Source organism: Pteronotus mesoamericanus, unplaced genomic scaffold, assembly GCF_021234165.1.
Source record: "Pteronotus mesoamericanus isolate MK-2021 breed Mesoamerican mustached bat unplaced genomic scaffold, CSHL_Meso_final contig_42, whole genome shotgun sequence".
Classification (NCBI taxonomy): Eukaryota; Metazoa; Chordata; class Mammalia; order Chiroptera; family Mormoopidae; genus Pteronotus; species Pteronotus mesoamericanus.
In genome coordinates this window covers 10,231,732-10,303,820 of record NW_026555157.1, presented here as the reverse complement: position 1 = coordinate 10,303,820, position 72,089 = coordinate 10,231,732, and positions in this window count along the sequence as shown.

Here is a 72,089-nt window from a genome sequence, read left to right as displayed (position 1 = left end):
TTTGCTACATGCTTACTTGAATGAGTAAAATTTAAAAAATTGGCAATACAAATACTGAGGAAGCAAGCAGAAATTTCAGACACTGCTGATATAAATGCAAAGTGGTACAACTGCTTTGTAAGACTATTCAGTAGTTTCTTAAAAAAGTTATATATACGTGTGTGTATATGTGTACATATATATATATATATTTCATTAAGTTAAACACATATATATGTTAACCCAGTCAATCTACTCTTGAGTACTCACCCAATAGAAGTAAAAAATATACCTTTATACAAACACCTATACTTGTATCAGCTTTATTCATAATATATTATAAAGTTTTAAACTGTAAATAACTCAAAGACCATTTTCTAGTAAATGAATAAACAAATTGTAGTACATGTACTTACTGGAATACTATATCAATAAAATTAACAAGTCACAATAAAGATAAATTTCATGAATTAAAAAAAGACAGAGACAAAAGGCTACCTTATATATGATTCTATTCATGTAATGTTCTGGAAAATGCCAAAATCAAAGGAAATATATCTAATCAGTGGTTGTCAGTGGCTAGGGTTTGGGGTGTGGTATGGACTTCAACGGTATCAGAAACCATAATGGAGTGATGAAAATATCCTACAGCTTGATCTGTGGTAGATACATAACTTTTACAATCGAAAATTTATTGAATTGTATACTTAAAAATGGTGCATTCTATTGTATTTAAATTACAACTCAATAAGCCTGAATTTTTTTAAATTGTTGAGGAGAAGACTGATTATACACATGCTTAATGTGGCAAGGTAGGTGGAAAAACACTGGCATATTCTTCTGTCACTTTGTTTCAACAATCTTTTAAAACTTTGATAAGACACTTCAAAAAAATGTTGAATTAAAGACTAATAAAATACTATATCCCAAAGATATGTGATGCAGATGTAATAGTGAATAGGAAAAGAAAAAGGCATAGCTTTAATACACATATACTAAAGAAGAAATAAGGAGCTAAGCATCAATTTCAAGACATTAGAAAAAATAAAAACAAAATATACCAAAGGCAATAGAAGCAAGGACAGAATATTCACAGTCACAGTGACCTAGAAAACATACACAATACAGAGGGCCAACATATGTAAAGTTTGATTTTTTTCAACAGAATAATCAAATTGAAACCTCTCATGAGGTTAATCCAAAGAGAAAAAGGGAACTATGGGGAGAGAGACATGAATGATGTAGGCAAAAATGAATTAAGCCTAATGACACTGTAGACATTACATGTACTGGGAATATAATAACTAGATATTATGAATAACTTCATGCCAACACAACTCTAAATTTTTATTAAGCTATTATGTGTAATAAAATTTAAAATTTTAAGTGTTTTATGTAATTTTATGCATATTAGCACCACCACTGTCAATAAATAAAACAACTCTTATCAGCCTACAGGTGTTCCTCACGGCCTTCATATCAACGCCCTCTCCTTCATCCTGCCCTAAGTAACCAGTGATCTGTCTGCTTTTTTGTTACAGTTCAGCACCTCTAGAATTTCTTATAAATTATTTCTTATAAATCACACAGAAGTATGTATTGGCACTTTATTTTAGCTCACATGATGTTTTGAAATTCATCTGTGATTATACACATTAAAATTTAATTTCTATTTCTTTTTGAGTAATATTCCATAGTATAGAGATACTAAAAATTATTATTTACCAGTTGGTTGCTCCAGTTTAAGACCATTTCAAAAACTGTTGCTGCAAACCATTGTATATGTGTATCTTTGCTGTATGTGTGTGTGTGTATGCATGTGTGTATATATACATATATATTATGTGTGTGTATACACACACGTGTGTATATACACACACACACACGTATATAGGCTGTATATGCCCTCGATAGTAAAATTTTGTAGAACATAATGGGGCTCATTATATATTTTTAAAATGGATGATTATGTTCTTTAAATGGCGTAGCACAGAGAAAAAGAGAGACTATTGCTCTAGAAGGCAAAAAGAGCTTGCTGACTCCACCAATGACACTGTGCATTTCCTTAGGTGAGTAGCTCAAAACCTCAATTTAACCTCCACATGTCAAATGAGAAAAATAATGAGTCCCTTACTTGGAGGAATGATGTGAGGATTTATAACATAATACTGCAGAAGAATTACTTTGCAGTTTTAGGGAAAGGAATGTAATTTAAATACAGCACATTATTTTCATCTTTTATATCAGCTTGCATCTCTTTCTGTTGTGGTCTGGTTACATCAGTTTCAACAAAAGTTAAAACAAAACAAAACAAAACAAAAAAACTGGTGTTGCTCTAAATGCCACAAAATAATTCTAACGATTAGGGAAAATGTATATCCTGAAGCTAAAATAATAATTACATAGTGATATTATGTTTTGCCATTGAAATGCCACTACAAATCTCTGAAAATATTCCAAGAGTTCATAAACCTCACCTACTTACTGTGACCTGTAGATCTTGCTGCATATAGAACAAAAGGAGTCCTGCATGCCACACTGGCTGTATGTTGGCCCATGAGAAAGACATTAGATAGATAAATGGCATAAATACTTTTAATTGCATTTATATGCTTCTCTATAATAAAAAGGAAATGTCAAAAAACAAGTTATATACTAATTTACTTTTCTCTTAGCTATAAAGATAAATTGGAATTTCATTTTAGGACCAAATAATCCTCCCCTTGCAGCCTAAAAGATGGCAAATTGTAAAGGAAATGGAAAACAAAATTCCAAAGTTAAAAGTGATTTGGATCACAGCAAGTAGTACAGTTGGAGAACATTAGTGTTTAAGCATCATAAAATTGTAATGGCTGAAATTTAACAGAATGTAGACACAACTTTGCATAAGTAAGAGTGGAGATTGATATAGCAAAACAGTAGTGTAAAAATATACAGAATAAATTTACAAAAATGCTGAAATCATGAGAATTTCAACAGATTGCCCATTTAAGAACAAAGCAAAATGAACACAGCAACTGTATAGATACAGAAAACAGATTGATAGCTGTCAGAGGAGGGGATAGTGGGGCTGGTTGAAAAGATTAAGCAAACAACAACAGCAACAACAACAAAAACACCTCAGAGATAGGCAACATTATGTTCATTACCAGAGGAAAACAGGTAGGAAGAGGCAGGAGAGCCTCTTAAGGGGATAAACGGTAAAGGAAAGACATGACTTTAGATAGTGAATACACAATATACAGGTAATGTATTATAGAATTGTATCCCTTAAACCTATATAATTTCATTAACCAATATAACTCCAATAAATTCAATTAAAATAAAAATAAAAATTAAACAAATTTTTTTTAATTTACTTATTTTTTTTAATTTATTTTTTCAAATACAATTGTCTCTGCCAATACATTTGTCTGGCAGAGAAAAATTAAACAAATCTTGATCAACCATGGAAGAGGAGAAAAATAGTTATTAAGCAAATAATTGGTTGAATTTAAATTTAATCAGTATATCTTCATTCATACTAAAGGAATTCAGCCCCTAAATTTCTTACATAAGTGATTATCAAATCTAGCTACACATTAGAATCATCTGGAAATAATCAAAAATAACAACAGCAAATGAAAACAATGCCTAAATGCCATCTGGGATATTAGGAGAGTTTGGTTCAGGGTGAGACACAGGTATTAGTATGTTTTAACAATGCACCCCACATCTTCTCAGGTAATTCTAATATAAAGCCAGAATCAAGAACTCACCGCCTTGGAGAGAACGAGTTATATGGAGCCATCCTTAAATTATTCTCCATCTGGGTATTAGATGGATTTGCTAGCTGCACTTTATGTTGTTTCTTAATGGACTTGTAATGTTTACATTTCTGTTTCAACTGGTATACACTGTTTAGTGTTGTCTACTTGTTTGTCTCATTATTTCTTGTGAAGTTGGTTAGGCAATCAAAACATATAACACTTATACCACATATAAAAATCACTATGTCAGTAAGGGGTGGCATTTGCTAGACTAGAATTGGTGCCATCAATTTAGCACAATGGCCCAACCTAATGCCCCTTCCGAAGGTGAAAAGGTTTGGATTAAACAGAAAGAAGGAAAAATAGTCGCTATGGGTAAAGGAACGACTTCACATATTATGTAATGAGGCTCAAACCAAGAGATGATATTATCTCTTAGCTCTATTATACCAGACGCCTGAAAAAGTGAAGCCATATATTGCCAACACCACTCCTGCTTTTGGAACCTGACAAGATCTAATAGAAGTCCGAAAACATGAGTTGCCTTGCATTGGGAGACATTTTCATACAATATGATGATAGACTGAATAGTTTCTAATAACTGAATGGGGTTCTGGTAGCACAACAGTATCTTTTAACTTTTATGACTATTTTGCTACTAGGAATTCGTGTTCAAAGACTCAGGGTGGACTGTGATATTGTAATTTTAATTAAAAACACTGAACAAACATTTGTTTGGTGTTCATTCCTGTTCCAGGCATATCGTTCTTAAAACTTTGGCAAATTCCTAAGGGAAAAGAGCACTAGGAGCATCTTTTGTTCTAATGAGGTGACTCTGGGTGGGCTCTCGGTGGCTCCTAGGTGGGTGCTCGTCACCAGAAAGACCAAGCCATGACTAGAAGCTTGGAATGTTCAACTCCATACCAAATTCTCTGCAGAGGAGAGAGAGAAGATGAAAACGGGTAATAAGTGATTATGAGTGCATGAGGGAGCCAACATAAAATCCCTAAAATTCAGGTTTTAGAGAACTCTCAGGCTGGTGAATACATCTCTGCACCAGTAGTGTTTTGCACTTGAGCTACACAAGGACATACACTCCTGCTCTCAAGACCCTCGCAGACCCCACCCTGTATAGCTCTTCATTTGGCTCTTCATCAGTATCCTTTATCATACCCTTCAAAAAACTGCTCAGTGTTAAGTGTTTCTCTGAGGAGGGGGTTTTGGAAACCTCAGATTTATTGTCAGTTGGTCAGAAGCACAGGTGACAACATGGACCTACCTGCACTTGACATCTGAAGTGGGATGGGAGCAGCGTTGTGGCTCGGATCCTTTCGTTAACCTGCGGGGGGTCTGCCATTATCTTCCATTAGATGGTGTCAGATTTTTGAGTTAAATTGTAGGACACTCAGCTGGTGTCAGAGAATTGTTTGGTGGGGAAAACCACCACACATCTGCAGTAGGCCCACCTTTGTGCTTTGCCCCTCACAAAGCAAGTCAAAGCTACAGAAGAGTAACATCTATTTCAGGCACTGCCTATAGGAACTTCTCTGTTTCCTTGCTTAAACTGTGACTTCACATTGCTACTTCTGCTACACATAGTTGATGTCTAAATCAGATATAATTTCTAGTTTGCTAGATTTGACCAACTGTTCAAATGATTGTTTCTCATGCTGAACTGTGTATGTTCCTAAGAGTTTGGGGTTAAAATTTAAGTAGAAATAAAATTCCTTGGAGAACTCTAGCAGAAAAATATAATGTCTTACAATTAGGCAAGTTTTCAAACTCTATCAAAGAGTTGATCGATTTTATTTTTAGTAAGCAACTATTTTACAGAGCACTCACACAAAGCACACATATATTCTTAAAAGATGTAACTGAGTTATTCTCCTAAGAACTAGAGGCCAGAAAATGAAGAAAAGAACTACTATGATATAACATGATTTCAACTGTTGGAAAAGCGAAAAACATAAAATATTAGAAGCATAGAATCACATACCATTTTAGATAGATAGGTCTTTAGGAAAAACATGGTTTGACATTTTCATGTGATTTATATTTCATTATTAAGTCTCATGAAACTTAAATTGGTGCTTGAAGTTATGCAGCACAATGGTGACTCAGCCTATTAAAATGGAGCTCCAAGATAGCAGTTAACTTGTCTGAAATCAAACAAATATGAAAAGCAGATTATCATCCACATTTTTCATTATGAAATTTGTAAACTTAATTCTTAGTGATATCTAGTCTTTTAAGTATAACTCTTAATTTGTACTTGTAATTTTCCAACGTAATTGTGGGTTGTGATTGTACCAACTTGCAACTGACTAAGTTAGAAACTGAAATATAGTTAGAATTTCTTAGATCTGTGAAAATATTTACTTTGAAAAGATATAAAGCCAAAGAAGGAATGACAAGAAATAGGCATAAATGGTCAATATACAGTCTCTTAAAAAGTTACATGTGCAATGATGGGCAAGTCACAAAGAAGAGGCAAATAATAATGATCAAGTAGAAAGAGATTTATACTGACAAATAGATGGTGATCAACATTTTTATTATGCTGTTATAAATGTTTTTATACTTAGTATCACCTTGCACAGCAAGAGGATTTATGTGGATTTAAAAAAAGAAAGAAAAAAAGAAATTGGTTTTCATTCTAAAGGTCACCTGAAAAATATGGGAATTAGCCTTTTTATACCACCTAGATACAGAGGGTACCATGTAGTTATTAGATCCAGGTCCCAGTTAATGGCTCAGGTAGCAGAGCCTTCCCTAAGGGAGTGAGGTTTAAATAGGGAAATGTCAATGCCCCATTCAGAGAGCACTGCTTTGCTGGGAGATCTCACAGCATTTTAAGTGCTCAGCACTGGGGGGACTTGCTGTGCATGTGTTTTTTCCCCAAAAGTACAAAATCAATATTACAGCAAAAAGAAAGGCTATGAAAGAAAACCAGGAACTGTAAAAACTAGCAAAATTAATTCTTGAGTAATATATATTGAGTCTATTTTTTCAAAAAAAATATAAATATAAGCTATTACAGTCGTTAAGAAACCTGCATGGTATCTTCACATAATGTGTTGGCTACTCAGGTTGCACCCTTACACCTCCAGGTCTCTGCTGCTATAGCTGTTGCCTCTGATCAGAGACACATAACCAGGGAGGCAGCAGTTGCTCTCTGCTTCCTTTATCTTCTGGCTACATGTCTACATTCTGATATTGCTTTGGGTAGTAGAAGGCTATCTAAAAAGATGAGAACTCAGGTAAATATTTTTGCTGTATCATTTTAATGCTTAATATCCCAAATAAATGAAAAGTTGCTGATGCTTGAGAGGAAGGAACTCACAAGATGGAGTTAAACAACACAATAACAAGTATTGTGTTGCTTACGGGCAAGAACATGAACAGTGGTCCAACCATCCTTTCCTAGCCTAGCACCCAACATGATCTCTAAATAGAGCTAGTTATGGCATAAAAGTCTGAATATATGGTTAAGTAATGCATTACATAGATGTGTCACTGCTACCTATACAATATATGCTGGATAAGGGAAATATATTGGAAGCAAAGGGAATGAGGAACAAGAACCATTAAAGTTATAGAGAAAAGAAATGATAAATGGGCCAGGACTATCAATTCCCTTTTTGAAATTATGCTCTCTTTGAGGAACACTTTGGGAAGACTAACATAAAATTCCAAAGGCAATAGTTCACATACTATCAGTGGTTCTCAAAAGGAAGTGATCCTCCCCTCCCCTCCCCAGGATATTTGGCAAAGTTTAGAGGCATTGCTTGCTATTATTGACTTAAAGTGTTCTAATGGCATCTAGTGGTTAGAGACCAGGATGATGCTAAACTAAGTATCATGCAATACACAGCCCCATAGAACAGAGTTATCTCACCCAAAATCCAGTGGATGAGGAACTCCAGTATAAAGTCAGTAAGGCCACAATAAAATTTTTAAAAAGAATAGTCACATTCAAAAGAGATATTACAGAAAGGTTAACATGAAAAAGTACCACACAGAAGTGAATTTTTCTACCAAATACACCTCTAGTATATTATAAAAGCTGCCTGAATATATGTTTCATGCATTTTTTAATACTCAAATTTAATTCTACAAGTCTTAGGGAAAGAAAAAGAGATTCCATTAACCTTAAATTTTATTTTTAATTTTTTATTTCCATTTTCTTGGAGTAGATTTGAGTCCATAATTGAAACTTGTAAGTGACATGAGCGCCATAGAGTCTATGAAAAAGTTACCTTTTCATATCATTTATAGTTTATGATGAAAAAAATAAATGGTTATTAATTTGATAGATAATTTAGCTTTAAGAAATAAAGACATTACATGAAAAAATAATATCTCCCAAATTCTTCTAATCACACTTCTTGTGACTAAGTCATAGAAACTGAAATCTTCATGTATTCTGTATTTTTAGTATCAGTTTTCTTAATTATGGCTTTTTACTCTTACTTTCTAAGTTCCCCTGAAAGTAAATTTTGTTGAATGTCACTTTACTAACTCTAGCTTCTTCTAGATAATTGCCACCATTTGAGGTCACCATGTACTGCTCTCTAAACTTCTGTGAAGTGGTGTTTTTGAATTTCTGGGATGAGCATATGCAGTGACTACAAATGCTTGAAAATATATTTCTACAAAATAGAAATATTTAAGAGAGCAAGAAACCATTATCAACAAAAATGGGTCAAGACAACACTGATATTCTCAAATGGATAATTAAGTTAATTTTCTGTATCATTCAAGCCCAAATTATACTTTAAAAAAAAAACATTCAATTTAAACAACATTTATTGAGCACCTGCACTGTACAAATAACATAGAACATGCTGTGGAGAATAAAAAAATAATCGCGGGCACAGTGTTTCCAGCCCCAACTCTAGAAGTAGAATTCCAGGTTTGAAATCCAGTTTTAAGTCCATACTCTTAACCTCTTTATACTTCATTTTCTTAATTTGTATATTGGAAAATTATGGTACCTAAGTACTTAGTAGTGTTGTGAGGGTGAAACGCCTAAAATATTTCCTGGAGAAGCAAGCTATCAAAAGTGTTAGGTTTTTTTAAGTACAATTTTACTTCCAGACTGACAGACCAGCCTGAGCAAAAGTTCAGAAATAGGAAGATGCTATATACGTTAAGAAATGATGAATGGTTTGTTGAGCCTGTAATGAGATTAATTAGACGATATTGTCAGTTCTAATGATAAATGTCAGGTTAAAAACAAAATATAGAGAGGTCAGAATGTCATGCTAATGAGTTCAGATTTGTGTGTGTTTTGGGAAGGGTAGCACATTATCAAAGGTTTTGAATAAACAATTAACCTGAGTTTTGAAAAGCAACTCCATTGTCAATGTGAAGACTGAACTGGAGGATGAAAATTATAGGATGGAGAAGAATTTAGAAACTATTGTCGTAAATCAGATAAGAGATACCCCTGCATGATTTAAAGTTATGAAATTAAGAAAGGAAAGAGAAGATAATGGAGATATTACAAAAGAGAAAAGGAGCAAATATTTTGTCTATGAGAGTTGAGTGGGACAGTCAAACATTTATATTGTGTAGATTATTTTCACTTATATTGTCCTCTACTACTTTCTAATTTCACTTTATCCAAGAATAGCTTACAGTAACTGTCTCAAGTTATAAAAATTTGCTCTTGCTATCAAAGTTTATGTAAAGTATGTCCTGATTATCTAGAGAGACACAACTTTTCCATTTTTCAATCCTAGGAAAAATACTTTAGAAAAATTACAACTTCATTTTTGAACACATATGGATGGACAGTGCCCTGTTGGCTCACGGCTTCTTGGGGACTATAAGGATAGATAAACAATACTTCATTATAGATACAGTATGGGACATTAAAGAAGATACCCAGGAACTTATGAGCCATAAGTGATATTACAAATACTATATCAGCTCTAAAATTTTATGCAAAAGTTTACTGTATGACAGCTTCTTTCCTAACCAGTTGGAGATTTAAGACTCTCAAGCCAATATTTTATATGAGAAAAAAGTTTGCTTCATGCATAGCTATTTTACTGCATACCATTATTAATTTCTATTATCCTACATACAGAGAAGTATGATTGAAACAATTTCTATGATCAATGAAGCCTAAAACACAAGCAGGAAAGAACACTCCACTGTTCACCTGACAACAATTCATGCACAACAGGAAGTTTAATGTTACAAAGAATCAACCGTGGCCCATAAATATTATTGTTTTTCTATGGCTACTGAGAAAATACTTGAAAAAATTCCAAGTTAAATTCTGCAGCAACAAAGTGGAATTCTGTGGTCTCAAGTGAATAGTGGTCTAAAAAATGTCCATAAATTAATTTTAAAAAGACCAATACCTCAGTACAGAAAAGAAAATAAGGTCATAAACATATCAAAAGCCATTCAGCTGCACTTATAAAAATTGTGAAAATTCTAATCACAGTATGCTTCTCTCCTATCAGATGGGCAAGGAGCAAAAATTTTCATAAAATATTTTGTTGAGGAACAGAAACTCTCATACCTTACTTATGGAATGACACTTGATAGTATAGGGTAGTTCAACAATATCTATCAAGTTTAAAATGAACATAACTATGTGGTGTAATTATCCTCAAAACACACTTCAAACAAGGTACCTGGCATTTAGTGGATATATGACCCTCAACTGAGAGATTGTTAAATATGCCATGACACCTCATTCAATAACCTCATAGACATACACGGCACTGATATGACATAACTTCTAAAGTATATTAATTGAAAAAAACAAGGTATGGACTTCTATTTATACAAAGGATATATTGGTATGAAAAATAAAGAATAGTTTCATATGTGTTTGTATTTATGTAGAATACTTCTGCATGGATTCACAAAAAAAATCAATAGCACAAAGTATGTTTCAGATGGAGAGTTGAATGTTGGGAGTGCTAGAGAGCAGGGAGTCTTGGTATTCATGGCATAAGCTTTATGTCTATTGGAATCCTGCATATGTGCCTCACTTATTCAAAACACATGTTAAATTATATTGTTCATGAAAACATAAAGAAATACTAAATTCTGCCTTCTGCCTTCCTTGTAAATGTAGATAGCTAAAATAACAAAGGTTTTTAAGTGTTGCAAGATTTTCTCAAGGGAGACTCCTAAATTTTATTTATTTTTTTTAATTGCTTTCTGTTTCCTTCAATACTATTTACCTATAATTCTTTTGGTATCTGCATATTTGGTTAAGCATTTTTTAACAAAAAAACTCAACCACAGCATAGGACATGTCATACGGCAAGAAAATCCTCAATGAATATTTTAGAATGTTGAATTATAAATACAGGGACCTTAGTATGCGAAGAAAAAAACACCATATTATCACTGAGTTCCCTTCATGATGAAGAGGACAACACTGAGACCTAGTTGGATCATAAGTATAATATAGTCTGAGATTTATGGAAGAAGAGAGTTTTGTAACTTCAAATAATTATAATTATAATAGTACCTACATTTATTTTTCAATCCATGTATTTTCTTAGAATCCTAGTAGTTGCATTGAGAAATGGGATCTGTAATGGGTAAACATCAATTCAGTAAAAACTGGCAGTATTGCTTTAGATTTTGAAACACTAATAACTGTAAACAAAATTGCTATAATGCGAAATTCAAAATATGCTAGTACAGGTGTGAATGAAATGTTCATGGATGAGAATAGCAATAAGTGACAATTTTGTGGGTTTGTTTAAAGGTATGCTCTTAAAAAGCCATCAAGTAATTTACTTAAATTGTATACTTTAAAAATAGAACATTAGCCAAATGGATTCACATCTTTTACTGTACTGAGGTAAAATCATCTGAATTTAACTATGCAAGATTTTCTCTAAAGTATCTAAATAATTTAGCTGCAGTTCATTGAGGCTTATTCAGTGCATCGGGAAAACATATGCTCTCCTTCTAGCTTTTTAAAAAATCATTCTTAATAAAGTTTTGTTGCATACAGTTCAGAGTTCTAATCTAACTTTGCAATGGCTTGATTATTGCTGTGATTTGGATATTGACATCTCTTCTCAGGGCAGCCTAAATCAAAGCAGCCCAAATGCTTCCTGGGATGCTTGTTTGGTTGGGTTTTTTCTTTATTCTTATTTGTTTATAGTTTGTTTTTTAAGAAAACTTTTTATATCTGTAGACATATTTTTATTTTTCTGATATGTATATCCTTCTTTAAGTTTTCCATTCCCAACAAAATACCAGTTTTCATCCAAACTCTCACTTTAGAATGTTAACTCCTCAAAGCTAGAAACTGACATTTGTAATATCGGTAATTGTGAAAACTACTGAGATTTGATCTCAGTGTGGTAAATGCTCTCAAAGTCCCTTCCTGACAAAAATGAGAGGCTTTTATGTTTTGTTTTTAAGTAACATTCAGAAATAGCATAGATTGTTGAACTGATTTATCATAAATAAAATAATAATTCTGTAATTTGGCACACATGGTAAATTAAAAAGTATATTTAAAAAAGAATGATTATCCATGTTTAGAATATTTTCATGATTTCTAAAACCAAAAGTAAACCTGTGAGCGTGTGTTTCCATATGACAGTGGAGGGAAACGGCATTCTGGCTGTGGCTCATCTCTGGCTCCAGTCATTGTTTAATTTTAATTCTTTTTGCTTTGTCTGTCTTACACTCTGTTAGTGTCAATCAACCACCAATCCGTCCTTCATTACATCTCCCTTGTGAAACCTATAATTTATACTCTTCAAGAAGAAGACTGAAATGAAACAATAGTTTTAGCATTCAAGAAAACATAAGATAATTAAATGCCTGCTTGTCTGATTCTCTTATATTTACATCCTTACATAGCATTTCTTACTAACATATTCAAAGTCTGGTTTTCAGTTCAAATACTTCTAAATATTAGACTTTTGAGTTTTGTGTTTTAAGGTTTTTTAATAGACAACATATGCTTCTTAAAAAAATGTTTTGTTACCTAATATTTTACCACATAAATGTTTAAATAATTTGAGTTCACCCTCAGAAACCTCAAAACAGTATATTCCCTATCTTTCCCTCTTATCTTTAAGCTATTGTTGTCAGACACTTTATGTTCAAACATGCTATAAATATATAATATATACTTCTATATTGATTTGTACTTATCTTTTAGAGAAATTTTTAAAGAATTTCATAGATTACATTTTATCTTTATTATTCCATTACCAATACTATGTGTTTGTGTGTTTGTGCATCTAAATTCTGACCTCTACATTGCATTCCTTGTGCCTGAAAAGCCTCTTCAACATTTCTTACATAATACGTCAGCTGGAAATAAATTACTTCAATTTTGTATGTCTGAAGGTTTTTATTTCTATTTTTAAATATTTTACTTCTTTTTAGAGAGGGGAAGGATGGGAGAAAAAGAGGGAGATGTGATTGCATCTTGCACACCCCTTACTGGGAACCTGGCCTGCAACCCAGGCATGTATCCTGCACTGGGAATCGAACCAGCTACCCTTTGGTTCACAGGCTGGTGCTCAATCCACTGAGGTATACTAGACAGGGCTCTATTTTATTTTTGAAGAATATTTTCACTGAATACAGAAATCTGAGTGGGCAAGTTGACTTTGTGTGTGTGTCTTTTTAATATACAAAGGTGTCATGCCATTTTCTTCTTGTTTACATAAATTGTGATAAGAAATATTTTGTAATTTTTACCCTTGTTTTCTGTAGGTAATAAATAAATTGCCTTCCCATCCCAGCTCCACACATGGCTGCCATCAATATTTTATTTTTGTTTTTGTTTTCAGCAATTTGAATATAATACACATATACTTTTAAAAATCTGATATCCTCTAACCTTTTATATTAAACTAATCTTTTGTTTGACGATTTTAGTAATTTTAGAAATTCGTTGGTCATTATTCCTTCAAGTATTTATTTTGCTTATTTCTTTCTTTACATTCTGAAATTTGAATTATATATACTTATACCATTTAATACTAATCCAAACAGTTGAATTTACTATATATTTTTTAATTTTTTTATTCCCTTTTACATTTCAGTTCATGTAATTTTTATTAACCTATCTTTTAATTCATTGAATCTTCTGGCTGTATTGAGTTCACAAATGAGTCTGTAAAAGGAATTTTACATTTGTGTCGCCATGTTTGATTTCTAGGATTTCCATTATACTCTTTCATATACTTTCTATCTCTTTTCTGAATGTATCTATATGATCTTGCATGCTGTCTACACTTTTTAACATATTAACCGTAGTCATTTAAATGCTTTCGTTGATAGTTTCTACATCTGTGGTAAATATAATTCTGGTTCTGATGATTTCTTTGTTTCATTAAATCTCTCTCTCTTCTTTTCTCTTACAGTACATTTTACTAATAATTTTGCTGAAAGCTGAACTATGAAACAGTAGCTAGTATAGTAAATATTCTTTATTCTTTTTATGTTTGGAAATAAGCAATATTTCCTTTTGATATGCCTTCCGCTTAAGGTTTTACAATATTAATCTAGTCATGAACTGAATTGGGTTTGAAGATTTTCATACCCACATGTAATTACCATATTTGAGGTATTTTGTTTCTATGGGAAGCAGATACTCAAAATCCTTTAGTAATATATGTTTTTGTTTCCTGAATTAGATTGGGTCTTTTCATCACCTTGTGCCCCAAATCCTCTTGCTTCTACACCAGCTATGTTCCTCTGTTATTTTTACTAAAGATTAGTTATTAGAAGCCGGTGGAGAAGGGGTTGTGTTTTCTGATGTTCTGATTAAACCTCAGTCTTCAGTAGAACTATGAGGTTTCCTGAGTATGGCCTTCATTAGTGCCTATGCCTCTACTGCAGGAATAGGACTTCATTTTCCCTCATTCCAATAACGCACTGTAATGAGTATTTAACAATTTCCTTAAGCTATGAAACAGATACTCTTTAAAATTCAGTGTAAGGTTTTTGTTACTTAAAGGACTAAGGAGATGGCTCTGGGTGAGTGTTAGTGGAGGGCCTGTGTGTTGCAGCCTACCAAGGCTGGGCAGGTCCACTGGAGAGTCTGGTAGACAGAAGAAGATGCATGGAGCCGTGGGGACGTCTGATGTGCCTTTTTTCAGGAGTCACACAGGCCACAGCCCATGTCTATGTCAGCATCCTGGCTCCCTCCCTCACTCCATCTCCTTCTCCCTCTCCCTCTCTCTCTCTCTCTCTCCCCCCCGTGAGAAGTCCCTACTTCTTTAAGTACTAATATAAACAAAGAAGGCTTCAGGCCAAAAAGTGAGGTAACCTGGTATTAACTATGCATGCGAGTCTACTCAAGGCTATGAGACAGTTTATTGCACCCAGGCTCAAGCTGTGAGACCCAGGCTCAAGGCTGTGGGAACGCTGCTTTATAAGACTCCTTCAAGGTTGTGAGAAGCTGCTTCCCCTAGTTACCCGTGCATCTGGGTGAGGAAGCCAGACCGCCTCCACTTATCCTACAGCCTACACTCCCCTTCCAGGCACAATGGGTATCTCCTGGTGCCCCAGAATGAGCATTTCATTACTCTTCGTTTTTTCAGTGGTAAAAATAGAGCTAGTTCTAAGCAGATTTTAGCCATGGTTACTGTTTTCTCTACCTCAACCATCATCACCGTGGGGAAATATTTATGTAGATTTTTCCCAATTTTCCTTGCAAGATCCTGATAACATTTATGAATAAAAGGCTCAAAGAAGGTTGGAATGCTCCTATGTCTGTGATAACCACAGATCTCACACTTAAGCCAGTTTACACTATCTATTTTAGCAATCAATTAAACAGTGTTAGTCTAACTGTCCTAGCAACTTGTACAGTGTGCTGCATAATCTACCTTAGCTATGCAGTTGTTTTGGTGCTCTTTCTTCCTCGGGAAAACTGTTTCTTTTCAGGTGATAATAGTTTGTCCTGTGATCTCAGTTCTCTGCCTCATGAAAGTTGTAAATTTGTAGTCTGTTCAGATTTTATACTTGAAATAAAGATTGGAATAATATTCTTTCCAGCTCTTTATTTCTATGAGCTGAAACTGTACTTGTGATTTGAATTTTGTACTCCAGAAAAGTTACAAAGATAAATATATTGGATCCAATTCATTTTATTTACTTGAGATTGTCAATTACTTTTCCACTACTTGTTTGTTTATCTATAAAATGGTGAAAATGACCCCTATAGATCAGAAAGATTAAAACACTCTATATTATAATAAATAAGTTAAATATAGATGTCACTTGGAAATCACTACCCCTTGAGGATTTGGTTAAAATTACCCTGAATGTCTAAATTCCTCATATATGGGAGCAAAGATTTTTAACTAATTATGTAAATGCCAAGAAGTTTCTCGTTTTCTTTATCCTTTCCCTTAAAATACATCATTCCAGGTGTGAAATGTATCATCTTTTCAAAATCTACTTAGTTCTGCTTATAATTTAAAAGAGCGAATTCCTAAAAAACTGACCATTTTGAAAACAGCAACAATAAACTTTGGACAGAGCACACAACACAACTATATGAGTGCTCTGGAGACTGAACAAAGCCAAGCAAATTCTAAAGGAAGTCAAAACTTCAACAAGAAACCAAGACAAAGTAAGTTCCATGCCTTTGTAGTAGTTTGTTTTATTTTGAGCCTCAGGTAAGCAGGGACAGGGTAGCTAGAAATTAATAGTAAATCCCAATCTTTCAATGGATAGAAGAGCAAGAGAAAGTAGACTAATAAACTGGGGCTACTGGATAGTTAGGGAAAACATGAGATAATAAATCGCCAGAGAGGGGAATACCATTATTCTCAGTAAAAGGAAACATCCTTGATCTGATAAAAGGTATCTGTACGTATGTTACAAGTGATATTTAGCTAGAGTCTAAGGCATAAAAATTTTAGGTGTTCTGAGTTACTGCACACTACAAACTTAGAAGTATTCATTTTGAGTTCAACCAAGCTAATTACTTACTAACACAAACCATAAACAATTTTGGATCAACATAAAAGAATCTAATAGAGAATATATCATTCACAAGGCCAGAATGTAATCCAAAATTACTCAACATACAAAAAGCCAAAGAAATGTGAGCCATTTTAAACTGAAAAGATAAACTTATGGCAAGATGAAGACCTAGGTAGATACATTTTGCCTTCTCACACAACCAAAAGGACAGAAACAAATTTAAAAACAAAAAACAACCAGAACTGCCAGAAAATCAGACTGTATGGAAGTCCAACAATGAAGGAATTAAAGAAGAAACATTCATCCATACTGGTAGGAGGGGCAGAGTGGAGCAGCCAGGATAGGGAGGACATAGGGCAAGGAGAGTCCATTAGAGAGACCCATAGGGTCCTAGAAGGTACACAGACCTACCCACCAGGAAATCAGCACTAGAAGGGCCCAATTTGCTTGTGAGTAGCAGGGGAAGTGACTGGAAGTCTACAGAAAGCCAAGCAAGTGGCATTGTTCTCTCTCCCCACACACAGCCTCAAAACGCAGTGACCTGGGTTGCTCCACCTAAGGCACTGCTCCTTCCAAAGTAGCAGGTGCACTGAGACAAAGAAATATGGCCCTAATGAAAGAACAGATCAAAGCTCAAAAAATAGAACTAAGCAATGAACAGATAGCCAACCTATAAGATGCACAGTTCAAACACTGGTGATCTGGATGCTCACTGAACTGGTTGAGTATGGTCACAAAATGAAGAAAAAGTGAAGGTTACACAAAGTGAAATAAAGAAATATATACAGGGAACCAACAGTAAAGAGAAGGAAACTGGGACTCAAATCAATGATTGGAAGCTGAAGGAAGAGATAAACATTTAACCAGAGCAGAATGAAGAAACAAGAATTCAAAAGAATGAGGAGAGGCTTAGGAACTTCTGGGACAACTTTAAATGACCCAACATCCAAATCATAGGTGTGCCAAGAGAAGAAGACAAGAAGGAAACTGAAAATTTATTTGAAAAAATAATGAAGGAGGACTTGCCCAATCTGGTGAAGGAAATAGACTTCCAGGAGATCCAGGAAGCTCAGAGTCCCAAAGAAGTTGGAAGCACATACCAAGGCACATCATAATTAAGTTAGCCAAGATTAAAGATAAGGAGAGAATCTTAAAAACAGCAAGAGAAAAGGAGACAGTTACCTACAAAGGAGTTCCCATGAGACTATCAGCTGATTTCTCCAAAGAAATCTTGCAGGCAAGAAGAGGCTGGCAGGAAGTTTTCAAAGTCATGAAAAACAAGGACCTACATCCAAGATTACTGTATCTAGCAAAGCCCTCATTTAGAATGGAAGGGCTGATAGAGTGCTTCCTAGATAAGGTCAAGTTAAAGGAGTTCATCATCACCAAGCCCTTATTACATGAAATGTTAAAGGGACTTATCTAAGAAAAAGAAGATCAAAAACTATGAACAGTAAAACAGAGGGGAGGGGAAGAATGGGGTGAAAGGTACAAGAAATAAGCAGCATAAACAGTAGGTACAAAATAGGAAGGGGGAGGTTAAGAATGGTATAGTAAATAGAGAAACCAAAGAACTTATATGTACAACTCATGGACATGAACTAAGTTGGGGGGAATGTTGGGGGGTGGGGTGGTGTCGGTTGGAGGGGAATAAAGGGGAGGAAAAAAATGGGACAATTGTAATAGCATAATCAATAAAATATATATAGAAATAAAAAAATGAACTGAAAAGATAATAAAGAGATGCAAAACTTGAAATGACACTACCATTGAAACTGTCAAACTAGGGATTTTAAAAATCTGTTTTATTATGTAGTTTTTATATTGTTATATGTATATTATATAGTTACAATAATACATTTTTACAATAAAAGAAAATAATATATCTCCAAGAAATAAAAATATAAAAATAATCACATGGAAACTTCAGAAACAAAAAACATAATTTCTGAATTTTGAAATAACTAGATGCTTTTAATATTGATTTTGCAACACAAAATAAGCAAACAAAATCAATAACCTTTATATACAAAATAAATAAATAATGAAAGAAAGAAAGAAAGAAAGAAAATAATAGTAAACACAATTTACACTATCAACAAAAATAATTATGTATTAGAGACAGATTTAACAGGAAATGTTGAACTCCTTTATGAGAAAAAAATTTAAGCATATAATGCCAACATATTTGATAAATTAGTTAAATGGACAATTACCTTGATAGACATATGTCATAAATATTTACTCAAGAATAAATAGATAGATAACCTGGAAAATGCTACGTTTATTTAAATATTGAATTAATTATATTAAGAATTTTTAAAAAACCCTCAAGGCCAAAAATAGTCTTCCTGGGCATTCTACCAAAATTTCAAGAAAGAATATCCTAATTATATACTAAATATCTCAAAAATTAGAAAAGTATGGAAGAACTTCCATTTAATTTTTGTGAGCTCTACTTTACCCACATATAAAACTAAACACTTTAAGAAATTATAGAACAATAACCTAATTTATTGTACATGAAAACAACTTTGTCAAATTTTAGCCAATTTAATTCATAAGTATAGCAAAATAGTAACACATGGCGATCGATGAGCATTTATTACAAGAGTGAAGAGTTGTCGAACATTCAAAAGTCAAAGTAATTCACTATGCTAACAAAATAAAAGTTAAAAACATATGCTCATTTCAATACATTCAGGAAATTCATGTGACAAAAGTCAACACTCACTCCAATTTTACTTAAAAAAATACCGACAAAATGAATAGAAGTAAACTTCCTTGATTTGATATAGGGCATCTACAAAATTCCTACAGCTAATATCATATTTAATGGTAAATATTAAATAATTTTTTCAAAAACTGATTTTAAAAAGACAAGGATAAATTGCCTGATGCTCATTTTTACCATCACTATTAAATGGTGCCCTATAAATTTTGCCAATCTAGTACATCACCAACAAACAAAATTGAAGTTATGAAAATCAGAAAGGAAGAAGTAAAAATTTATTTTCATTAGATATAATCATTTACAAAGGAAATTAGCATTGTCAAATACGAGAACTATTAAGTGATTTAATAACATTGTTGGATACAAAGTTAATTTTAAAAGGCAATACATTTTTATATACTAGCAGAAAAAAATAGAAATTAAAATATTTTAATTTAAAAACTATAAGGATTATATGATTGCAACAACTTTGCAAGACCTGTGCATTAAACTACACAATATTACTAATAGTAATTTAAAAGACCTAACTAAAGTGAGAAATATACCATGTCCATGAACTAGAAGCTCAATTTATTAAAAAGGCATTTTTTTCTAAATTGACAAATTCAATGTAATTGCTTTAAAATTCCAGTCGGTTCTTTTATAGAAATAAAAAATAAATGAACTAGAATATTTAAGTTTAGATAGTGACAGACTATCCTTTTATCCCACTCAATACTTCATAGTTCACTGAATATTTGCAATAATGTAGAGCTTTGTTGTTGTTGTTATTAACTATTGGCAAAATTGGATTTTAGCTTCTGAATTTTAATTTCTGGAATACTTTTGTCTTTTTACTAGATCTTCTGTGACATATTCTTTTAACTCATTAAAAATAAACCCTGACATTATCTAATCATTAAACTGGGAGTTCTTTTTTTACTTTTTAATTACACTTGATATACAATGTTACATTAGATTCAGATATACAACATACTGATTAGATATTTATATAACTTATGTAGTGATATCCCAATAAATCTAGTATGCATCTGAATTTCTAAGAAATTATTTTTCCATTTATAACTACGATTATTTTTAAAGCAACTAATAGCTTAACATTTATATTTGCTCACAAAAAAACTAAAATAACAGATATATATATCCAGCAAATTATTGACAATAGAAAAATTATGTAACATATCTTACAGATATGTTAAATTATATATGTGTATAATTTTGGAACACTAAATAGAATTCAATATATAAGAAGAATGTCTAACACAGGTTAGAAATGGTATCATGTAAAGCCTTCTAAATCTAGAGAAGAAGGATCAAGAGAGAAGAAGGAAAAGCTTTTACCATTTCAAACTATTTTTTCACTAAATTCACATATCAAGTAGGTTTAAAACAGTGGTTTCATTTGTGATGACACAGTTCTAAATGTAGCTTTTTTTTTGATACCTTACCCTAAATTTGCTTTATTCCTCTCACATCCCATTTACCCCTCTTAGAAAAAAAATATTTTATTAAACAGTTATTAATCTGTTAGTTTTAATTCTGCATAACTTAGTTCAATCATATAATTAGAGCGATTTATTCATGTTTGAAGGCAAAAAGAAAGGAATGAAGAAGATGATGAAGGTATTTGGAATATGATAGATATGAGAAGAGATGGATACATGGATAAATAACTATGATTTTTATTAGAAAATACCTGTGTCTAGAATGTTCCCAAATTTTGATAGTTAAGCCATTAAATGAAAGTTATCTATTAAAATTACTGTGGAGTTAGTGTAACGTGCTGATTAATTTATAGCATTTTCTTTATGATTTAATATATCTAATTAGATTAATGAGATACCCACTCCACACTTTTCTCAATTCACATTTTATTTAACATGACACCTAGTTCTGATTAAAGTGATTTATCGATTCTTTATGGTTTTCCAAAGACAATTTCACTTTTATATTTTGTAATTTTTTAAATATATCTTTTTTTACCAAGCATTTAAAACACATTTTTGTTAGTAATTCTACATATAGAAATGAAAGTCAAATTATATTTTAATAAGAATCTAAGATTCTTTCCTCTCCTTTTCTTTTACTAAGATAAGACTTTTTTAGGTCTGCGTATCATACCCTATGACTGTTGTTTAGAATAAATGTAGTCCCTATGAAATGCTTCAGGTGGATATCTTTGCACAGTCAGATACCTCATTATACAATGATACTCATGTCACTTGTAAAATGTTTTTCAATTCACATAATTTCATAGGCCTCTGATTATAATTTAAAGAGATCGAAGGAAAACAGTTAATGCTGTAGTAATAAGATTCTTATTTCATGGGCTTAAATTTCAAAATTTCATTTACTTTTAGCAGAGTCTGGGTTTTCTAAGTTTTTGTTTTTTAAAATATTTTGCCTAGTTTACCTAGCACTATTATATTGACAATCAAGTTTTAAAGGGAGGTATCTCATAATGAGTTACTTCCTTAATGTGGTAAAACTTGGGTTCACTTGAATAAAACTTATGACAAAAGGAGGAATCAGAAAGTTTTTATTTTATTATTCAGTATAAATTTCATTTCCTATCAAAATACTTTTCTTACCTTCATTTTTTTCTGACTTGATAGTTGTATTTTTAATTTCCATTTTCTTCATATAGCCAAATATAAACCAAAACAACTTTGTCTTCTTTTTATTTTCCCTTCTTCTTTAAAATCAACTTAACATTTACCTTTGTAATTTATGCAATTAAAATTTTTGTTACTGTACCATTTAAAATCTAGGATATGTGCATGTGTGTGTGTGTAAATCTAGATAGATGATAGGTAAGATAGATGATAGATAGATAGATGATAGATGATGATAGATAGATGATAGGTAGATAGATATAGATAATAGATAGATGATTAGATAGATGATAGATAAAAGATAGATGATGGATAGATAGATAATAGATCAGAATCATGGTCCTGTCTTTTTCAATGATTTCAGTTGGTATATTTAAGCACATTTGAAATTACTAATAAAAATAAAAATAAAATGATAATGCCTTACTCACATATAACAACAACGAAAATTGAATCTTTTTTCCTACCTAGTAAAATATTAGAAATTCATTACAAGAACTGTGCACAGTCTAAGAATGAGGCAATAAGATAATTTAATGTAAAATTGAATTGCTTTATAACATTCCATTTATAATCTGTGCATTTATATATTAAAATTCTGATAGTCACAGAAGATTGAATCTACATGTTTCAGAATTTTTCATGAGAATATAAGAAAATTGAAAACTTCTGATTCTACTCTAGGGGGGGAAACAAAATACTGAAAATTAAATTTTGGCAACTATTTTATATTTGACTCAATCTAAGTGTTTTTCTTTTTAATTTATTTTCTTTATTTTTTCAAATACATTTGTCTCTGCCTTCCCCCCACCATCTTAACTCAATAAGTGTTAACTATTACTTTATATGACACATTACAATTGATAAAATGACACAAGTAGTTTGAGAGATTTCAGGAAAATTCCAAATCTGAGCACTCATTTGCTGTTTCTAGTTGCATTATACTTATGTATTTCCAAGAAATAGCTGAATACTCACACAGTATGATATAGTCCTGAAACACTCCGCTCTAAAATATATCCAACAAAATCTTGATGGCACAATGAATGTATATAATTATGGTGACCTAGCAAAATACAAACATTCTTTTTGCAGTGATGGTTCCCCCAAAACATATTTCTCCAGTATCAGGGGTTACAAAAGAAGGATAGAGTTTCAGAAGTCAGACCTAAGGGTTCTTAAAGCAGGTCAAATATTGAAATAAATACTTTATCAGAAATGTATGTATTGAAGAAATAGTGATATAAATATCATGGTTAAATATTTGATCAGGTAGACCTAGCTTTAATTTGTAAAACCACCACCATCATCTGTGTAAACAAAATTGTCTTTTTTCCTTTTACTTTTTTGTTCTTTTTTTTTTTGCTTTCATTTTTTTTTTTGCTTTTTTTTTTTTTTTGCTATTATATCAACATAAGTTAAAGTCAATGTATAATTTTTTATCTCTTATAGTGGTCCAGTAAAATCACCTATACTATGGAATTTTAAACTCCAGCTTGTCATTAAAAAAAATAAATAAAGATCTTAAAAGAAATTTGACTATGTGACTCTTTATGGGAAAGAAAAATAGAGGAAAAGATAGTTATTTGTGATCATTTTCAGTAAATCCTCTCTTATCTTAAAAAAAAATGACCCAAAATGAGGTCATTGATATCTAAAAGTTACAAATTAAATATTTATTCCTTTGGTCTTGTGCTGGTTATTTGACTTTCGTTTTCATTTAAATGCAAATATGTTAAGGAGGAGATTACTATTTTATTCACTCATATATACTTTTCTGTAAATAATGGATTTACTATCAATATTTCTTCACACTGTAAGATTACTTATTAAAAAGAAAGCATGATTGCCTTGACTAGATGCCTCAGCTGGTGGGAGCATTCTCCTGTACACCAAAAGGTTGTGGGTTCAAGTCCTGGTCATGTCACATACCTAGGTTGAAGGTTCAGTCCTTGGTTGGAGCACATAAGGGAGGTAACAGATCAATGTTTTTCTCTCACATTGATATTCTCTCTCTCTCTCTCTCTCTCTCTCTCTCTCTCTCTCTCTCTCAAATCAATAATGAAAATATCCTCGAGTGAGGATTAGAAAAAAAAGAAGAAAGCATGATTAATCTTCTGGGGAGAGGGAAGGAAGATGGAAATAAAGAAGCAATTTTCAAGGCATATAGTGTAGGAGAATAAAAATTAAAGATAGGAAAATACCTCATAAAGACTTTTACTTTTTTCATAATTTTGCTGAAGATTGACCTTGATCCCAGTTAAGGGAAAACACAGATATAACATGAAAAAAGAGTTCTGTGTCATTATAGAATGTTTAATTATAATAATGAGTATTAGAGATAGCTAATACTGGAGAATATTTTTAATAATATTGGTTACTAAACATATTGAAAACAATATGATGAGTAGAGATTATAAAATTCCCTAATATCTCAGTATTAAACAAAATACATTTGATATCTTCCATGAACAAATGTGAAAAGACTGGAATAAACAGGTTAATTTCCAAATCTGCATATGCATATTGAAATTAAACTTTTCTGTTTCAATAGTCCTTAAAGAGTGGGGAGGGGAGTATGTACGCTAAAATGTGGTGGCCCTTTGTATTATTTGAGTTTTAGTAAGAAACAATCTCAATGAATTGATTTATTTAATAGAGTATATTTTATTTTGTTTTTATATTTTTAAAATTTACATACAGTAAAATTCTCTTTTTTGTTGGAGAAATACATGAGTTCTATACTTACATAGACTTTTAATCACAAATGGGATAGAGAACAATTCCAATACCCAAGAGAATTCCTTTGTATTGAGGTCCTGCTTCCTTACCTATCCACAGGAACCACTATCTGTTCTCTGTTGCTGTAATTTTGCTTTTTTTCAGAATATTAAAAAATACATACAGTATGTAATATTTTCATGTTTTCCTCTTTAACATAATGTAGTTGAGACTCATTTATGCTTCTGCGTGTTTTAATAGGTTGTGTATTTTATCCCTGAAAAGTGTTTCAAAGTGTTTTATTGTGTGGTCAGGGTTAGGGCTGGGGTTAGTGTTGAAGAATGTCTGGTTTTATTGGATTGGCCAAAAAGTCTGTATGTTCTTTTTCCATAAAACAAGACATACTTTTCATTTTCATCAAAAGTTTATTGATTTGGATATTTTGAGTATGTTGGCTATCTCCCACATTGCCAACATTGATTGATCTCAATTAATGTCTCGATTTGATCACTATCAACTTCAACTAGTCTACTAGATTGTGTAGCATCGTCCAGTGAAAAATCTCCAGCATGAAATTTTGCAAACCATTTTTTATATGTTTCATCAGTCACAGCACTTTCTCCATATACTGCACAAATCTTTTCTTGTATTTTGGTTGCATTTTTACCTTTCTTGAAATAATAAAGCATAATATGCCAAAAATATTACATATTTTCTTCCATCTTCAATTTTAAAATGGCCACGTAAGAATTCACCAGTTTTGATAAGTTTTTTTAAAAATGCATGCCGACATAACAACTGTCACAATACAGTCTAACAAAATTGTTTCCAATGAATTTAAAGATAAATAAATGCTATTAGAGCCATATTATAGAAAAAAAATCTTTTTTGGCCAACCCAATACAATTTGTGGCAAAAGTGAATACTACTGCTAGAAGTATTCATTTGAAGAGCTTTCTGCACAAGTTTTAATTTCTCTAAGCTAAATTGTTAGGAGTGGGATTGTTGGGCCAATTGATTTGTAAAACAATCAATGTAATTCAACATAACAATAACCTAGTGAAAATATCATATTGTTATATTAATTAACATTTTACAAAATTTATCAACTATTCATGATGCAAACTCTCAGTGAACTAGCAGTCTCTGATCGCATTAGCATTTACCAACAATAACCCTAACTAATGAAAAGCGATGACTGTCTGGAGTATGATGCATTTCCACTTGTGTTTTTATTTGTGTTCCATGAATTCTCATGTACATCTGGTAGTTTGGATTTAAATGTGCTATAATATAAATTAAAGTACAAATGAAGTAATAATAGAAGAAAAAATAGCAGATCTCATTTAATCATTCACAAGATATTCTTTTAGGAAATATTTATAAGAAAGACAACAATAACAACAACAACAACAAAAAATGGAAATTGGTGTCCTGATGAGGAAGCATAGCGATCAAACAATTACATACTTTACAAAGTATTTCCCCTCACATTTCCACTTCCTAAATTGCTACCAATACCCTGCTCTGATTACTGAGAGCCAGTGGAGGGTGGGTGAATGGGAGGGGCCGCTGCAGGATTTTATGAAGCACCGGAGGCAGTGGGAGGGCTGTGGTGTTCTGGTAATAGACCTAGAGATTTGCAAATGCTCCTCCCCTGGAGTAGAGCCTCCTGCTCCTAGCAACAGAACTTTTACCCCCAGGCCATACAGTGGCAGGAGGAAGCATTGTGCTGAGAATATGCAAGGTTAGTAAGATAAATGGATAGGGGGCAAGTCCCTCCTACCCTCTGCTAGAACCTGATAGGAGGGACAAAGGAAGGCAGGCACAAGAAGGAGAGAGATCAGAATGGCGGCAAAGGTAGGAAGGAACGTGCTCTTTTACTCACCTATGAATATACTGGCAGCTGTGTTTGTGGGGCCTTCTGGCCTTTGAAGCCACATGGGTGGTGGTGGCTCCAGCCCCTCACGTGGATTCTAGGAGCCTGAGCCTGACAGTGCCAGGAGAAAAGCTGAGTTGCCTGGATGACCACTCAGTGGCTGTGTGCAGTTTCCAAAGCACGGTACTTTAAACGGGAGAAGGAACTCTGGACGCTGCCTTTGGTTTTGCTCCAGCTGAGGATGGCTGGCTCTTCCTCTGGGTCTCCCGGAGGAGATGGGCTTTGAGACAAGAGTCTGCCATTCTCACAGGGCATGCAGGTTTGAATAAAAACTCCTTTCCTTCGTCACCAGCTTCTGCCTCTAGAATTTGCCTGTTGGTGATTGTGGGCAACCAAACTCCATTTTGGTTCAGTGAAAAAATTGTCACCATACATAGTTAGTAGCATATTACTGATTGTACCTCTTATGCTTTACTTTACATCTTCATGACTATTTCGTAACTACCAATGTAGTTCTCAATCCATTCACCTTTTTCACCCAGTCCTCACACCACCCTCCTGTCTGGCAACCATCAGTCTGGTTTAATTGTTAAATTTATATGAGACAAACTAACAAGAGACAATAAACAAATTTGATTACATACCTACCTGTGGGATCCCCACATCCATGAGAGGTTGAGTGTTACAAAGGGGAAATGAGATATATGTGACATCCTGAGCCAAGGATGAGGTAAGGCACCTGAGGATTCATAGGAGTGGAAGGTAATTTATAAGACCGTAAGAAGAGCTGATGTTCAGCAATTGGATGTCTGCCCTATTATACAGATAGTCATCCAAAGCTATTTCTGTCATAAACTATAATTTTGGGCAAAGACCCAGTTAATTTATGGGAGTGGTATAAGTTTTTCTTGAGCCTGCGGGGTCTTTATTGCCATCAGCTCAAAATAATTCACATGCCAAAGTAGCACATCCTGGGGAGGCCTGTTCTGAAGCCTTTCACTTGTTTTGAGCTAAATACTAAAATCAGATTATTGGTCTACCTTCTTTCGAAGATTAAATATTTTGCTTGTTAAGAAATTTAGAGCTAAGATGATATTCAATTTAGTCAGTTGGGTGACTGTAGGATCATACTTTATTAAATCCTCTAAGTCAGCACCTGGCAATATGGTATTGCAAATACAAAACTCTCAAAAAATTTAATAGTATTAAACATAAAAAGTCATGATAGAATATTACTTAGAATCGTGCATTCACTGCAGCATTCACTTGACAAGTATTATTGATCATGTAGTATGTAGTAGGAAGATTATGAGGACTATTATTTTCTGAAAATATATATGTTTTCCCCAGTCACTTCTTTAGAGTGTTCAAACCATTGACCATCAGCACTTGTTGAATGAATTATGTTTTATAATAGTTCTACAGATATTTTTAAAATAAAGTTCAATTTGTTAACAGATGACCACATATTAGAAGTGCTTGGAGCTATATTTTTTTTTCTTCATCTATATATACTCAATTTTATTTTTATCATTAACTGTTCTTTACTATATTAAAAAAAATTTGAACTCCCAAATATTAAATTTCCTAGACTCCTCTGCCAGGTAGATACTAGTTATGATTAACTAGTGAGAGGAATTAGTAAGGTTTATTTATTTATGTATTTATGCATTACTTTCTATTTTGAAATAATTACAGTTTATAGTAATTTGCAAAGAATGCACAGAGAGGCCCAGTATATGCCTTACTCAGTTTCCTGTTATAGCTATACCTTACATAATTTTTGTACAATATCAAAACTAGGCATTGATATTGGCAAAATGTATGCAGAGTTCTATTTTATTTTTTCACATTTCTAGATTTGTGTAACAACCACTGTGATCAAGATAAAATATTTTATTTCCCTCATTTTATTATTTTATAATCATTCTCATTCTTTTCCCTGCCTCTTTTATATCCATAAACTCTGGCAAATATTAATGTTTTTTATGTCTATCATTTTGCCATTTCAAGATTGAATCATACAGTATGTCACCTTTTGGGATTTGTTTCCTTTACTCAGCATAATGCCCTCAAGTTCACTGGTAGGATCTCAGGGCAGCACACTAGTAAGCAGCAATTGACTTCAGTGCCTGTGGAATTCCACCTGCAGTAGCAATGGTTGACTGCCAACTGCTGGAGCTCCAGGCTAAGGCAGAGAGTAGCTGCAGACCTGAGCAGCCTTTGGAGGTTCTGGTCTTGGCAGTTTGCAGCAGATTCAAGGGCACATGTGAATTTAGTCTTCAGGAACTCTCTCTCTCTTCCTTTGTTTCATTAGCTCTCTTGGATGAGAGGAGCTTCTTGAAATTATTGTTACTTCAAAATCTCCCTTTTGTTCTTTCCATCCTTCTAACACCTTTGTAAGTAGTTCCCAGTATTTAATATCTTCTGTATGAATTAACTAGCATGACTTCTGTTTTCAAGACTGCATACTAATAGCACCATCAAACAGCATTGGTAGCCATGCTGAATATTGTTAAAACATACTAATTGCATTGATATTATTATTAATACTAATAATAAAGAGCTACAATTCATTGAGAATAGGTGTTAGGCATTTTGTAAAATGGCTTCCTTTCAAATTGCTTATACACAGAAGAGGCAAAGAAAAGAATAAGAAGAGAAAGCTATGCCAGCTTTGAACAATACATTTTAAAATTATATAAAACCATTTTCAATGTGTATTTGATAAATAAAAAAATAACGTTCATGTTCAGAATCAATTGTCTTAAAGTTTATCTTATGTGACAGCCCAATTAGTAGTCCAATGGTCATCCATCCACCTGTCAATATGGTTAAGTTTTTGATGTTTAATGATGGAACCAGAATATGCTTCCAATGAAATGCTCTAGTGCTCTACACTCAAACTGTGAAATGCATCCCTCTTAAGCATTTCAGATGCCAAGTCCTATTCAATATTCTTTAACTTGAGAAAAAACTTTTGGCATTGCATTTTATGTTTTCTAAAAAGTCGTTGTGCTCAAAATGAATAGTTTGGTGTTGCCAGTTGAGGATTTGTGCAGCTGGCAACTTTTAATTGTTTCCTGCACAGCTTAGAATGACAATGATGCCAGGGCCTTGTTTAATAATTGATTACTTATTTGAAAGAAGCTTTATGTTTTGTTTTGACTGGCTACATTAAAAAAAAAAACTTTCTCTAAAAGAAAGAAGACTTCATAAAAGACCCCTCTTTTAATAATAAAAAACAAGTATTTTATTCCTCAAGTTCCTTTGAGAAAATGTTAACCTTTCTCTTAAACATTTCTTTCTCTATATCTTCTTATTAATAACAGTGGTTGACATTAATTTCTCCATGAATTTTTAAGAGATAGCTCTAGTCCAAAGTAAATTCCTTCTGACTACAAATTGTACTTTATATTAATTATATCACATATTTTATTATATTTTACTATTTCACACCATTTTTAAAAATTGGTCAATATTTAATAATGCTGAGTACATATATTTTATACTCCTACCATGTACACAAACTCCTTAAGGACAATATCATGAATATATCAATATTTGTGTATCTAAGTTCTTATGCTAATAAAATATTGAACTAATTTCTTGTTCTGTGTTTTCAGGTTCACAACTACTAATTTAATATTAAATTGCTAAGCCATTCCCTCTTAAAATTAAGAATTATTCTCATTTGTTCATAGATTCCGTCTGGTTTATATGCCTTTCTTGCCTTATTCGCAAGTGATTGAATTGGATATTTATTTAAGAAATATTGTCTCAGTTCTAATCCCTAAGTAAAAACAAAGCATTCAATGTGACAATGAGATCCTCACTTTCGTAAAACTTTCATTTAAGAAACATAAATAAGTAACATATTAAATAAAATGATAATTCCTTATAATAATACTATATAGAGTAAATTACAGAAATAAAATATGAAAGAGAATGATTTTAAATAAGTCAAGAAATAAATCATCTTAGATAACATGATGTTCAAGCTGGAACTGAATTTTGTCAAGAATTTATTCAGATAATCCAGAAGAAGAAACATTTTAGTCTGTGACTAGCATAAAGTCCAGGTGGATATAAGATTTGCTTACTTGAAAAAAGTTTCTATTTCTTATCTTTTTCTTTTTTAATTAGAGTAAATAGTTTAGATTTTATGCCAAGGATAATAAAGAACAATGCTTTGGTCTGAATAAGGGGAGATCATTTTATTTGAATTTATGATCATGAATCTGGGTGCTGCTGTAAAAATTGAATTAGAGGTACCAAAATATAACACATTCCTTAATCCTAAGTGAGAGGCGATGATTGTTTAGGATGGTATCAATGAATATAAACAGAAACAGGTTCAGTGGTGTGTTCTGTTGGCAAAATTTAAAACATTTGCTGATGAATTAGATGTGAGAGACCAGGGATAGAAAGTTAGGTGTGACAATGCAAATTTTAGGTAAAGCTACTGGGAAAATACTTCAGCAGTGTTAAGAAACCATAAATCTGTCAAGGCTTACTACTTGTAATCACCAAAATCTTATATAATTTAATCCTCTCAATAATAAAAAGTAATTACTCTTCCTCTACTCTGAAGTCATGAGTTCACTGAATATCTGCAAGATTAAGTCAATGTCTGGGCTTTCTTTAAGGCAAAATTTGGTAGTGAAATGAAGTATTTGTAGTGTGAAGTGCAAGTTAGCAAAAATCATATTTAAGAAATATTTTTTACCAAATCATTCAATATGGGTTTCTCATGTTAAAAACCTTATTTTTTATAAAAAATGATCAGGAAAAAAAATTTATCCTTCACTACCACATGATTCAATTATATGAAAAAAATAATTTAAATCAAGAATAGATCAGGGATTAATTTAACAAGTCAACTTTGGAGTGTTGATATTATTATTATATTATTACTCCGTTATTACTTATTAAGTACCTACTGTTAGTTCCCATAAATCATTTCATTAATTATCAAAAATATATCATTAAATAGAAAAATTTATGGGCTTTTCCAATGATAATGCTGAGGAGACAGTTCAAGTAATGCGGTAAAGATCACAAGGTTATAAACAGCCTATCTGTAATGTGACTCAACTACATTTAATTCTAATTTATAATAAATCCTTCTTAAATATACATTACCATTACAGCAGTATCTCTGTCCTGGGAAAATAGTTATAGTGCTTAGAGTAATACCTGTTTCAAGTTATGTCTAAAAATACATTTAATCTATGTGTTCCTAATTTATGTTCTTCATACAAATACACCCATACCCTATTAAATAACACTTATGAAGTTATTTCTAGTGCCTCATGTTCATGTAATATAGAAAATCTAGAAATTTTGATGGTATATACTTATAAAGCAACAAAACTTAGCCCCATTTAAACATTAATTAAATTATTGAGAGAGTATATTGAAAAATGCACATGTGCTAAGTGTGTAATTCAACATGTTTCTACAAAATGAACATACCCATAAGACTACCTTCCAGTTTAAGAAATAGAAAAATGCTAATAAACTAGAAACCTTTCTGAACCCCTCCCCTCCTTCCAATATTTATCCAATATTTACTAAAACTAACCAGCATGTTCCCTTGTAACACTGGAGATTAGTTTTATCTGTATTGGACCTTTAGGTAAATGTAATAATTTAGCATGCATTCTTTTGCAATGGCTTCTTTCACACAGCAAATGTTTATGAGAATCATCCATGTAATGCATGCTCATTTATTTCATTCTTACATAGCATTGTATTTTTCATACGCAGCCATTCATATACACAGTGTATCTTATTAAATATTTGGGTCATTTCGAGTTTGAGATTACTACAAATTTTTTATATGGCAGCCCAATTGACACAACAAAATTCAATTTAAAAGTTCATTCTTTAGTGCTATTTTGTGTCATCTTTAGATGAATAAGATGTCCATTTGAGGTGATCTAGACTCCTTTCTTCTATTAGTTTACATTCTTTTAAACTTGCAGAGATACTACATTGTCATCATAACTTTATAGTTAGTCTTGATATTCAGTAGAATAACTCCTCCTACATTCTCTCCTTTCCTTCAACATTCATACTATTTATGGCCTTTGACTTTCTAATAATTTATATATTTTTGCCAATTTTAATAAAAATATGCATAAATCTGTGAGTGTCTTGATTACATAGATCAATTGGCAAGGAACTGATATCTTTCCAATATTTTATTTCAATTCATGAAAGGGGTCTATTCCCTTATATTTTTAGTTCTTTAAAAAATTCCCTTAATAACACTTTATATTTTTTTCAGTAAAAACCTTTCATTTCTTACCCTTATTTAACTATTACTAGGTATTTCATATTGGTGATACTGTTTCAAATGGTGTGTGTGTGTGCATACATGCATGTGCACACATGCACATTCATTCCTGTTTTTGACCTAGTAATGCAATAGATATTATATTAAATGCATATCCTCAATATTGCTAAACTCATTAGATTTAACAACTTACTTATAGATTTTTTATATTATTTACATACAGAACCATGTAGATCATTCTAGCATTTTCTTTTTAATTCTTATATTTTTTATTATGTTTCTTTTTATTGAGCTGCCTAGGGCTTCTAATACAATATCAAATAGAAAGGATGATAATAGGCTTCCATGTCTCATTCCTAATCTTAACGGGAATGCTTTCAAACTTTCCTCACGCAGTATAACTTTTTTGTAAGACTTTGCAAATATTCTTTATCAAATACAACCTAATCTTCTTTAAATAAGCCAGTTTTTTTGATGTAGTGTACATTTTTAATAGATTTAATTTGCTAGTGTTTAAGTTTTGCAATCATGTTTATGATAGTAAAATACCTAGAATTTTTAAACCATATCCTCAGATTTTGATATCAAGGATATGCTGGTTTCACCAAAGTAATTAGAAAGTCTTCTTCTTTTTCCCTCTTCTCTGGAAAACAATTGTTGCTTCTGTTTTAAAACATTACTTAGTATAACATCTTAGCTTGGATGTATTAGTGTGGGTGTTATACAGTGCAGATTCTATTTGTTATGCAATAAAACTAATTAGAATATTCTTTTATTCACATGTCATTTGTACTAAATTATATTTTGATTCATCTAGAAATACTTTTCTGTTTATTTTTTTTAAATAATTATTAGTAATAACTTCATAATACTACTTTTTGATTTTTAAAAATTTTTGTAGTAGCTGTAGACATACCATTTTTTACACACAGGATGAGGCAAAAGTTTACAGTTGTTCATATGGAAAATAATACAATTATTAATAAATAATAATACAAGAAAAAACTGCGTTTTGTGTCCTCCGAACTGTAAACCTACTTTTGCTCACCCTGTATATTGCTTATTTTGTTTTCAAGCTCTCTTTCCCTTTTCTCTTTAGGCTCAAAGTTTTCACTTTTTGCATGTCTGTTCAAAGAGAGAACATCATTTCTCTCTTTTATAATTTAAATATATCATATATTCTTTATTATTTAACATGAAATATTTTCTAATTACCATTATGATTTATGTCTTTGACCTATGGATTATTTAGAAAAAGCTTTACATTTCTAAACATGCAATTGTTTCCAAGTTATATTTTGTTTTCATATTCTAGCTTACATCCATTATTCTGTAATCAAAGTCATCTAAGTGATTTAAATCTTTATGTAAAGATTTGATTGGTGGCATAGCATATCATGAAATTTTATTAATATTCCATGTGCACTTGAAAAAATGTGCTTTCTGCAATTAAAAGCAGTCTTCTATTGATAAAAATTGTGTCAAGTTTGGTAATAAAGTTCAAATCTTCTATATTCTGACACATTTATGATCTGATTGTTCCATCAAGAACTGAGAAAAGTATGTTAAAAACATCCCACTATATATGTGGATTATATATTTATCTGTTTGTTCTGTCATATTTTACGTTATCTGCTTTAACATTTTGATATGATATGACTCTATCTTTTCCCCTAAATACAACTGTTTGAAAATCTGTTTTTAAATGCTTTTTGTGTTTATCTTATTAGCAGTTTATAACTTATTTTCTTTTATAACTGATAATTATTGTATGTTAATTAAACATAAGTTTCACTTATATTTAATGTACTTTCTATATTGGGATTTAAATGAACTATTTTATTGTTTCCTTTCATTTTATACTTCTTTTTTATTGATTTTATTTATTTTTTAAATGTCTAAGTTAATTATAAAATATTAAAAAAATTAAAACCATTATAAAATCTCAGCAATTAAACCAACAGGATATCAACACAAAAATAATCAAGTAGATCATTGAAATATAATGAGCATTCTAGAGACAAATGTATATATCTGTCTAACAATGTAATATATTATTAAGTTGGTATTTCAAATCAATGGGGAAAATAAGGCTTATTCATCAAATAAGGTGCACGGACCACTATTACTTGAAATAAAACAAATATAGAGCCCTATTTCACACATTATATGAGAAATATTCAGGTGACTTAAAAATCAATATGTAGAATCTAAGGAATTTCAGGAGAAAATACAAACTAATATTTTTCTTACTCTGAAGTAAAATATTCAAACCCACAAGCTATAAAGTAAAATATTAACAATATGACTATATTAAACATTTAAGACTGTACAGTAATATACATATAAAAAAGTTAAAGGACAAGTAATAGAATAGGCAAGTATTTGCATCACCTGTAAAAAAGGGTTAATGGTTTTCTTTTTTTTTAAGGGAAAAAATTCTACAAACATTTAGTCAAAAAATGGATAAAGAATACCAAAAAGTCATTTAAAACTTTTTAAAAATATAGAAATAGGCAAGAAATATACAAAACCAGGTCTAGTTTCAACAAATAATAAAAGAACAATTAAAATAACATCATTGTCACAATCAGATTAATACATATTAAAAAACATTGGTAATCAAGTATTAGCAACTGTGAAAGGAACTGGGTATTTATAGACTCGTTTTATTCATCTTAAAGCAGTCCCTTTAACATATTTTGTAACCGGTTTGGTGGAGATGTATTCTTTTGGCTGTTTTTTGTCTGGGAAACTCCTTATTTCACCTTCCATTTTAATTGAGAGCCTTGCTGGGTAGAGCAGTCTTGATTGCAAGTCTTTGCTTTTCATGACTTGGAATATTTCTTGCTATTCCCTTCTGGCATGTAGTGTTTCTGTTGAGAAGTCAGCTGCTAGCTGTACTGGGGGCTCTCTTATATGTTACTACCTGTTTCTCCTTTGCTGCCTTTAAGATTCTCTGTTTGTCTTCGATATTTGCCATTTTAATGATGATGTGTCTCTGAGTGGGCCTCATTGTGTTGCTCTTGAGTGGGACCCTCTGTGCTTCCTGGATTTCATTCCTTTTTCAAACAGGTTCTCTATCCCTTCTTCATCCTCTTCTCCTTCTGGTATCCCTATTATATGGATATTATTATGTTTCAGGTTGTCCTGCATTTCCCTAAATGCCTCTTCATTCTTTTTGAGTCTTTTTTCATTTTCTTGCTTTTTCTGGAAGCTTTTTTCTACATTGTCCTCCAGCTTGCTGATTCAATCTTTGGCTTCATCTAGCCTGCTTTGGATTCCTTCTACTGTGTTCTTCAATTCAGAAATTGTATTCTTCATTTCCTCTTGTCTCTTATCGATAGTTTCTATGTCCTTTTACATGGTGACATCGTCTGCAGTAAGTTCCTCATCGTTTCCCTGGAGTTTTGGTAATTCTGTCTGAGCTCACTGAACTCATTGGGCTTTCTTAGAACTGTTGTTTAGAACTCAATATGTGATATTTTACTTACCTCTATTTCATTTAGTTCTCTTTCTGGGGATTCCTCCTTTCCCTTAGATTGAGGTGTACTTCTTTGTCTTCCCATTATTTGTGAGACTCCTTTTTTGCTTCTGCTTTTTAAGTTGATCTATCTTGATTTCCTGACCTTGTGGTGTGGTCTTCTGTGGTAGGAGACCACTCTTTTTACTTTCTGAACCTGACTCTGATGATGTCAGATGCTGTCCCTGTCTGACCATAGGCAGTCTGTTCAAGACTTCCAGAAATCTACTGTCTGTGGCTGTCTCCTTCAGCTGTTAATCCCTGTATTTCTACTTATAATATGTTACTTTTATTGCTCATTTGACTTCTGTATATTTATTGGTTTTGAAAAATTATTCCATTTTCCTTCTATTAACTGTATAGTTACCTGTTTTTTAACCATTATATTAATAGTGTCCAGGTTATATTTCATATTTCTATTTTATTGAAATTTAGTAACTATATGTATATTTCAATCTGGAAATGTCCAGGGCTTTGGATAATATTTTCTCCATTCATCTTTTCTAAATTTATATCCATTTGTTCTCATGTACTTTATTTAAATTTTAAAACTCTATTAGATATCACTGTATTGTTTTAAGCAGCTAATATTAATTTTGGTATATCAAAATATTTATCTTTTTGATACTTTTTATTCTTTCCTGATCTGACTTTCTATTTTGTCTTATTGTACTTTATTTGAAGATAATCCTATAGTACTTCCTTTATCACCAGGACTGCTATTGATACATTTTCTCAGCATTTTTAAATACAATTTTTTATTTCATATTTAGTTTTGAGGATAATTCTGCTAAAATTTTAGACTGGATGTTCCCCCCCTTTTAAATACATTCAATCATGGTTTTGCTCATATTGTTTTCTCTGAGAAGTAGTGTGTCAGTATTGTCATGGATCATTTGAAGATACTATATCTTAGAACAACTTTCTAATTTACTAGTGAGAAACATTCATATCTTTATTTTTTCTGAGGATATTGCATTTAGTCTGCCCAATACTTTATATATTTAGACAGTGATTCTAAAGTTTTTATATGTGGGAGTAAATCAAATGGGGTCCAGTGGGGAATTTAGATGAAATCCTCCATTTACTTAATTACCTTCAACTATGATAGTCACCTACATCAACTTAGTTTAAAATATTTTAATTTAAGTTTAAATTTACATTTACCTATAATTTATATAACCACACCGCCCGCCCACCCCCTCCCCCCAAACTTAGTGACTCAGAGATTCAGATTTAGGATTAAATACATATGCTAAAATAATTCTATTGTTTTAATGGTTTAAAATAAGGTTGAGTGTGCTGCTACATTTTGTTAAGATGCAGGATGATGGTAAGGCCTGTGTTCTCATGGTAGCAAATAAATAAATAAATAAATAAATAAAATATATAAAAGACAATAGCCTTTTATAGAGTGTTATATAGAGTAGTGAATCAAAGGAATCCTGAGAAACTAAATTCCAGAGAGACATACGTCTCTCATAGGTGAACAGAGAGCCACAGCTGCTGAGGATAAAAACAAAACAAAACAAAACACAACACTTTTCTTGGGTGCAGATAGGTAGAAAGATAGACATGGATTTTAATGACAATTTGAATAGCAAAGCAAATTAGCATCTAAAAAGCTTTGAATGTAAACTATATCTCTCAATGTAAATTACTTCTCTTTCTTGAAATTATCTAAAAAATTAGCAGTAAAAAGGAAGCTGGAAATTAGAGAGAATTTATAGTCTTCATGATTTTCAAAGAGATTAGATTCATAGACCCAAATGCAAAACTCTATCAAATAGTACTCCAATGACATTCCAAAGGAAATGTGTACAAGATTAAAGAGATGAGCCCTTCAGCAACTGTGATATGAACAGATAGTGTTTTTATTCATAAGTTATAAATGCAATCTAATTAAAATAGCACCTAAATTGGTACAATATGAATGGTTAGCTCCTGATCATAGCTACTAGACAAAAATGAGAGGTTTTAAATTCAGAGATGCAGACTTTAATGCCATGTTTCCATCTTGTCTACACTGTTAATTTATACCCATTGTTCAGAAAAAAAGAAAAGAAAAAAAGTAAGACGTATGAAAAATAGGAAACTTGATACATAATTAAAAGAAAAAAAATCATCGAAGCAGACCTATAGATGACTCAGATGGCAGCGTTACAATTTAAGCAATGATGATAAAATATATATTATAGCCCCCAAAAGGAAAACAAGCAGGTTATTTTTACAGCTGAGGCAATTAGGCACCTTTAGATTTCCCTCAACAGTAGGCTTTCTGTTTTTCAGTTATGATTATACACAAAAGAACAAGGTCAAGTCCACTTCAGTAAGGAGTAGGGTAAGGAATATAAGTCACTTTCAAAAAGGAAGAGGAAAAGTTGCTTCTTTTAGCACTTTTGAAGTACTGAAAAGAGAACAGAAGTAGAAGTAGGGCAAGCAGGTCAGATGGGACTATGGATCTAAACTTTTGGATTTGAGAAGTTAGCTGCTATGCAAATACCCATGTTTGTGTGGAGGAAGGACAACTAATCTAATGCTGATCATCACTGGCAGATTTACCACCACTTAGCACATTTAACATGGAATGAGAGCTATTCTGCACCATTGGTGGAAGAAACAAATTAAGGTGGTCTTTCCAATTCCCCTTACCTTGAAGCTGTAACAGGTAATCAAAAAATTCCCAAATGTTAAGGAAAGGGAGCATGGAGTGCTACACTTAAAGGGGCCATAACACAGAGTTTTTGAATCCAGAGGCAAGTCTCTATCACCTTAGACACCAACAGTGGGTGTCGTACCATCTCAAAAGATTAGGTAGGGCTAGTCATAACTTGGAAGACACGAATTAAAGAACTCAAACAGATCAGTGATTTTGCATCAGAGAGAAACAAAGAATTATGATATTTCTACTTGAGTTTTCTCTCTCACTGGTGTCTGTGGAGTCACACAAACCACTCTAAGTACTTACTGCCTATTTGGAGAAAAAGCTACAACAAATGCATGAAAACACTGAGCACTTACCTTCAAGAATATGGAGAAAGCTCTTAAATTGAAAAGACCAGGATACCATTAACGGATAAGTATCTAATTGCTTGTTTATTTGGACACTTGGTGCTTTATGAATAAGATTAGTACAGTTATTGGGGAATAAACAGAATGAATAAGCCACTGTAAAAGGAAAGACTATTTCATAGAGCAGCTGCTGCCAGACTCTTGTGCAAGATCCAATTAGATCTGGGACAGAAAAAGAAATTGTTTCACAAAAATTCCCTTAAAGACGGTCTGCCTGGGGCCCCTCCTCTATGCCTCAAGCATGGTGGTTTATGCTGTTTCCTAAAACAGGCTATTGCCCAGCCTTGGGCAAGCATGAGAGGAGGTGTTCCCTTCATCTGGGGAAGGCATGCCACAACGCTCCTGTTGATCCTGCCCGGTCTTATACAACTCCTTAGAGCCTGATGCACTGTGCTGAGAAAATCTACGGCACATTGCCGTTGTCTGGGATAAGCCTTGCATGTAAGTTCCTTTAATAAACTCCTAATGTAACAACAGAATTGTCAACTTCTTTCTCTTTAGCCCCGGAAAAATTTCCCAACATCAGCAAAACAAACTACAACATTATTTTTGCTCATTTGAGAAGCTGAGAAACCATCTATGTAAATTTATAACTCACTATCAGAATCTTAGGACACAGTTTTATTTTTTAATACACAGAGCACTTCTTTTTGAAAATTGGTTGAAGCCTAAAAGGTATGTTCTGAAATAACTTTACACTGTTCTTCTTTTGATATTTAGGAAGGAAGAAAAAAATGAGGGGAAAAAAAAGCCTTCTGCAATTAATTAAACAAATATATAGCTCTGTTCCAATTTCCCAGAAGTTAGTTCCCTTCACACCACTGGGACATCCAGGAGAAAAGCCACAGTAGGACCCTCAATAGTGCAGGGCCCAGGACAAGGGCGTTTTTTGCCTGGGTATAAGGATGGTACTGTCTCATGAATAGTACTTCATCTATGACAATACTACTTGGCGCCAAAGGGGAAAACATGGGGATTTTAGAAATATCAGTAGAGACTCAGCCAGGAATATGAGAGAGGTTAAATTTATGTAACACAGACTATACTCAAATGCCGAGTCTATGTAAAGTCTGTGAGCTGCAGCTGAGATGAGTAATAGCTTGTTAATGGTTCTTATTGGGCCATTAGTAATCTAAAGTTATAAAGTTTTGTGGTTTTAAAGTCAACCTAATAGTGCTGTTAATAAGAAATCTTCATGAGTTCCCATAAGCCTACACACTGTTACCACGTTTCTGATGTCTATCAGGCTAATTTGCCAACATGTGAATTGATGTTCCCTAAAAGTACAGCCTATAGTGACATACTCATTCTAACAGATTGTGAGAAACTGAATTTCATGTAATCAGTCTTGAAAAGACTTGGTTCTAAATCACTTTGTCCAGTGTTTTGCATATTTTAATATCTTTTCAGGAAATATAATAAAAAAGGAACATTCTTTAGGTTGAAGAGAAACAGTGCTTTCCCTGATTTTTGAGTGCTTTTCAAGATTCCAAGATTCTTACTGAAGACAGACCAACTCCATTTCTAAAGGATACATACATTCCATTAACATCAATTATTTGAGTCCATGTAACATGTACAGATATAGTATAAAAAAAGTATAAGGAAAAGATAATCCAAGTATTTCAATGATTAACTATTGTTTAATCATTATCAGTTATATTACAGAGTGACTTCTAAAATGTATTTCACTAAAAAAACAGTAAGAATGTAATCAATAGTAAGATATCTTTCACTATTAATCCCCCCAGACATTAATAAGGTAGTTCAAATCATATTGGAACTGATTAACATAGAAGAAATAAGCGAAACACATTTTAATGGACTATTTACATAAAACCTGCCTGTTATCACCCCTACTCATCTTTACCATTTCAGCGTGCCTCTTTTTTTCCCTGGCTTCCACTTTTACATTTGTACTAGATTTTAGATTAATGATTCATTAAAATGAAAAGTGTTTTGGTCCATTCTCCTTGTCACAAATTCTTTTAAAAAATATTTTATTTATTTATTTTTAGAGAAAATGAGGGAGAAAGGGAAAGAAACATCAATGTGTCGTTGTCTCTCATGTGCCTCCACCCGGAGACCTGACCTACAACCCAGGCAAGTGCCCTGACTGTATATCTAACCAACAACCCTTTGGTTCACAGGCCAGTGCACAGTCCGCTGAGCCACACCAGCCAGGGCTATACTTTCTTAATTTTAAGACTTTTTAAGACTTCAATGATCTACGGAGACAAATCATAACTTCCCATTATCTGTTGTTTACTTCTGGGTTTACTCCTGGTGTTATACATTCTATGGGGTTGGCTAATTGTATAATGACATGTATCTATTACATAATATCATGTGGAGTACTTTCATTAACCTACAAATCCTCTGTGTTCTTCCCATTCATTACTTCCCATCTCAACCTTGGCAACCACTGATACTTTTGTCTCCATAGTTTTACCTATTCCAGAATGTCAATGTCCTATAGTTGGAACAATATAGTATGTATCCTTCCCAGATTGGCTACTTTCACTTACTAATATGCATTTAAGTTTCCTTCATTTCTCTTTATGGCTTCATAATTCATTTCTTTCAGCACCAAATAATATTCCATTTTCTAAATGTAGTGGTAGATTATTTACCTATTCCCTTACTGAAGGACAACTTGGTTGGTTTTCGGTTTGGGCAATTATGAATAAAACTGCTATAAACATTCACATTCAAATTTTTATGTAGACATAACTTTTCAGCTTCTTTGGGAAAACACCAAGGACCCGATTGCTGGTTCTCTAACTTGCAATATCTATTGACTTTTTTCTTTGGACTTTTGTATGTTGTAAAATTTTCTTTTGAAGGTAAACATGATGTATCAGGTAAAAGAAACAAAAAAAAATGTGCCTTTCTTGTGATATTTTATGTTAATCTGGCTAACAGTTGAACTATGTTTAGAGTTTGCTCTTAGGGTAGGTGAAAGGGCTTTCAAACTCCCAGTTTGTTTCCTTGGTTGACTTTGGGCTCTCCTAAGCCCTCATCCTTAGAGGAAATCTGCATCTTTAGTTCTTTCACATATAATCTATTATTGTTATGCTGGAATCCTGTTGGTGCAACTTTAGGGTGTAAGAGGAAGTATTCTATAATTTTATGTTTGAATCTCAGGTTTTTAATGCGTCTGTACTTTTGAGCCTTCAGAAGTATTTTATAGCTTCCTCCTCCCCGCAACCCCCCATCACTTACATATGACAAGAAGGCTAAGAGAGACTGGAGTACCAGACATCTCCCTTTTCCCAGTAGAATACAGTTCTGTTAAAACCTTTACCCCAGAGAGCAGATTTTTAAAATGAGTAATGTGCTGGATGTATTTCACAATGGTTACTCTCCCTCTCCCTCTGCCAGAGCGAAAAATGGATCTTTCTTCGTTCTTTTATCTTGAGAAACTAGTAGAATTACTGGAATTAAAACGTATGAAATGTATAAGATCCTTAAAGATAGTGATCTCCAGGAGTTTCCCACTCTGAATCTAGTGCACACTCAGTCTCCAGTAAGTCATCAAAATTGTCGCTTATGTGTTTCTACCAGTTCATGGCTCCAGCTGCCTCTGCTACAGGGGGCAAATCTTATCTGTGACCATCTCACTTCGGCTGTCTCTTCAAAACTGTAATCTCAGTTTTCTTTTAGGTCCAGGAAGAGTCATTGATCATCAGTTTGTTCAAATTTTAGTTTGTTCAAAATTTGTAAGAATGGGAGTGATGACTTCTAAGCTCTTTACATGTTGTAGCTGAAACGAAAAGTCCATGATGATGTTATAATTAATTCTTTTTCTTGATTTTAGAATTCAGATTTGTTTTTAATATTTATGTCTATATATTTAAGAGAAATTGACATTTTAGAAACCCTATAAAAGAAAATAAGTTATATTCTTTTATCTCTCCATGAAAGCAGTATGGAGTTTCATAGAAACACAAGTTAAAAGAATGCCTTATTCATGATTTCATATGAAAATAATTTAAAAGAAGTAAAAAAAGTAAAATGAAATAAGACCAGGCATAAAAAGAAAAAGGAAAGACAGAGTAAGTCACTATGACTAGACTTCTTTTACTTTTTTTTAATAGTTCTTTTTCAATAATACATTCTGTGTCTTTTAAAACATCTATTGAAAAGAAATCCCAGCAAAGGAAATCTAGTCTTTGTATCCAAGGTCCATGTTAAGTGGACCTTTGCCACAGGGCAATAATTCAGGGAGTTTATGGTGATAGGAAAATAATAGATTTATGTTTTTATTTAAATTTAATTAAAATTTAACATTTTTCTCAAGAATAGATGTAGGTAAAAATCAACAGTAATAAAAGCAGTAACTGTGACTTTAGAACTATATATAAAAATCACAGATATTTTTATTTCTCCCATAGTTATTGAAAACTTTTAAAAACTGCTATGTTAATCAATACTCAGAAATTATAATAGTTCTTAGACCCATTAAACAAAGACTTTAACTTTCATGGATGAAAGTCTTTTCAAAAGAAAGGGCTTATTAGGCCTTTGCTAGCAAAAAAGACTGGTCCTGGGGAACGGAGTCAAAACCACCAATGTGTGAGCAGGTAAGAAAGACAACATGTCTGTCATCTTGTAGTTTCACAAGTGGTTTTTATATATCAAGTAGTGAGGAGGAACATGCTAGCAGTTCTGAAAGGATTTACATTAGCTGAAGATAAAGAGGCTGGGAGAAGGTGAAGCAGAGCTAGTTCTGGGGTAGGGGCGGCAGAGTACCCAAGGAAGCAGTGCTGGGCCCTGCGGATTAGCTGTGGGCAGCAGATGGGAGAATTCATGGTTAAATAAAAAGTAGAGGCTCTTGGGTTCTATGGCTTCTGGATATTTTTTTAAATAATTGGAAAATTAGCCACCTGGAAATTAATCCCAGAGTACCACAGATATAGCAGGATGAGAGCAGTCTTAGCTAGACTGCATAAAGGTCCGCGGCACACAATAGGGACGTTGACACAATGACAGAAAAGCAGACAACCCTGCCACACCCGCACACAACAGAGTGACTAAGCATTTTATACACAGGACTATGATTAGCCTTATAAATTCTAGTCTTTTTGAAATAGTTAAAATTATTATCACTAGGTGTATTTATTGCAATAAAAGTCACAGGTATCTGTCATTTGTTTAGTAGCATTAAAGAAAAAAAACAGCAAATCAGCGACATCTTTAGTCCCAGTGTATGACTTTCCTGCATTCACCATTCTTGCCATTCCATATAATCAAGGGATCCAAGAGAGTGACCCCAGTTCTGTTGCATCAACACAGCACAGGCCATTTCTTCTGAAGATACCATGACAACCCTGTAAATGCTATATCTAGGAAAAAATCCAGGGCCTTTCTATTATTGGATCCCCCAAATTTGCTGGATGTTTGGAATTTGAAGCAACCCCTCTTACTCTAGCTCGAAGGTAAGGAAAGAGCAGAACACAGAACATTCTCTCTGAAACCCCTGGGATATATGTTTTCCTGACTTCGCTATGACCCTGTCTATCCTCCAAACAAGATATTTTTGTCACCTGTTTGGTGATATTTGCTAGTTACTTTGATTCCAATAAGTTCAAGACTTCAAAAAATCAAATTAGGAGAACCCCTCCCTTCCCACTCCCCCTGCACACACTTTCTGTGTTAATCTTCTTTCCTGAAACAAATAATACTGAATGCTTAGCTAACTGAATATGGGGAAAAAGGACATTTGTAACACAACATTTTAAAGTAATTCTATTGATTAATATTTTAAAATAATAGAAGTATCATTTAGACACTTCTTTTTTCTGATTATAAAAATTATATACCTTTTAATAATCCTGTAAGTTTTATTAACCATGCTTTCTTATTTTCTCTGTCTTCAGCTGTTTTGACCTCTGGGAACTTGCTGATCATGTCATAGATGGCACCTCCCAGGGCAAGCCAGTTCCTAGAGAAATGGTAAAGGGCTCGCCTGCAAGTGTACCTTTCATGTACCACAACCCACACCCCCTAATTCTTAATTCTTATACTTTTAAGCTAGAAAACTGGTGATAGGTATGTCCCAAAGCCTGCCAAAATTGTTCAAACCTGCCATTCTGAAGCCTGTTTTCCCTGTGTCGCCATCCAAGGAAATAAGAGTAAAGACTCTCTCGTGCTGAACTTGCCCCTCACCCCTCTGCCTCCTGACGGACACCTGTGCTTCCTCTGGGGCCTTGAGTGAGGTGTGGTGCGGCCCCTCTTCTGTGGCACTGCGGATAGTGCAAATTATCCTTTCAAAGATTTACATTTTAAGATCTAAATAAGGTTAAATATGTATCTATCAAAATATCTGATACTTTCATTAAGCTAAATTAAAAATTTAAATGCTTTGTAAAATATCACATATTTTTAAGATGTTTGATATCAATTAACTTTAAACACTCAAAAGTTAAGCAATTTACACTCTTTCCTATATTGTTTGAGAGTATTTATTTCCTCATATCTCTGACAGTATCTTGTAAAATAATTCAGTAAAAAATTTGCTAATATTGTAAGATCAAAGAAGTTTTCATACCAATGTGCATTTTTGGATTGCTAATGGTGCTGCAGATTCATATTTATCATTTATTTACTAGCATTTAAAAATACCCAGTAAGCTGTATATTTTTAGGAAGTTGTTGGTTTTTTTTTTTACTATTTAAGAGATTTTATTGATAATACATATTAAATATTATTGTAATAATTATTGACAAATTTCCCTAGATGTGCTCTTTTCCTTCAATAATAGTTATGGGGTTTATTGCAATAAATATATTCATAAATTTTATATTCAAAATTTATCAATTATTTCCTTTATGTTTTCCATATTTGGTTCTGTGATTACAGAGACTTTCAATACTGAAAGCTTATATGAGATACTACCTAGTTTTCTATAATATATTTATTTTCTTTTTATACAAATATTTAATCTAATAAGAATTAGTGTTCTTGTATGTCATGGTATGCAAATCAAATTTTTTGCATCCAATGCATAATCACTTCACTATTATACATAAGCAAACTAATAATTATACATTATACCAAAGCATATGATTATTACTCCCCTGTCCTTTTCTTTGTTTAGCTGTAGCAATCAATGACTGTTAGCTGGTTTTAAACCTTCTTCCCCTTCTAAGTACACATGAAGATGACTTACTGAGTTTATTGGGTGTTAGGCTAGATTGTGATTTGGAAAGTGTCAGTGACATATAAGACAGAGGATGTGTCCACTGTAGGCCTGGCTTATAAACATCTGCCAATGTGACCCTTAAAAACGTTCTCCATCTGGTGGCTGAAGGCAGAAGATAGCAAAGAATCCCCGAGGAGAGGACATGTGGAAGGATCGTACTAGTTTAGCATAATTGTTTTTCTCTGGATTTTTAAACATGACTTAAATCCTACTTTCTTCATAGTTGACAATTGTAATTTATCTGGGCTATGGCTCAATGTTTTCTGCATAATTTCAATAATTTTTTCTGGTACATGGTGACCTCTTTGTTTCAAATAAAACCTTTCCTCAGTTTGACATTTTTTTCCTTATTTTTTGGCAAATTCTTATATTTGATTAATTTTATTACTTTGTTCAGACATAACAGTCATAAACACTGCTCTTCAGAACTTGTTCTTTGTGAGCTTTGAGGTCAAGTTAACCTGCTTTTAAATCACCCTTTTAACAACTGCATTGTCTTAGACAAATCACTTTATGTCTCTCAACATCAGTGTCCAAATCTACAATCTTCATTTCATGGAGCTGTGGTGAAAGATATTTAAAGTTAAAGTTACTTTAAATATTTATGTTTATTATAGTACCTACTATATTTTCATAAATGGTGTTTAATAATTTTAGGCTTCCTTATATACCCCAAGCTCTTACCTCCTTTAGTATATGGTCCTATATTCTTTTTATTAGTGTGGATAATGTTAGTTCATTTTTAAGATTCATGTATGTGCCTTATTTACAGAGGAAACTTTACTAGCTATCCAATCTAATGGGCTACATCCTGTTGACCTCTGACTTAGTCTTTTGGTTTGATAACACATTATTACTATTACTGTTATTATTAGTCAAGAATGAAGTCATTATGAGAACAAGAATTTTTTTTTTACTTGTCTTTCTTTCCTTCCTCTTTTCTTTCTTCCTTTCCTTCTTCCCTTTATCTTTCCCTTCCTTCCTTCTTTCCTTCCCTCCTTTATTTCTCCCCTTTCCCCCTACCTTTATTCTTTCCTTTTTTTTTTTAACTATCCATATCCCCATTACATAATACAATGCCAGGAATATACTATATATTCAACATATGAACTGTTTTACCAATATACTTTCACATTTATTTCAAAGTTTCCTTATATGTGTCATTTACATTCCTTTTTCATTTTGCTGAACTATAGATTTGCTTATCTATTTTTAAAGCTTTCACTCTTTTAATAACAATGTTTTTTTATTTTTTTCCTAACTCTGACAATCTCATCTCAGTCTCTGACCTTCATATCTCCTCTTTCATCTCTTTCATTTCATTAAGAGGACAAAAGCGATGTCAAATATATACCTTTCTTTTTCTGAGAATACAGTGTGGGCAAAAGTAGGTTTACAGTTGTGAGTACACAAAACAAAAACTTTATCCTTGTATTATTATTTATTGTGTTACCTTCCATACAAACTGTGATCCTATTTTTGCCCCCACCCTGAATAATTAATCTATCCCACTATTGTTCTTTCTGCATGTTTTTCATGGTATAATTATTAACTACTTTACTTAATCAATTTTTTAATAGGTCTCATGTTGCCTTTTATTGCAACCATTTTTCTGACCACATGGTATGAGTGAACTCTCAGTGTCTTCTCACTGTTTATCTGAATGTGCTTAAAGCCTCCTCGTAACCATATCCTACCGAGATATATGAGGCATATATATCAAATTTTATTATCATCTATTTATCATCTATCTAGTATCTATTTATTATATATCTATCCACTGACATACCTACCTACTGTTTAGATTTTCAGAGACTATAGGAGTTTGGGAAAGAACAAGTGGCAAGTATTTTCAATAGCGGGAGCTCTCTGTGCTTGATTTTTCTCTCTCATTGCCCCAGGAAAGATATTTCCAAATCTTGTATAATGTACATTAAATTTTTAGATTATATAACAATGATGTGGAAAAAAAAATGTAGTAATTTTTTTCCTAAAAGCATCTTGGCAGGCTCAGAAGCCTATGTACTGCTGATGGTAGTATAAAACAAAGCCAAAACTTAAAAACAAACACTAAAACCTTACGGTAAACAAAGATATCCGAGTTTCTTTCCATGTTTGAAGTACTTGAACAGAACTGTGACCCACCTCCCTTTTCTATAGTGTTTTCCCGTATACCAGGAAACTTCCTCTTATCCAGTCTCCTTTTTGTCTCCATTAATCTGGGGTTTCTTCTTGGGGTGTCCTTGAAGTGCCTAGGAAAACTTAAGAGAAAGAGAAGAGTGAGATTATAGGTGTTTATTCCTCTGAGCTCGCCCCTCACCCCAGTAGATCTCTTGGCTCAGTATATCTGTGACAGTGCCCCTCTACCACAGGTTATCTTCTGGTTTCTGGTAACAGCTTCCTGCTCTTGTTTGTTCAAGCCTGAATGGTAATGAAACTATTACCAGCTCTAGAGTTTTGCATTATTCCTTCTGTTTACACTACGTCCTGCCAACATTTTTGTACATAGTTCTCTTTAAACCATCTTCTAATTACCCAATTTGAAAGTGTAAAATTTATCTGCTGAGTCCTTGACTGTTACAGATAAACTCTCAATTTTTTTTTCCAAAACTGAATCTCAGAACAGGGGAATTATCAAATATTCTTATGATGAAGGAGAAAAGATGTCACCACTCATTGTTCTGACTTCTGAATTCTTACTGCCTCAGTAGAATGCTCACTTGATGTATCTGGTACCTGCTTATGTTCTTTAATCGGTTACTCAGCTCTTCAGCTGGTAAAACTTGGGATCTGGTCTGTAACCGGTGTGGAGGATCGACAAACCCAGATCTAACCCTCAATGTTTCTTTTTAATAAATAGATTTTATTTTTAAGAAAAGTTTTAGGTTCACAACAAAATTGAGCAGAAAGTACAGAGATTTGCCATATACTTTCTGCCTCTGCACGTGTAAAACCTCCCATGTGATCAACATCCGCCGCCAGAGTGGCACAGTTATTATAAGAGATGAACCTACATCAACATACTTTTATTATCCAACATCTATAGTTTAAATAAGTATTAACTCATGGTGTTAAACAGCATAAGGTGTTGAGAATTTAGCTAAACTATTCAATAATACTGATGCCTTGACATCTATTATGTGTGGCTAAGCTGCCTCCAGGGTCCTTGAACTGAAACTATCTGGACCCTCGAGCATAAGCCCTAGATAATAGCCCTTAGAGCCACAAGTAAGGATAAGTTCATGATATGACTGCTAAAACCCCCCAATGAGAAACACTATTCCCCACCTGCCAACATCACCTTTTTAAGACCCAAATCTTCAATCACCCTCCCTCTTGCCCTTCCCTGCTCAGCCCCGCAAAGCTACAAAGCTTGCCAAATCTCTGTTCTTTTTGGTTTGAATAGACCAATTCAGCCTTATGTTGGGAACTCCAGAACACTCCTACCATGGACTTCAATAAAGAATGCCACAGTCCCTTTGCCTGAACCCTTCCTTTACTTCTCAATGTGGCCAGCTCCTAAAGTGTGCCTTGACCTCCAGGGGCTGTGATTGATGAACTTCCCTACTTCACTTTCTTCTGTAGTATTTTGTTGAAACATAGCTCATTGTCCAACACCCTGGAGGGCTCTACTTAACAAGTGTTAAGTTAATAAAGTCACAATATAGTGTTTGAAAAAATGTATGATGACACATATCCACCATTATAATATCATGCATAGCAATAGGATCACTGCCTTAAAAATCCTTTGTGCTTCTCCTATCCACCCATCCATTCTTCCTAGTCCTTAGCAACCACTGCTGTTTTTACTTTCTTAATGATTTTGCTTTTTCCAGAACGTCATATAGTCAAAATCATATAGTAAATAGCCTTTTCAAATTGGCATCTTTCATTTAGTAAAATGCATTTAAGTTTCCTCTATATCTTTTTATGGCCTGATAATACATTTCTTTTTAGTGCTCAATAATAATTTTCTGGATGTACCACAGTTTATTTATCTGTTAACCTACTGAAAGACATCTTGGTTGCTTTCAACTTTTGAAATAATAAATCTGCTATAAACATCTCTGTGTAGGTTCTTGCGTATAAAAATACATTTTTAATTCCTTTGAGAAAATTCAAAAGAACATAAATGCTGCATCATATAGTAAAAGTATGTTTAGTTTCGGAAGAAAACACCAAACTATCCTCCAAAGTGGCTCTATCATTTTGAATTCCCACCAGCAACATATGAGAATTCTTGTTGGTCCATATTATCACCAGTATATGGTGTTGTCAGTGTCCTAGGTTAGTCATTCTAATAGTAGTATAATGGTATGTCATTCTCATAATTTGCATTTACCTGAAGGCATATGGTGTGGAGCATCATTTTGTTACCAAAACATTGGACCCTTTAGGGTAAGTGGAGGCAGTCTGGCTTCCTCACCCAGGTGTCTGGGTAACTAAGGGAAGAAGTATCTCACAACCTTGAAGGAGTCCGATAAAGCAGTGTTTTCACAGCCTTGAGACTGAGTTTCACGGCCTTGAGTCTGGGTCTGATAAACGGTTCCCATCATATGAAGTTGGCTCACATGCACAGCTCATGGTATGTTACTTATCTTTTTGGCCTGAAGTCAGCTTTGTTCCTTATAGTACTTAAGAAGGGAGGGGCTTCTGAGTGAGTTGGGGTGCAGACACAGACACAGGCTTGTAGCTTGTGTGGCTCCCTTGAATAAAGGCCTTGTCAGACATCCCAACAGCTCTGTGAATATTCTTCCCCATATGCCTGAGTCTTATGAACCTGCCAGTCCCTGATAGGCTGCAACACACACCCATTGGAGGGGGGCTCATATACTGTTACCGAAATAATGCCCCCCTTCCTTGGGATCCCTCTGTTCTAGGTTCTTTGCCTGCCACCCTTGGAAATTATGGCTCCCAATGGCAGAGTTTGGTGAAAAAAAAAGGAACTATTTATTCAAAAATTACACAGATTTTGAGTAATGGCTAAATGTCGACATTAAATCTCAAAATCCCTTTAAAACACCTACGGACACACACAGTCCTGTCTTGCACTCTTTTCATTCAGTCAGGACATTCAGGCCAGTCTGGTAAGTCAGGGATACTGTCCAGAAGAGAAAGAACAGGGGTCTGGAGCTCAGCTAGGCAGGCCTCTTGCAGTTTCCAGCACGTCAGCTGTGTTGCTGCAATCTCCAGTTCTTAATCCATAACCTTGTGGCACTTCTCATGACCCACAAGAAAGAGTCCTTCTTCCCCTTTCCTTCCCACATGGTCTTTGCATTGTTCCCCATATCTATATCCCATTTTATCTCACGCAGGCCCTGTATCTCCTTCCCAGTTACAGCCTGCATTTAAGTTGTGCAAACCTTCCTGGTTAGCCTTGTTAAGATGCAAAATCTTTACATATGAGGTAAGAAGCTATCCTGCTGTTATTGACATGCAAAATGTCTCTCAATGGGCCCTGCTCCCTGTCTCCCATCCCCCATGGTCGTGGGGCAGGTGGGAGAATATTCTATATTTTTCTTGGACACTCCAAGTTCCGGGCCCCATTACAATTTTATATGGTTATTTGCAGTCTGTATATCTCCTCTGGTGAGGGTTCTGTTAAGATCTTTGGCCATTTTTTAAATGAGTTGTTTGTTTTCTTATTATATGTTATGGATAACAGTCCTTTATCTGATATGTCTTTTGCAAATATTCTCTGAGCACGTGGCTTACCTTTTAATTCTATAAAGAATGTCTATTAAAAGCAGCAAAATTATAACTTTAATTAAGTCCAGCTTATTAATTATTTCATGAATTTTGACTTCGGTGATCTAAAAAGGCATTATCATACTGAAAGTCATCTGTATATTGTCTGTGATGCCTTGTATGCATTTTATATTTTTGTACTTACATTATTACATTCTCTATCATCCATCTCAAGTTATTTTTTGTGAAAAGTATGAGGTGTGTCTAGATTCTTTTCTTTCTTTTTATTTATTTATTTATTTTTTGCCTATGGGTCCAGTTTTTTCAGAAAGATTTGTTGAAGAAACTATCTTTGCTCTACTGTATTTCCTTTGTTCCTTTGTCTAATATCAGTTTACTACATTTATGTGGATTTATTCTTGGGGTCTCTTAAGTTCCATTGGTCAATATGTCTATTTTTTCACCAATATGACATTATCTTACTATATAACTTTATAGTAAGGCTTAAAGTCCAGTAATGTCAATCATCTAGCTTTGTTGTTTTCCTTCAATATTATGTTGGTTATACTAGGTCTTTTGCCTTTCCATATAAACCTTGGAATCAATTTGTTAATATTCACAAAATAATTTGCCAGAATTTTGTTTGATATTGTATTAAATCTATAGAACAAGTAAATCTTACTATTTCACAGTTCATGGTGCATAATTATTTTTATATATTGTTGCATTCCATTTGCTAATATTTTGTTCAGGAGATTTGCATCTATATTTATGAGAGCTAGTGGTCTATATTTTTCTTTCTTTTAATGCTTTTACTTTTTTTTTTTTGTATTAGGGTGATGCTGGCCTGAAATAATGAGTTAAGGAGTATTCCCTCTGTTTCTTTCCTCTGAAAGAGATAATAAAGAATTGGCATAAAGTCTTCCTTAATTGTTTGGTAATATTCACCAGTGGACACCTCTGTATCTGGTATTTTATATTTGAAAATGTTATTCATTATTAATTAAATTTCTTTAATAAACATGGAGCTACTTAGATTGTTTATTTCTTCTTCTGTGAGGTTTGAAAGATTGTGTCTTTCAAGGAGTCTCTCCATTGATCTAGGTTACCAAATATGTGGGCATAAGAGTTATTCATGAATTTCTTTTTTTATGCTTTAACACCTGCATGAACTATAATTTTATCTCCTTTTTCATTTTTGATATTAATAATTTGAGTCCTCTCTCTTGTTTTATTTCCTCATTAGCCTGCAATAGGCTTATTTATTTTATAGATTTTTCAAGCGCCAGATTTTGGTTTCATTAATTGATTGGCTAAGGTAGAAGCTTATATAATTGATTTTACATTTTTCCAATATATGCATTCAATGCTATAAATTTCTCTCTAAGCACCACTTTTCTGCATTGAATATATTTTGATGTTTTGTTTTCATTTTCATCTACTTCAAATGTTTTAAAATCTCTCAAGGTTCCTATTTTTGTTCAAGTTTTATTTAACAGTGTGTTTTTAATTTCCCAAATATTTTTATTTTATAGGTATCTTTCTGTTATTTACAATTTATAGTTTAATTCCATTGTGTTCTGAGAATAGACATTGTATGATTTCTATTCTTTCATATTTGTTAATGTGTGTTTTATGCCTCAGAAGATGGTCTATGTTGGTGAATATTCAGTATGAGCTTGAGAAGAATGTGTATTCTGTAGTTGTATTTGTCCATTATATCTAAATGATTGATGGTGCTATTGAGTTCAACTAGATCCTTACTGATATGTAAAAATAGATCTGTCCATTTCTGATAGAGAGGAGTTGATGTCTCCAGATATAATAGTGGGTTCATCTCATTCTCCTTGAAGTTTTCCAAGATTTCTCCTCATATATTTTTATACTTTTTTTATTAGATACATAAATATTGTGTTGTCATAGCTTCTTGGAAAATTAAATTATCTTTATGTAATGTCCCTCTTTCTTTATCCCTGATAACTTTCCTTACTTTGAAGCCTGCTTTGTGTGAATTTAATACAGCTACATTTGCTTTCTTTTGATAAATATATTTATTATAATGTGTTTATAAAATGGGTTTCTTGTAATTGTCTTTTTTAAATCCACTCTGACAATTTCTGCTTATAATTAATGCATTTATACTATTAACATTCTGAGCATTGATTTAGTTGCATTAATATTTATCATGTTTGTTAAGAAGATTTAAGAATAGTTGACTTTTCCATCTATTCATCTTTTTACTTATTTGTAAGATGAAATCATAACTTCCAACTTTCTTATATGAAGGTCCTTGTGTTTTATCCAGTTTGTTATATTTTTAGCATGGCAAACAGCTCCAGGTCTCAGCCATTCTCCAGCTAGTATGTGATTGAGGGTGTTTATCTCATAACTTGCTGTAGGATTAGTCATCCTTAGCCAGCGTGGCTCTTTGAAGACCTGCTGTCTCTTTTCAACACTTTTCTAACTCACTGTCTAGTGGTACACAGAACACTGAGTCAGCCTAAGGAAAAGAGGAGCTAAGAATCTACATTTAGTAGAGGAGCTGGTTAGCTTAGAGATACTTGACTAGATATTTGCTGTCATCCATTTCTAAACTACCACCTGTGAGGCACACACTTATTTCAGTCCCATGATAAATACAGGGACTTTTCTAAGGGGTTTCAATTTTCTTGTGCTTCATTAGCTGAATCTCTACTTCACAGAACATTGTTCCAAACATTTCCATTCCAAACACTTCCATCCAAACCCATTTCTGAATTTATAATGATAAAAAATATAAATAAAATACGTATTTCATGGGGGAAGGTGTTTGAAACTTTATTGCTTTCATATGTAATTAAAAAAAAATCTACACTAAAGCCTTGCCTGGGCAGCTCAGTTGGTTTGAGCATCATCTTGTACACCAAAATGTTGTGGCATCTATCCTTGGTCAGAACACAAAACTAGGTTGTGGGTTTGATCTCTACTTGGTATGCATATGGGAGGCAACAGATGGATATTTCTCTCTCACATTGTTTCTCTCTCTCCCCCTTCCTCTTTTTAAAAAATATTTTATTTATGTATTTTTAGAGAAAGGAAGGGAGGGAGAAAGAAGGGGGGAGAAACATCAATGTGTGGTTGCCTCTCTCATGCCTTCTACTGGGGACCTAGCCCACAACCCAGGCACGAGTCCTGACTAGGAATCAAACCAGTGACCATTTGGTTCACAGGCTGGCACTCAATCCACTGAGCCCTACCAGCCAGGGCCCTTCCTCTTTCTCTTGAATCAATAAATATATCTTTGGGAGAGAATTAAAAACACTACATTAAACTTGTTTTTTGTTTGACTTGGCCTCTGATCTTGATAATCATTGTGTCCTTCTATAGAAAATTGGCTTGGTTATTTTGCTAGTTAATTTGAAAGAAATTAATTTTTTTCTCATTTAACTGAGATTGTAGCCCTCATTTAGGAGCTTTCCTACAGAGACTTAGCTGTGGTATGATGGAAAACTATTTATATAGGGGCAATACCTAGTACTTACAAGTGTTATTGTTGTGCCTGCATACGTTTTTCTGCTTCTCTATTTTTTTAAAATATTGATTCTTAAGGATAAAAATCTCTCCTAAGGTAGAAATGTCTGTCTTTTCTATATTGTAAATAAGACTTTAGACCTTTGCTAGGTTAGAATACTTCTGTTTTGGCTTACAACAGAACTTACTAATGCCTGAGTTATTTAAAACCCTTATTGGGAAGCCAGTCAGAATAAAGACTGGATACCCACAAACTCTTCCATTTATTGTAACTTCACACTTACTGCAGTCTCAGAATAATGTTCTTCCATCACACAAGAGTGGATCCTATTGAAGAATACAGAGATGTTAATACAATACCTTCCCCACTGTATTCTATCACAATATTTGCCTCCAAATTTTATATTTTAAGAAGGATTTCTTTGTCTATTTCATATAACACTGAATTGCTTTTGCAGAAATAAGAGGTGTGTGTTGACAACAGATATAATCCTTCAGTATGACACCATCTTCAACATGTTTGGGAGAAATTCTATTTAGCACTTGATTTTCACCATGTTCTAATTTCATTGTTAAAGAAGGCTCTTCACCATACTCTATCTCTTTTGGCAAATTTAATGAGCTCTTGAAACAGAGATTTTGAATACAATTCTTTTTCTGTCATCTTTTCTGGAAGCCCATGAGCTTAGTTAAAATGAATAAGTAGGGATAAAACAGATAAGGAGAAGGTGAATGATTTTTCAGGGGAAAAAATATAGCAATAATAAACACAAAGTCTCCAAAGTAAACTTGCACATTTTATAACATGTTCTTTGGTATGTTCTCAGAAATATTAATGAAAGATTTCAATGACAATCATATGTACAATTTTAGAAACTGGTAATAATCTAAAGTCATCCCCTTTTGCGTAGGAGGGTACATTCTAAAACCCTTAGTGAATACCTGAAACCATGATTAGTACCAAACCCTATGTATACCATGTTTTTTCTGTACATACATACCTATGATAAAGTTTAATTTAGAAATTAGGCACAGAAAGAGATTAAAAAATAACAAATAATAAAGAACAATTATAATAATGCAATATCATAAAAGTTATGTGAATGTAGTCTCTCTCTCTCTAATAATTGATCTAATAACAAAGATAGTTAATAAGTGACTAATGCATGAGCAGTGTATACAGTTTGGATATAATGGCCAAAAAGATAATTCATGTCCCAGGTGGATTGTGTGAGATTTCATCACACTACTCAGGATGATATTCAATATAAAACTTATGAATTGTTTATCTCTGGAATTTTCCATTAAATATGTTTAGACCATAGTTGACTGCAGGTATTAGAAACCAAGGAGTATAAAACTGCAGAAAAAGGGGGATTGCAGTACTTTACTTTCCATATATATTATATATATAATATATATGGAAAATTGATACACTTTTAAAGTTAATACACTTCAGATGTTTCCCAATAGAAAAGGCCATGGAAGATGAAAAGCAAGGGGCATCTTTTTCAAAACTCCCTATAACTGAGACAAACAGTCAAGAATCAAAGTGGTTTATTTAGCAAGGAAATAGCAACAAAGTCACTGGTGTTGTTTGAAATTACTTTATATATATTTATATATATATATATATATTTTTATATATATATATATATATATGGAGAGAGAGAGAGACATGTACATGTGGAAATGTATATACATATATACATATATATAGGAATATATATTATATGAATATATACATATACATGTATATACACACACGTATATATGGAAAGGTTATTTACTTTCTGTCTCTCTCTCCATATATATGTATACATCTTAGATTTATTGTCCATGAAATTATACAATGAAAACTTTTAAATTTTACATCTGTACATAGAAAAAAATACTTCAAATTCAACTGCATTTCCCTAAAGTTCTAAATGTTTGTGTTATTAAAAAATTTTATTTATTTTTAAGGATAAGGGAAGGGAAGGAGAAAGAGAGGGAGAGATACATCGATTTGTTGCCTCTTGCATGCCCCTGAATGGGGATCTGGGCCACAACCCAAGCATGTGCCCTTATTGGGAATCAAACTGGTGATGTTTCAGTTCACACACCAGCACTCAAGACACTGAGCCACACCAACCAGGGCTAAATGTTTTATTTTCTTGTATAATAGTAATAAAACATTGCATAATCAGCAATGAACATACTAACCAGAGTAAAGAAAAAAATGCCATTTAATAAATTTGTAGGTTGAACTTAGTGAGGGTTAGCACAATGGAAAGAGTATGACTTAATAATGCCCACTATTTGAAAGTTATCTGTTGATATATTAAGCAGTTTGCCATATAAGGAAGAGCAACAGGGGCATGATTATCCCCCATGCAATCCTGTGTAAGAAACTCAAAGTTCAGTTGACATACCATATAAGACATTCAGGTCTTTCAAAGAACTTGATTTTTAAATCTTGTTATTAATTATTTTTAAAAGCTTACCTTTTTTTTTTTAAAGCTATGATCACTGGCTTGGGATAAACATCTTCCTGAAAAAAGTTGTAAAATATTATTACTAATAATTCTTAATAAAGAATTAACAAAAATTATTATTTCAATTCCTCAGCCTTCTCCATCTACCAGCCTTTTATCTTCATTGGTCTCTATCACTAAGCTCACAATGAGATGAAATCATAAAGGGATGTTATTCTTCCCTTTGCATTGCTTAAAGCACCACATCATTTGTCTTTAGAACCAATGCTGTCTTCTTTATGAGTTTAATGCATTTTATATACAATTTTAACAGGTGTTGAAAAAGCCCATACCTTACTCATAGAAAGGCCCTATTTTGTGACTAGACATGGGATGTAAATAGAAGGTAATATTTCACTGGAACAAATACATGTTTAAGCCAGTAATTACCGTTTACAGCGCTGTCCTTAAAATGTCTAACAGTCCTTTGCCTCCCCTACACACCATTCATGCTAATTCTAGGCAAGAATTTCTAAATGAAAACAAACTTTGTAAGTCTTTCAAAGTGGTCGTGAAGATACTTTTCGTGAAACTATAAAAGCCATTATATTGACAATGATAATATTATGTGCATGGACATATCTTAAACCCAGGGGTCTATATCATTTAACAACAGGAACTCAATATTCCATATAAGTACCAAGCAATGTGCAACTATCCCCACTAAAAAGAGGAATAGACAAATTGCCAGGAAGATTAAGCAGTTGTGACAAGGCCCAAACAGAACTTCTATGTTTCCCAAAGAATTGTGTCTAAACTATATATGCTGTGAAAGATATAGCGATGAAAGAAATTATCAATTATTCAATGAATACTGAATGCAGATATAGTCACATTCTTTATCTTTGGAAGCTTGATTTTATTCTGAAAGCCAGTCAAATTTAATAAAACCTTAAGCCATAAGTATATTTTATTACCTTAAAACCTTCATTTTAATGTATATTCTATTATAAAAGGTTATATCCTATTGACCATTGTAGTACCAAAAACTCTTGTCAGTCCCTCTTTTCTACCATAGCACACTTTCTTGGTTATTTATATAGACGAAATTCTCATAATGACTTCGTTTACTCAATAATGCTAAGAACATTGTCATCTGAAAGGATAGCTGTAACTCATAGATAATTATGTATCTCTTTGAACACTAATATTTATGGACCTTGATTTCTTTCCTCAGACCTATACTGTCTCCATGTTAAATGACCTCTCTTTTAAATGAAGTCACAAAGTGTATAAATATGAGCACTTCTTGAACATGCAACAGCCAAAACCACATTGCCCATGCAATCCTCTAGTTTCCTTTATCTCTCCATCTTGATTTTTTATTCCTACTAATCCTTGTGAGGCAATATTTATAAGTCTACAGTCATATATAGTAATGGCCTCACCCTTCATATCCTCACCACTCACTCATTCACTCATCTAGAGCAAGCTCCAGTCCTGCAGTCTCTCTCTCCATAGTTAGTACTATACACATATACCATTTTATCTTCTATACCATATTTTTCCTGTACCTTTTTTATCTTTAGATATGTATAGATACACAGATAGAATTGCCTACAATATTCAGCACAATACCATGTTATGTAGATTTGTAGCTTAGGAGCAATAGGCTATATCATATAGCCTAGAGGTGTAGTAGGCTTTGGACATATTTAGGTTTCTGTAGGTGTACTCTTCAATGTTTACATAATTATAAAATTGACTAACAATCCATTTTTCAGAATGTGTCCCTGTTATTAAGCAATGCATGACTGTATATTGAATTTTGAAAATCCAGTAACACAGGTTTACCTCTGAAATATAGTTAGTCCCATCCAAACCACTTGAAACAACAATAAGGGGAAAAAAGGTGGTTTATTAAAGATATGTTGGCAAGACAAAAGTATATATCACTCACTTTATTTTGGCAAATAAAATAGAAAAGTAGATCATACTTTATTGAATGCCAGCAGTTACCATCTACCACCATTATTATATTTCAAGAAATATTTCCTATGGAAAGAGATGAACTAAATTCCCACATGTACAGGAGATACTATTTATCTTAAAATAATCCAAATCCAAGGTTACAGTAAAGTGTTTCTTAACAGAATTTTATTTTGATAATTTTAAATTTTATTCAAAAAGCAAGAAAGAAACAATAAAACAGCACTTACTTATAGACACCAAGAAATTCTTGTGTGTAAATCAAAAAGTTTTATTCTGGTTAGTAAAATATCACTTTACTTTTAGAAAAGGGACTGCTTTATTCAGTTTCACCATTCCTTCTGCATCACAACTTGAATTCCTCTTTGTGAAACCCAGATATTTTCAGAGAATACTTCCGAAGAGTAATACTATACATTCCTCCTTAGTACCTTGGATATTTTGTACATATGATTTCATTCTGGGTCTTTCTTTTCACAGAGCTTAGTTTATCAAAAAGTAAGCAAAAATACTTCCCAAACTTTGGCCAGGATCTCTGGCTTCAATAGATAGTTTTAGAGAGGAGATGGTGGCTGAGTAAGTGGGAAACTGAGCCCACTTGCTTGTGCCCCCAGCACGGACTTTCAGCTGATCTAATGACAAGTGACCTGAACAATCAATAGAATCTTACCTGATACGATTTTTGAAGCCCAGGAGTACACCATCCCGTAAGAGATTTTATAAGTTGAAAGGGAAATACTCCGGTGAGCTGCCTGCAGCAAAGGAGAGAAAATGTAACCTAGTGGCTCTTGTCCCTCCTGGAGCAGAGGTCCCCAGCCCCCACAGGGAACCCCCAACTCTAATTGGGAGAGACTTGGGATATACAGAGTCTGTGTAACTCAAGCCGTGCGCACACAGTGAGCAGCACATCGGTGGCTGCAGTGCCACCTGTGAGAGTCCAAGAGAGAAATTCTATCTCCCAATACTGTCAGAGGCACCAGCAAGCTGTGACCAGTCCTGACCGAGAGGACTTTTTGCCTTTTGGGGAGGTGAAGTGCATGAGAACCTGGCAGTGGCTTGGGGCTGCAGTGTGGGTGCCGCACAGGGACCTTTAAAAGAGGGAAGTGGAGGCATGGTTGAGCAGGGACACCGTGTGTGCACTCAGCAACCCAGCCAGCAAAGAGTCCAGATTCAAAGCATGATTTATGCCCACTGAACCCAGCTGGCCAGGAAGAGTAGAAGGCTGCATGGTAGGAGGATTTCAAGGTCCCACTTGGCATGGCTGCCAAGTGGTGGTCTGTGCAGAGAATGCAGGGTTTGGGTCTGAGCCTCCTGTGAGAGCAGTGAGATAGGAAATAGAAAGTCAAGAGCTGAACACTTGAGATGCTTTGCAGCCAGTCAGGGCCACTCAAACTACGGAGTACAAACTTCTAGGAAGAGGAAGGCATGCCCATCCTCCGCCTGCAGGACTGCAAACTCCACAGGACGGTAAGATCAGGTTCAAGAATCCCTTGCCCAGTACGTATCTTTAGGAGAAAGAAAGAGAATCTCCAAAGAAACCTTTCATGAAATTTCACCAGACTCTATGCTGACTCCACTTTGGGCCCTATTCCACCGAAAACAGCAGAGCAGAGAGATTATACCCTCTTGATTGCACCAGAGGAACACTCTGGAGGTAGGTGGAGGTAGTACATGCGGTGCTGTTGCATGTTAGATGAAACAACTTTGGTCCTTGTGATGATAGAAAGCCAGCAGGGCAGAAGAGTGAAACCAGCCAAGGCTAAAGGAGACAGCCGCAGACTGTGAATCACTTGTACTCACAAACAAGCAGCCTAAGGCTAAACTGGGGCACTAGCTGGCATCAGGAACAGATCCTGAAGGAGAGTACAGTAGGCCAAAAAACACTAGACTCTGCTAAGATGAATTCTACTTTGTTCTTTCTCATTATTTACACTATTTTTTCTCCTGTGTTGCTTATTAACATTGTTTCTTTGTCTTCAATTTTTTTCCTATGATTTCACTACTTTTTATTTTATTCTTTTTTATATTATTATTTTAATTTTATTTTCAATTCAAATCTCATATTTTACTCTTTCCTGCTCTTATTCCATTTTCCTTTCATCTTTCTCTTTTTTATCTTTGTTTTAAATTTTATTTCCCCTTTCTACACCTTGTTTATATTCCTCACTCTTACTATTTCTCCTCCCTCAATCTTCTCAAAACTATCCACTAATTATCTCACATCCTTTTCCCCTTTTTTATAATATCCTTATTGTCATTCCACTTTTATTAACATTTGCTCAGTTGTCATTGATATTGGGATTGTTATTGTATTTCTTCAATTCTATTCATAGTTGTTCACTTTTTTTTATTTTAAATCTCATATTTTACTGTTCCTCTCTCCTAATCCATTTTTTTGTTTAATTCTCCCTGTCATATTTTCATTTTAAATTTTATTTTTTCCTTTTCTTAGCCTGGTTTCTAACCATTATGCTTATTATTTCTCCTCCTACCCTCTCAAGATCATTTTTCTTTCTTTTAGACATCTCACAATTTTTTTCTCTCTCTTATAATTCCCTTTCCACTTTTTAAATCTTAGCTCATTTGTCATGGATATCAGTGAAATGACTGTTTTTCTTAATTTAGTTTCTAAATTTTTCACTATTTTCTCTCCAGTCCTCATATTGTACTCATCCCTTTACTTATTCCATTTTGCCCTATTTCCTCCTTATTTTAAGGAGCTCAAGAGTCCAAGGAGACTGTACCACAGAGCCCTACAGGACTTCTAACAAAGAGGGCCACCTCACAAATACAGGAAGTCAAAGCATATCAATCTAACATAGAAAAACAAACAAAAAGAGCCACCGAAAATGGGGAGAAAAAGAAACAACCTCCAATCAAAAGGAAAGGAAGAATCCCTAGAAAGAGTGCTAAATGAAATTGAGGCAAGCAATTTATCAGACACAGAATTCAAAGTAATGGTTATAAAGATGCTAAAGGAACTCAGAACTATAGCATCATTAAAAAAAAAACATAAAAACTATGAATAAGAGCCAGGAGGAAATGAAGAATACAATATCTGAAGTGAAAAACACACTAGAAAGGATTAAAAACAAGTTAGATGAAGCAGAAGATCAAATCAGTGAGTTAGAAGACAAGGTAGAAAAAAGCATCCAGTCAGAACAACAAAATGAAAAAAGATTCTTAAAGAACAAAGACAGTTTAAGGGAGCTGCAGGACAACATGAAACATAATATTCACGTCATATGGATTCTGGAAGGAGACAAAAAGGAAGAATGGGTAGAAAGGCTTTGAAAAAAATAATGACAGAAAACATCCTTAACATGGTGAAGGATAATGTCATACAAGTTCTGTAAGCACAGAGGGCCCCAATCAAGATGATCCTGAAGAGTCCCACTCCAAGACACATCATAATTAAAATGGTAAAATTTAAAGACAAAGAGAGAATCTTAAAGGCAGCAAGGGAGAAACAACTAAGGACATACAGTGGAGTTCAGAGGAGGCTATCAGCTGATTCCTCAACAGAAACACTATATGCCAGGGGGGAATGGCACACATATTCCAAGTGATGAAAAGCAAAGACCTGCAACCAAGACTATTCTAACCAGCAAAGCTCCCTTTAAAATGGAAGGTGAAATAAGGAGCTTTGCAGATTAAAAAATAAAAAGTTCATTTCCATGAAACCAACATTGTAAGAGATTATAAAAGGACTACTTTAAGATGGAGGAAAAAAGAGAGAGAGGGACACAGGCACAAAGGGAAAAAATGGCAATGGATAAATACATATCAATAATAACCTTAAACATTATATAATTAAATGCTCTAATCAAAAGACATAGGATAGCTGAGTGAATAAGAAAACAAGACCTGCAGCTATGCTGTCAACAAGAGACCCAAGTTAGGACAAAATATCTACACAGGCTGAAAATGAAGAGATAGAGAAAAATATTCCATGCAAAGAGACATGAAATTGAAGCTGGTGTAGCTTCTTATTTCAGGCAAAGTAGACTTCAAAAGAGAGGCCATAACAAGAGACAAAGAAGGTCACTATATAATACTAAAGGGAGTTGTCCAACAAGATATACATTCCTTTCAAATACACATGGATACTTTTCAAAAATAGACCACACAGTAGGACACAAAACAAGCTTCAAAAAATTCAAGAAAATTGAGATCTTACTAAGCATTTTCTTGGATCACATGGTTTGAAACTAGAAACAAACCTCAAGGGAAAACATTCAAAAATATTCAAATACATTAAGACTGAATAACATGTTATTAAATAACAAATGGGTTAATAATGAAATAAAGGAAAAAGTCAAAAAATACCTGGAAACAATTGAAAATGAACGCACAATGACCTCAAATCTATAGGACACAGTGAAGTAGTCCTGAGAGAGAAAATTATAGCAATACAGGCCTACCAAAAGAAGATAGAAAAATCTCCAGTAAACAACATAATCCTACATCTAAAAGAAGTAGAGGAACAACAAACAAAGCCCAGAGTGAGTAAGAGGAATGAATAATCAAGATCAGAGCAAAATTAAATGACCTAGAGATTAAAAAAAAAAAAAATTCAAATGATCAATGAATCCAGGAGCTGGCCTTTTGAAAAGACAAGCAAAATTGACAAATCTTTAACCAAACTCACCAAGAAAAAAAGAGAGAAGACCAAAACAAATAAAATCAGAAATGAAAGAAGAGAAATAACAACCAATATTACAGAAATACAAAAGATATAAGAAATAATATGAATAATAAATTTGACAACTTGGGCAGAATTCTGGAAATAAAAAGTCTTCCAAAACTTAATCAGGAAGAAGCAGAAAGCCTAAATAGATCAATAACAACTAGCAAAATCAAAGCAGTAATCAAAAAAACAGCTGACACACAAAAACCTTGGACTGGGAGGCTCACAGGCAAATTTTACCAAACATTCAAAGAACAAGTAACTCCTATTCTTCTCAAACTATTCCAAAAAATTCAAGAAAAGGGAAAACTCCCAAATTCTTTCTATGAAACCAATATTATCTTAATTCCAAAATCAGGTAAAGATATAACAAAGAAAAGAAACTACAGACCAATATCATGGATGACGTACATGATAAAATCCTCAACAAAATATTGGCAATATGTGTCCATCAATACATTAAAAAGATCATACACCATGATCAAGTGGATTTATCCTAGGATGCGAGGGTTGTACAATATTCACAAATCAGTAAGCATAATACACCACATAAATAAAATGGACAAAAACCACATAATGATATCAATAGATACAGAAAAAATATTAATAACTTCCAGCACCCATTTATGATAAAAAACACTCAGCAGAGTAGAAATAAAAGGAGTATACATAATAAGCAAACATAATAAAGTCCATATACAAAAAACCTACTGCCAACATTATACTCAATGGGCAAAAATTAAACATTTTCCCTTAAGATCAGGAAAAAGACAAGGGCGTTTGTTTTCACCACTCTTATTCAACGTAGTACTAGAATTCCTACCTACAGTGATCAGACAAGAAAATGAAATAAAAGGCATCCAAATGGGGAAGGAGAAAGTAAAACTGTCCTTATTTGCAAATGACATGATAGAGCACAAAGAAAACCCTATAGTCTCCACCAAAAAATTGCTTGACTTAATAAGTGACTCTGGCAAACTAGCAGAATACAAAGTCAGTATTCAGAAATCAATGGCATTTTTGTATACCAACAATGAATTATAAGAAATAGAAACTAGGAAAAATCCTTTTATTTTAACAACAATGACAACAAAAAAAAAATAAAGTACCTAGGAATAAATTTAACCATGGCAGTAAAAAACCTGTACTCAGAAAAATATAAAACACTGAAGAAAAAAAATTAAGGAAGATACAAATAAATGGAAGTATATAATGTGTTCATGGTTTGGAAAATGTGCATCATTAAAATGTCCATACTACCTAAAACAATCTATAGATTCAATACCAATGGCATATTTCAGTGATCTAGAACAAATGCTCTAAAAATGTATATGGAACCAAAAAAGACATGGAATAGCCTCAGCAATCTTAAGAAAGATGGATAAAGTTGGATGGATTTCAATACCTAATATCAAACTATATCAGGTATTGAAATCCTGATATAACTATCAAACTATAAGACCACTGTAATCAGAACAGTCTTTTAATGGCATAAAAACACACACATAAAGGAACAGAACAGAGAGCCCAGAAAGAAACCCATGACTCTATGGTCAGTTAATATTTGACAAAGAGGTCAAGGACACACAATGAAATAAAGGTAATCTCTTCAGTAAATGGTGTTAGTAGAACTGGACTGGTACATGCAAAAGAAAAAAAGAAAAGAAAAGAAAAGAAAAGAAAAGAGGAGAAAAAAAAGAAATGAAACTAGACCACTAATTTATACCATACACTAGATAAACTCAAAATGAATGAAAGACTTAAATATAACTCAGGATACCATAAAAGACCTAGCAAAAAACATAGATAGTAAAATATCAGATATCCCACATAACCAATATATTTCATAGAACAAGGGAAATGAAGGGAAAAATAAACAAGACTACATCAAATTAGAAAACTGCATGGCTAAAGAAATCATAATAAAAATGAAAAGGGAACTGACTATATGGGAGACAATATTTGCCAATGATATGTCAAACAATGGTTTAATCTCCAAAGTGTATAAAGTACTCTTATGATTCAAAACCAGGAAGATAAACAATCCAATTAAAAAATGGGCAAAGGACCTGAATAAACACTTCTCCAAGGAGAACTTACACATGGCCCATAAATATGTGAAAGAATGCTCAAAATCACTAGCCATCAGAGAGATGCAAGTTAAAACCACAATAAGATATCACCTAACACCTGCCAGAATAGCTATCATTAATAAATCAACAACAACAACAACAAAAAACAACAAAAAACACAAGTGCTGGCAAAGATATGGAGAAAAGGGAACCCTAGTATACTGTTGGTGGGAACGCAGACTGATGTAGCCACTTTGGAAAACAGTATGGAATTTCTTCAAAAAATTAGAAACAGAACTGCCTTTTAACCCAGTGATTACACTACTGATAATGTACCCTAAGAATTCCAAAACACAAATTCAAAAGAACTTATGCACCCCTATGTTCATAGCGGCACTATTTACAGGAGCCAAGTGTTGGAAACAGCCCAAGTGACCATCAGTAAATGAGTGGATCAAAAGACTGTAGTACAGTTGCACAATTGAATACTATGTAGCAGAAAGATGGAACTCTTACCTTTTGTGACAGCATGGAATGAACTGGAAAATATCAAAGAATTTTAGAGGTCTCAAAATTAATTATTTTAGAAGCTCAATTATATTATCAAGAACCCATGTTCTCACCTAACGTGAAATACAGAAGAAGAAAGGACATATTGTCCTGTGGTCCTTTAAGAGTAAAAATATTCTTACAAGTCTTTATTTTACTGTTTACTGGTCAGAATGAAGTCTCATGTTCATTCTTGAGTTTAGAAAAGTATGGTATACACTCTGACTAATCCAGGCTTTTCTGGACATAACAGTAGAATCAGTTTCTTCTGAGATAAATGACTTCAAGGAAAAAGTGAGAAAAAAACTCCTATTATCAACTAGAAAAGAAAGGTAGTGACCTAAAAATCAGTAATAGGTAATTAATAAATATATCTTATCTCTGTATTAGCTTAGTAGTTATTCTAGTTAAACTGAATAACTATCACTATCTACTGTTCAAAATTTTATTATTGTGGTAAGAACACTTAACATGATATCTTCCCTATTAAAATATTTTTAAGTGCACGATGCATTAATTCTGACTATGGGTGCAGTGCTGCACAACATTTCACGTCTTGGCTATTGTGAATAATGCTACAATGAACATGGGAGTGTTATTATCTCTTCAAGATCCTGATTTCATTTTTTTGGGTGAGCATCAAGAAATGGGATTGCTGAATCATACAGTAATTTTATTTTTATTTTTTGGGGGGGAAATTGCCATACTGTTTTCCACAAAGAGTATGCACATGCACTATTTTGCAGTTCCACCAGCCGAACCAAAAAATGTTTCTGTGCAGAAAGAAAATAATCGACAGAGTGAAAGGGCAATCTGCAAAAAGGAAAAGAAAAACATATTTGTAAACTCTATATCTGATAAGGAGTTAGTCTCCAAAATATATAAAAACTTCCACAGCTCAATATTAAAAAACTAATAACCTGTCCCTGGCCAGTAGATCAATTGGTTAGAACGTTGTCTCAATATGCCAAGGTTTTGGATTTAATCCCCAGTCAGGGCAGGTACAAGGACCAACCAGTGAATTTATAAATAAGTGGAACAACAAATTGATACGTCTCTCCCCACCCCCTCTCTGTCTCTCAAATCAATAAAAAAAACTTATTAAAAATAAAGGTTTAAAGAGACATTTATAAAAAAAAAGCATACAAATGGTTAATAGGTATATTAAAAAAATGCTTAGTGTCACTAATCATTAGAAAAATTTAAATCAAAACCATAATTTAATATACTTTCATTTCAACTAATTGAGGTGTGTGTCTACATGAACATGTTACTGAAAACAGAGTAAAGAATGGACTAGCAGAGGTGTCCAATCTTTTGGCACCTCTGGGCCACATAGGAAAAAAAAGAGTTGTCTTGGGCCACACATTAAATACGGTGTGGCATGTAATCATACACACAAAAAAATCTCACAGGGTTTGAAGTAATTTCATGACTGTGTTGGGCCGCATTTATACCTTTCTTGGGCTGCATGCAGCCTGGGGCTCTGGGTTGGGCACCTCTGGCAGAATTTTGTTAAAATATTGATTATACTTGTAGTCAAATAAAATAATCACCTTAATATCATTGGCTTTATTTAATTATATTTGTTTATCTATATAAGTTTATTTCAAATTAACAATTGGATCTGATAAGTTTTCTAAGTTTTTAAGCTGAAAACTCTTAAATGACTATGTTAAAAGCTATGTTTTAGCAATAGTTGAAATTCCCAAGTTCATCGCAAACGCAGCATATTGTTCAGCTGATGGTGGTGGGAAGTGTGTGTATCATTCTGCTTTCAGTGGGGGCTTCTAAGGATGATTGTATTAGACTGAGTATGTGAAGTGCAATCTCAGACTATCTCATGGATAATAGTTCTCAAGTTGCCAGTAAAAAGATGCCTCTAAATGGGTAAGAAAAACAAATCACAAGTAATTGCAAAAAGGATAACTTGGCTTCTTTTGCTTGGAGAAATATAGTTTTTGAAGTTAAACTGATCAATGCAAAGAATTCTGTGACTTATATAAACAGCACTGTTTCTGAAGGAGTGACAACTCTGTTTTCACTGCAATATCTTAAGCCTACTAATTATTACCTCAGTTTTTTCTGGGGTCCATTCATCCAAAGGGTGGCAAGTCTGCCTGGGAGTTACAGGTTGGAGGATTTCTTTGAGGCCTTGAATTGTGAGAGGCACTGGCCCTGGAGTATATATCAGATAAAAAAAAAATCAGTATGTATAAAAATGCCTAAATGTGATTTTCTTGTTTGTTGTTGTTGTTTTAACTTAAAAGGAACCAAAAATTATGACCAATTTTCAGGGTTTTATCAGGTTCTGATTTTACACAATTCTTTCATATGTAGAAAATCTCAGTGGCAGAATGCAAAATAGGAAAGATGTTACTAACAGGTGAGAAAAATACATGATTACTGAAATGATGGCTAAATTAGAGTGTGATCAAAAGTAGTAAGGAATAAAATCAAAGTGAATATATATTTTTATATCCATCAAATTATTACTAAAGGGGTGTGAGATTTGTTTCAGTCTCTCTCACCAATGAGATTGCCATTGTTCTTTATCCAAGTGTGAGTGTTTTTGTGTGTATGTGTGTGTCTGCCAATGTGAGTAGGAGAGACCAAAGAATGCATGTCTATGATATATGCCTCCCAAAATCACAACTGTTAAATATATTGGATAGCTAGAAGTAAACAAAAGGAAAAGCCCTGGGAAAACTCTCAAGAGTCCACTTAAATACACATTCCCATTTTTCTCCTGGGTATAAGTGTAATTGAAAAATCTGAAACACACACACACACACACACACACATACACACACACACACACACACTCCATCTTCTACATTAGCCTCTTTAAAGGAGTAACACAATTCTTCCATAGAAAGGGAATTGTGTTTCAGTAGTACTTTTTTTAAAAGGTGTTAGGATTTAAGCTACTGAAGAAGGTTTAGTAAATCTACATGTAGATCATCAGTTTGGTAGATTTATGCTTCTGCTCAATTTTTTCATATATAGTTTTGCTGTATTTGTTTAATGTATACTAATCACTTGTAATCTTGTCAATAATTTAAAATCTACTGAATTTGGTTATTTTCATTGTCTCTGAAACCAGAAACAATGTTACAGTTCCTGAAACCAGAGAGGGTGTTTCCCAACATAATATGATCTAAATAATGCAGGAGAGATAACTATATTTTAAAATATACATGTTGTTAATCTAAAACTTAAATTTAACTGGGATTTTTATGTTTATTTTGCTAAATCTTGCATCCTCAGGTCTAGGATACCAAGGGACCAGTATGAGGAGAAGGAAAAGCTTACATAAATTCCCCAAATTTGCCTATAATTGGGGATTTTACAAAATTTGTGTATTATTAACAGAAATATTATTTTAGGTACATTGCTAATTTTTAAAAAATTACCTTAATGACTATATATAATAAGTACTAGTGAACTTATATATAGCTATCTAAATACTCCTATACATCTAGCCAACATAAGTGTTATAGAAAGATTTACTTTATATTAATCTAGAGTTTTTGGAGGGACTGAGTTACTTGAGCATTATTTAGAAACTACAATTTGATTATTTTTATTTGGATATTTTTATTAATTCTTAGAAAATGATAAATGCATTAAGAAATAATAGCTTGCCCTGGCTGGTGTGGCTCAGTGGATTGAGCACTAGCCTGCAAACCAACGGGTTTTCGGTTCGATTTTCAGTTAGGGCACATGCCTGGGTTGCAGGCCAGATCCCCAGTAGGGGGTGCACTAGAGGCAACCACACATTGATGTTTCTCTCCCTGTCTTTCTCCCTTCCTTCCCTTCTCTTTAAAAATGAATAAATACAATATTTTTAAAAAATAAATAAATGTAAAAAAAAAAGAAAGAGTATCTCGTGTTTATTATTTCTTGTTATTTCAATTAGTGTTTGGGAGATGACACTATCTGTCTCTTTTGGATATCATTTACTCATTCTACTGAACTACAAATCTAATCTCTCATGGTCAGACTGAAAAGACAATGGGATATTCAGGTTTATCATTTAAAGCTGTCTAGTATAAACTGCATTCTAAACATTTGTTTTGAAGATTGTATTATTTAGAAAGATAAATGTGCACACTTAATAGATGGGCCCATCAATTTGTAAATCAACCAGTGAACACATTAACAGTGTGTTTTAAGTCATTGGTTGAATGGAATGGTTACTAATTATAAACAAGAATCATTCGTTATTCTTGTAAATCTGCCATGAGCCAGGAACTCTTTACACCCTGAAGACAAAACAGAATAATTGACCTTTCTGGAAGTTATTTTTAAAGTGGTGTCAAATTGTAAATAATATAAGTGAATAAAAAAAGTCAGATATACAAAATATCAAATGGTAAGAAATGCTAT